This window comes from Anoplophora glabripennis, unplaced genomic scaffold (genome assembly GCF_000390285.2).
Source record: "Anoplophora glabripennis isolate ALB-LARVAE unplaced genomic scaffold, Agla_2.0 scaffold139, whole genome shotgun sequence".
Taxonomy (NCBI): domain Eukaryota; kingdom Metazoa; phylum Arthropoda; class Insecta; order Coleoptera; family Cerambycidae; genus Anoplophora; species Anoplophora glabripennis.
Genome location: NW_019417300.1, coordinates 176,632 through 248,720, shown reverse-complemented (window position 1 = coordinate 248,720; position 72,089 = coordinate 176,632). Strand labels below are relative to the sequence as shown.

The 72,089-nt window shown below is 32.1% G+C and overlaps 4 protein-coding genes across 5 annotated transcripts in view; 3 read left to right on the top strand and 1 right to left on the bottom strand.

Moving 5' to 3' along the window:
- LOC108906342 (diuretic hormone class 2) overlaps positions 1-14,964 on the top strand; it is a 109,635-nt gene extending 94,671 nt beyond the window's left edge. The window contains exons 3-4 of one of the 2 annotated variants that reach the window (XM_018709574.2): positions 65-175; positions 14,561-14,964. In XM_018709574.2, coding sequence (XP_018565090.1) covers positions 65-175; positions 14,561-14,699 — 250 coding nt within the window. In that variant the 3' untranslated portion in view covers positions 14,700-14,964. Of the gene's footprint in view, positions 1-64; positions 176-8,548; positions 9,403-14,560 lie in introns of those variants that run through there. The other variant, XM_023456148.1, reaches the window with a different exon arrangement.
- Positions 14,965-46,436: 31,472 nt separating this feature from the next.
- Positions 46,437-49,465, bottom strand: LOC108906362 (cAMP-dependent protein kinase catalytic subunit). Its single transcript, XM_018709595.1, has one exon. The coding sequence runs from the start codon at positions 49,129-49,131 to the stop codon at positions 48,070-48,072; it is 1,062 nt and encodes a 353-aa protein (XP_018565111.1). The 5' UTR covers positions 49,132-49,465; the 3' UTR covers positions 46,437-48,069.
- Positions 49,466-50,168: 703 nt separating this feature from the next.
- Positions 50,169-59,684, top strand: LOC108906340 (parathymosin-like). The gene is made up of 3 exons (XM_018709572.1): positions 50,169-50,306; positions 51,321-51,520; positions 58,883-59,684. Exons 1-3 carry the CDS (start codon positions 50,281-50,283, stop codon positions 58,987-58,989), a joined length of 333 nt encoding a protein of 110 aa, XP_018565088.1. The 5' UTR covers positions 50,169-50,280; the 3' UTR covers positions 58,990-59,684.
- A 4,261-nt stretch (positions 59,685-63,945) lies between these two features.
- On the top strand, positions 63,946-70,742 carry LOC108906372 (lysosomal aspartic protease). Its single transcript, XM_018709607.1, has 8 exons — positions 63,946-64,189; positions 64,245-64,371; positions 65,601-65,724; positions 67,922-68,040; positions 68,107-68,306; positions 68,365-68,596; positions 70,206-70,337; positions 70,429-70,742. The coding sequence occupies exons 1-8, from the start codon at positions 64,125-64,127 to the stop codon at positions 70,588-70,590; spliced, it is 1,161 nt and encodes a 386-aa protein (XP_018565123.1). The 5' UTR covers positions 63,946-64,124; the 3' UTR covers positions 70,591-70,742.
- The last annotated feature ends 1,347 nt before the right edge of the window (positions 70,743-72,089 follow it).

The window sequence follows — 72,089 nt, the reverse complement described above, 5'->3', positions numbered from 1 at the left end:
ATTTAAAATCTTTTTAATATTTGTTATTATATTCCAATTGATTCTAACTTGCGATCTTTTTCAGTTACCCTGCATACTATTCTCCACTTTCATTCGATGGACAAAACCCAGAGTATCTTTTACAAGCTATCGCCAGACTAAGAGAAGCACTCATCAACGATAACGACTTAGAAAAGTAAGTAATCCGAACTTTATAACCAGGATGTTCTTTTGTAAACTGCAAAATTCCTCAAGTTCTGTATTGTCTAACAGCTTTTGTTATACACCATTTTGTTTGTACGTTAAACTACCAATTGTTCCAGCACCTTCTGAGCCAATCTGTTGTGAAACTTTTTGTAAAAATAAGTTATTGCACTACAAGTCCATGCGGAAAAAGGGCTTTTGTATTTTTTGAAGTCAAAATTTCATTGCCAGTTTAAATGTTTGTATATTTATTATTTATTTGAGCAACTATGGCGCTTGCAATATATCACAGTCATCCCTTATCGACAGCTGAATAAGAGCTCGAGCCGCGCTGCACCTGCTCGCCTTATTTGAGGTAGGTCTGGACAGTGCGATACGTGATTTTAAATCGTGAATGCTTTTTATATACCCTTTTTTGATAAATTTGAATAAAAACATGAAATCCCCAATAAATCGAAAAAAAATTGCATTTGGTATGTCGATTTGCAGCGTTCTTTTTTTGAGATACAGGCATACAGGGTGTTAAAATTATCTGAAAAAATGGCATTGTAATGAAATGTCCTGTGCAGGAAACATGAATAAAAAAATTTCAATTTGAAAAAATTAAATCTCAGCCTAAACTGGTGGAGGTTACCTTTTCCTCAAAACTTGTCAATGGATTTTTTTTTGCCATTTTTAAATGCAAATTTTATTTGGAATGAAAATGTCTTGACTTTTTGGTACAAATTAGCAATTTATAAATATGATACTTTAAAATGAATGTAAAAATTCTTCAAATGATTACACAAAAAGTGTTCAAAATGCCATCTCTGTGCCGCAATAGTCCATGAAACATTTGAAAAAAACTGAAAACTTCGGAAAATATTTTATCAACAGTAAAATCAGTAAGGCTTTTCCTTTTATCGGATAAATTTCTCTTTGTAACAAAATAATTTTGCCAATCAGTAATTTCGGTCGAAATTTTTTAGGAGTTACGGTTATCATGCAATTCTAATAGCTCGGCAAAAAAATTTTACAAATTTGTTTTTTCTGAGTTCACGGACTTGAAAAATTTTTTTCAGCTAAGCCATTGCATGGGCCAGATAGCTTGTTTATTCAGCTTCAATTTCCTTTTATTTAAATTTCGATTCGACCATTTTTCATCGAAATATCGGACTTTTAATGGAAAAGCATCCTTTTTTTTTTGTCTTCAGTCATCGATATCTCGGCGACAAATGATCGTACAGAGAATTGAAAGACAGTTCGAAAAATGGAATAAATTTCCTACAATATGCTGCCACAATATTTCGAAAAAAAATGTTTTTGTATCTTTTACACCAATTTTAAAAAACAGGAGAAAACGGTAATTTATGATTTTTTAGAAAATTGACGGCTAAATTAGAAATATTCACGGAATGACTAATGTTAAGCATGACTTTTACAGTTTGATATACCCTGAAGAACCCTGCGAAGTTTCATTTCGATCTAGCGAACCGTTTCACAGTCAAAATTTTGAAAAAAATTGAAGGGTCATATTTTTTGAGCTTAAACACTTCATAACCATGATTAAAAAAATGTTTTTGAGGTTTTCTCACATTTTTACCGCAAATAACGTTTAAATTGATGAAAAAAATAAAAAATATTTAATTTTTTTTTTCAGAGAAATTTTGAAAAAAAAACAGTTTTTTAAGTGATTACAGACTGCATGCATAAAAATTAATTAGAAATTTGTATCAAAAAACGGTATGAATGGGGTCGAAATCTGGTTTGGTTCAACTTTTATTTTAATTTAATTAAAAGTTGATGAACAGAAGCATAGGACGAAAATGCCAAACCGTACTGGAAACAACTGGATTTTGTTTTCTTCAATGTCCGGAAGGTTTTCCAAAAGAACAAAAAAAAACTTTTTTCGGAAATTTTTCGTAACCTAATAAAAAATTTCTACCGAAAGATTTAAAAACTAGAATTTTAGAGCTTTATAATGTTTTTTTTTTTAATTCCCGATACGACCATTTTTCACCTAGATACAGTCTGTCAAAAATCACTCTTTAATTTTTTGCATTAGTGTATATTCAGAAAATAATCTTTAGAATATCCCAGACAATGTTGCTATGGATTCAAAAATGTAAGCCATGCAATCTGAAGATTTTGAAAGCATTTGCAAAATAATGTTTTTTCTGAGCTGATTTTTAGTTTGCATTTACATTGAAATTTATTTTTTGTAGTTATAGAGAATTACATAATATTTTGTTTCTTTCGTCGTTAACATGAATTTTTATTTATTTTTTTTCTTTTTGTCGTTTTAAATAAAAAAAATTACATATACAAAAAATAGCGTATATTTAAGTTTTATCAGAAAAAAAATAATAAAATAAAATAATTGGTAATAAATTTAATATTAGAACTCTATTCCAAAGCAATAATACATTAAGGACATTTTTATCAAAAACTCGACCGCAAAATGAGATACAATTTAAGAGTACATTTATGTTGGCGAAACTTCAAAACTTATTCAATCATTTATTTATTTATTTATTGTTTTCCGTTCGCAGATAAGCAATCAGAATTGAAAATCAGATTATTTAAATTGAATAAACATTATTCAGAATTAGTGTCGCATTTTTTTTGTAGAAATTCCGTTTTTTGACAAAGTCGTCCGTAAAAGTTATTAAGAATAGTTGGCACCTACTAATATCCTATGAAAAAAAAAACAAACATTAAAATTCAAAGTTTCTAACATATTCAAAATAAATTCGATAGTGGAGAAAAATTGAGAACATAAAGACAATTCCTGATAAACCCTTTCGTAAAAATTTAAGCTGAAGGTGTAGCAAATTTCTAGCAAAATCCCACCCTTACGTGACTCTTTCGTGGCTCCTCTCGCCTGCAGAATTATTAACACTGAATTTTAAACGAGCACGCCGTATTGAATCCCGAATCGAATCCTCCCAATAAGCGTAAATTCAATTACGGACCGCCACCAACTCGGTCTCACCTAAATAGGAGTGCATCGAGCTATGTAACCTCCTTAGCAGGCAATAAAATTGCATCTGGTCTGGAAAATTGACTTCACATTAATACAAACATTGACAAAGGGGACCGGCTTCGACCTGTCGGTTCGATTCGTGAGGTTCTCGCTAGGATGGCTTATGAAATGGTCCATATCTAAAGGGAGAACTCGTATTACGGTTTTTATATGGATATTTCTATTAGTTCGGGATATATTTTGAAATAGAATTGGAATCGATTAAATGGAGGTGATAGAAACTGGAGGAAGACAGTCACTGACAGATTTCTAAAATTTCCGGAAAAATTGGGTGAGAAAAAAATTGAAAACATTGAGAAATCGAGAAAAGTTTAATTAAAATGACCCAAGGAGGTATATCGGGTTTACTCAAATGCACAGATGTACTTGAAATTTATACAGCGTATTACCCAGTGCTCCCTCTGTGTCGTATTTTTTTGAAATTTTTTTTGAATCTAGATTTTGAGATCTTGTTCTTGAAAGTTGTTCATTTTAACATAGGTTTATATGGCGAAGATGGTCTGTGCGGCTCTTTTTTTGCCCATAACTGAGAAAAAAATGTAGAAATTGTGACACAAAACTTTTCCATAGATAGTACACAGTATTATCTTATTTTTGATGTAAAACTAATGTAAGTTTTGAACATAGTACAGCTGTATTAATTAGAAACAGAAACCAATAATTGCAATTTCTGTCTGACTTGAGGATTAATGTGGCAACGTTGCAATCGGCTCTGACAGCAAGGAGGGAATACATTTGACTTGATAAAAACGAAATTGATTTCAAACATATACATTTTTCCTAAATCCCATGTACATTGTTATCAACAATAAATTATCCACAACAGATGATTTTTTGTAATGTTTTTAAAAAACTAGATTAATTAAAAAATACTAGGGAGCTGTGATATATTTATTGGAATAAAAAATACAGTTGATAAATCCTTTTAATATTTTTAATGGTTTATAAAAACATCGTAATCATTACCCAGCAATAATTAGGGTTACATACAAGTTTTCTTTACTTGATTAATATAATTAGTAATACTTGAGATAAAGGCATTTGTACGGAATAACAAAAGAACATAAATATTTCTCAGCAAACTTTATATCTAAAAAATTAGTTATAGTTGCAAAAGTTTTGTAACATTACTAAAATAGAGCTGGAAAACACGAACAGTGAGTAATAATGTAATTTCTATCACAGAACCTTCAAAATTGCATCCAACATTTTCTTTGACTTGGACGAGAGATGGGCGCGAGTGTCATTTCATTTCTTTAGAACTAAATTAACATAATTCTCGTTGTTTTACCAATTCACATAATTTACGGATTTTAAATAAAGGATACAAATCTTCGCGAGGATAATACGATATATTTGCTATATATAATAATTGTATTGTACATAGTTTACACATAATACATTTTTGAACGCGTACGCATCTTTACCCGAATTTGAGGCGCAATATCTCCGATGTCCGAGGTCTGTAGGTTCGCAGTGTGTACAACTGCTAGTCAATTATTAGCGCTGTTGCCACATCTACATAGTCTTTATACGTTAATTAAATATAATTTAAAACTACTTAAATATGATATTTTTATGTTGTTAATTAGTCAATATGTATGCTATGTGCATATGAGTAGATTTCTTTGCTATATAGATAATGTTTATCACAAATAATTTCAATAGAATTCAATTTTTTCAAATTGGCAGCGGGCTTTAGTCCCATAAGAAAAGCATAGGACCCCCCTGCGCTCCTCACTTGCCTCGGACCCCGATATATCTCCTTAATTTATGATATAAACTTAAGATACACCCTGAATATTAAAAAATTATAATTTTTAGAAACCTCCAGTCATTCCTCAGCAATTTAGCTTTTTAGTTCGGCTGCGCACCTTTAGAAAATCGAAGCTATGTAAAAAAAGAAGTGTAGCTTCCATTTTCCGGTTTCTTCTTCCGTAGATATCTTGAACCTGTCCACTGCCATGTCCATTTAGTAGACTGGTTGATCCGAGACATTGGTTCCATAAGTTCGCCATCAATTATTTCAATTTCCCTTTTAAGAACTGTCCAAGGGTTTCTTAGTACCATTTTTGGCCCTCATCTTCCACATAAATCTGCACAAATGTCTCCATAAATCAAATCCACATCCGGACAACCCCTTAACATCCTAGATTTGATCCTATCGGAATTAATAAACCTTTTTAGTAGTGACGTCACATACGCCAAATAATAGGCAACCCCATAGTGCACATTTTCATGAAGAATTTCTCAATATTTTTACTTATCGATTTTCGACCTTATGTGCTTTGGACATAAGTGCCAAAAGAATGTCTTCTTTATCATGACCTTAAATATCGCGATATTCCGGCAATATTAGAAATATTTAAGAAGTTTCAATGTTACTGAGCATGCGCATTAAAAGCGAAATAGCCTCGCAACAGGATATCATTTAAGAAAGATTTGGTTGTGGTTAAGAGTACGTCTATAATAAACCACTTGAAGAAAAAAACACTCGATAAACACACTCACAACACCAAGAAAAACAATAAAAATACTTAGGAGAACTAGAAAATGTCAAGATTAAACAAAAGAAGAGAAAATACGCTAATGATGACAGCGATAACATATCAACAAGATCTCACCTGCGTATGAGGCTATTCTTTCCAAGCATGAGCATTAGGAACACGGCTAATATTAAATTTTTACTTTATTTAAATTTAGGAATATTCTTTTATATCGTTTTTTATAAGTTTTAAGCACATTAGTGCATCTATTTTACGAAACACGCGTTGGTTGTTCTTAAATACTTCCAAATCTTTGTAAAAAAAAGGAAGTTCATTTTTATAACCTCTATGTAAATAGTACACAAGGGTCAGATTCGATCTGTCCAATTTCAACTATGACAAATTGTTGTGGGTTGCCTAAATATGTGACGTCACACTAAATGATTCTACTGCTTTTAGCAGTGCATGTTACAGTAATTAACAATTCGTTAGTTTTTAACATTCCGTCTTAGTAAATACATTTCAAAGCATTCAACGACCAACACTTCTGCATGGAAAACTACAAAGTTCCAAATACATGCTCAAGGAATTTTATTTAAGTACGTGTCACATTTTTCTTTTGTGGAATCAACATATAAAAAAAACATCGCGAATAAATCTTTGTTCAAGAAATATTAAAAGAGAGTGTTTGCAGTAATTTTGACCACCTTTTTTTGTTTAATATCCACTAAAGCATGTAATAAATATTCAAACATACTGACGACAACCCAGTAGAGACATATCGTGCTTCAACCAAACTACAGTAACGATTTTCGTACTTTCGTAAAGCGTAAACAATAATTGGACTATTTCCCACTAGATGGCAACGCTTGTCTTGTCCGTATAAAACAAATCTGATCATATTTGTTCATTACTATTCTATTTCTATTGGCCTTAGTCGAGTGTGCAGGCACACTTCAACTTACAGTTAATAATAATAAAATTGATAATATTGAGGATATTACTAATAATGCTTATTTTCCAATAAGTCGATACAAACAAAACTTCGATAACGCGTTCAGATATGACTGCTGAAGCTGTGGATTTTTTGTATCAAATTTATTTCTAAAAATGTATCGAAGTAAATCGACATGTTGTAACACCCTATATATAAAAAGACAATATATTAACCCTATTTCTCGGTTATTCTAGAACTTTAATTGATGCGTTGAAACGATGGCAGCACCCTATGCCTCTTAAATTTGCGGTTCATGAATATTTCGGTACCTATAGGGGTGCTTGTAGACGACCCAAGCGTGGCATTAAATTTTGAAGTCGACCCTAAGCGTTCTAGTTCAACTTTTTACTTACCTTACCCTCGTAACTATCGCTAACTGTGCCGCACGCAGTGATAATAAATTTGCTAATTGATAATATTACATATACAAAGTGGTTACTATAATACGAACCGTTATCGAGTGTTTGTATGCAAAAAGATTATGTTCCAAATGGATAAGCATAAGAATAGACTGCATTTTTGCAGTTATTTTAATTTATTTGTTTGTGAAGCGGGCTAGCCTTTTATATAATTGGACAAGGTTAGTTGATAGCTAGGTTGGCCCATTCCTGTTTTACAAACCAGAGCAAATCAACGAAAGAAATATCCGAGGTTGATATCGCAGTTGACTATTTTACAACCCCGAGATCGGAATGAACTCAATGATGTAATATATAATTAAAAAAGCTGTGAATGTGAAAAATAGGGCAGTTTTCTAAAATTCGTCGGTTACACTTAAATATTTTGAAGAGATAAAAATACTTCTCTTGTTTATTTTCTATTATAACCAGCTTGTCATTGTTTAATCTTTGGACTAATCTGAACAACATTAAACACTGACATACCGTACTCAACTTGAATATTTAACAAAAGGAAAGTCCCGAGAAATAAGAGAGTTATTTTAAAAATGTAACGCTTTGCAAATGTCGTTAAACTCGAGGTGCCAAGTGTTTTGTCCAGTATTTTTAGCCAACTATATATAAAATTGAAAAAAATATTTTTATTCAGTTACAGCTGTCTGGAATGTAGTACGAATTATTTTATATGCCTAGGTCCTAGGTATTAGTTCAGGTCATACCGGATGATTCAAATTGCTCGGTTTTCAAGGGCTACTGCGAATTTGTAGACGAGTCTGGAGCTCCTTTTTCGAGAAAATAACAATTTGAACCACCATGTACTTATACGCTACTAATTTAAAATGTCACTGCTAAGAATGACACTAGTGTGCCATAAGAAAAAATTTAGATCATTACTAAAAATTCTAATTTTATTTCGAACTAAACTAAGATTACTTCCACGTCCCATTTGAATAATCCACAAATTTATTCGACATTAAAAATCTATCTATTCAAGTACCACTTAAGGCATAGGCTCCATAGGAATGATAATCAAAACTGTACACACGTTTCGTAGTTAATATGTTTCCTTTAAGAACAAACAAATACAATCTGAGATTAATATTCGAAATGTTCCAATTTTTCTCTTCAAATTGATGATTCAGAATCTAGAGCAGATTGTATCTACTCTTCACGATAATATTTACACCATTTCATGCAATGTTTATGTTGCTGGATATGGATACTTCCAAGGAAAACAATTATTTAATTATTATAGCAAGCAAGGACTTTTTAATATTAATGCACTATTTGTATCTGTGTCGTGTCTGTCCTACGCCTATCGTCATTGTTGCCACTGTCGTTAATGTCATTGTTATATAGTTTTATCTCGTTTAAAATATAAACATATTTAATTACAGGTAAGTATACCCAATTTACTCCGAAAAAACGACATATGACACATATTTTGTTCATTTTTCAGCGTGTGGAAAAGGAGTCCCAGTCTAAACCCAGGAGATGACTTTCCCATGTGGGGGAAGTACTACGAGAATCAGCATGAGAAGCAGAAGAAGAGAAAAACCGACTTTGGCACCGACAGGGGATATTCTGGACAACAAGAACACAACATGCGTATGAACAAGTATCTGCTGGAATATGTTGGATAATTGAGAATATTTAGGCTTCAGGGGAAAAATGAAATATACATATTTGCCTCCTTTGACAATATTATGATGTACAAAGTGTTTTGTATTTGACAACTCATACTAATACCATTTTGTTTCAACCAAAATATAAAATCTTCTAGGTGTATATAAAATTTGATTATATTTTTGAAATTTGAGAAATTAGTTCGTGTTTCTCCCTCTTACATGGGTAAATTCGGTGTGTCAATTTCATTTTTCTCGATATTGTAACTGATGACAATGTACAGTATTATTCCTAGCACAAATTGTTTGTACATAGACAGAGCGATGCAAAATGTAAATCCTTAAAGATATTATTGGAACAGTGTAAGTTTTTTACAAAACACAAGACGCTAACATTTTTTCGGAACATTCTTTTATCTGAAACCATTGTTTCTTACTTTTTTCTTCGCTGACTTTGATAAGGCGCCTCTTATACACTATCTGTCGATCTACATGATATTTATAAAGATACATATTTTTTTTATCGATAAAATATTTTGAACAATAGCTCTACTTTATATGAAAACTGTTTAGGCAGTTTCCTACTAAAATATTTCCAAGGAAACAACATTATTTTGCATGGTCCTGTCGTTCGATAACGTAATTTATTTATTGTATTCAAATGAAAAGTAAACAATTGATAACAATAGATATTGTTATTTTATTACGGTAAGCGTATTTTTTTATTTGAAACGTGTATACATACATACTATTGTAATTTTATGATGGTAATTCACGATAACAATGAAGAAAATAGCCGTGTGATTATGTAACTGAAGAGATAAACGGAAAAATAGGTTTTTTAAAACCAGTTATGATACAGAAAATGTATTCAAAAGCATTTACACTACGTCGGATGTCAAATAAAAACATTATTATCTTTCGCTCTTTTAGATATGTTCTAAGGAAAGTGAAAACATCGCGTAGGGCAAAAGCAGGCATTAATCAAGTTGGAGGGAGCACAGAACGTATGACAGGCACTGAATATAAAAAATAGGACATATTCGTCATTCGTAATCGGGTTAATTTATTCGAAAATTCAATTCCGGGTAAAACATTTCACGTCAAGTGTCTTCACACGAACATATGGTGTGTAAGCAGCTTAAGCCATGTTTATTTTCGTTTATCGTCAATTTGACGCGCTACCTTGAACAAACCGCATACGGGATGTAACTAGGATGCTTGGTCAAACTTTAATGACGTTTCCTACCAATTATCGAAAAGGTTTCTATAAACGGGTGTTTGCTTGGTTTTCGAGGCACAGGATGTTAGAGTTAAAAAATATCGTGTTTTTTTAATTCTAAGAGAACGGTTGAAGCAATTTAATTCGAATATACTGTGCAGTTATAGTTTTTAATAAGACTCTTTCAGTATGACGTCGCATATTTGGGCAACCCGCAACATATTGTCACAGTTGAAATTGTAGGTACAGGGTTAGTCACTATAATCTGACAACTTATTGCGAGTTTATTATTGAAATTACAAAAAAGTTTGTTATACAAAAATTTTAGCTTTTTTATAAATTTTTATAATACTATAGCCAAATTAAAGATTTTTTTTTTAATGGAACACCCTATATATTAGTGCATACTTAGCTTCGTTAAATTTTTCTCTTTTCAAAAATATATAATATGTTACTTTTTGATTCAGGACATTTCGACATATTTACACTTTTTTCACATAACCTCAAAATTTATTAATTTATTATTATTTTTCCTTTCATTTCTGTTATATTCTCTTTCTTTGCAAATGAGTTTCATCCTACTATAATTTTTTTTGGTTTCAAAAATTATCGACCCTGGTCTAAAATTGCATTTTTTCAATTACAAAAGTGCGGCTGTTAGCGTTATAATATAATAAGGGGCCTTATGAGGGCTTATTTGTTTCGTCTTGATTTATATTTTCAAGATATGCAATTGGAAATTGTAATTTCATAGGCTAAGCTTCTCAAAACGGCGTAAAAACGCAAATAGTGTAATTTGTTTATAAGGTTTTTCGTTAATAACTGCGAAGAATTAATATTTTTAAAAGCCGCTTTAATATTCGTAATCCTGGTAATTTTTCACGGATTTAAAAAAAAATGTTCTAGAACCATATTTAGCAGAGATAGCGTTTTTTTTAACTTGTTTATTTACAAATATTAAGACTTGAAATTTCGGGAATAAATCAATCAACCCTTAAACTTCATAACAACGATTAAAGATACCGAAAAAATGCATTTTATAGTAATTTTTAACCCTTTGAAAACGTCCTCGAATCCATTTTTACACCTGAAATGTGGTTGGGGAAATAAGCCAGAAACGTTCCGAGACTTCAAATCTTAACTGCTCGAAACTTTTGCGATATTTCCGGTAATTGTGGACCGTTTAACTTTTTTTTTTTAATCTGGGGTAGCGCATGAAAATAATAACAACTGCAGAGTCCATTTTGTTATAATTAATTATTAATTTGTTATAAACTATTAATTTTGTAAAAATAAAATTTTTTCGCATTTTTTCGAGAAATAATTATTGACAATGGTACCAATAATCAACTTTCTTAAAAAACAATATTTTTATATAAAAAAAATTCAGGAAATGGCATATTTTTTATGTATAAAGTTTATTTTAATGAGAATGTCAGTCATTTGTTTGTTCCGGGTGCCTCGTCCATAGCCACTGCGATCCGTCAGACATAAAAATCGATTTAGTAAAAATATCGAGAAATTCTTCATGACAACGTATACCATGGGGTTGCCTATTATTTGGCGTATGTGACGTCACTACTAAAAAGGTCAATTGTCATATCATAATCACAGAGTCACAGACACATATTTATAGAATATTTAAATTAATTTGCGACCATTAAGTTTAAGCATTTTATTTACACTCTGTATAAGTCAAAGAGGAGAACATAGATCAATACATCTTTGAGTAACAGCATTGAACGTATCTGACGCAATATTTAAATGAGTTGCAGGCACAATAGTTTCTGCCGGCTGCGGTTATTTTTAGAGATCCAGCGCTGATAAAACCTTACGCTTTATTTATTTCAGGCGATTGTTTTACTTTTATCTAGATACTAAGAAACAAACGACGGCCTCTAAGAGTTCGTTTGTTTCATACCCACTGTTTACAAAATATACTTGACACTATCTCGAAGGCCGCACAATTTAAAAACAAATTTTACGCGATTACAGAAACGTGTTAGTTATTGTGACAAAACAATTCGTCACTTTTTCAAGCAAAACATTGTTTACAAGACGAAATAAGATAAAAACACTAAATAGTAAACTTGAAAACAGATATTTGAGCGCAATAATCGCCTGGCGAGCGGCGGCCGGTGTGCGCGCACCCTTAGGACCCTGAGGCGATTGCACAGCCCGAAACGTCACAGCACAGACATTCTACCATTCTAGGAATGGACCGGCAACGTAACGCGCGAGTAAACAAACGGCCTGTATTAATTTAACTCATTAGAACATATTTTGAAAGCGTGTAAAGAGATGGGGCAAACGAGAAACGGAGAAGACCGCAGTCAACATATCGTGTCTAGGCACGAGTGAAGGAGAGTAAATGGCGTACTTTGTATGCAGCCTGCCCGCGGCAAAGGAAGCGAAATATCGAATTTGGGAGTGATATGGAGATGACGTCAATGGGGTTCGAGTACTATGCAGTTTTAAGCTATTGCGGTAGTTGATGAATGAGATATCAATAATGAGGCAATCTACAGATAAAATAGAACTCGAAAGGTCCATGCAGATGTACATTATGTGTATTTTCACATGAGCATTTTTGTGTCAGGAATTTAATTTTGATGTAAGATTTGCAATAAAGTCAATTCTTATCCCAAAAGTAGAATAAAATCCTTATTTTGGAGTTACCAAATACTGGGAACTCTTTTTAATTAAAAATGTATCTAATTTTTCATTAATAGCTCGCGAAAAGAATATTGTTATTTATCAATTTATTCTGATTGGAACCGGAGTCACGACAGCATTGTCTTCATTCATTAAAGAAATATTTATAACAAAGTTTAATACCATTCCTGTTACCCCGTTTGTTCTTAGGATTTAATATATTTTATATTTGACGTCCTACACACAAGAACTTTGTCTTTGATCGACAAACGGGAAAGCTGTTTCTGTGCTAAATGCTGTAGCGATTGATGTGACATTTGAACTTTTGAGGAACGTGATCGAATATTGAATGGAAATAAAGGTAATGCAGAGCTAACAGGTTATTTCTGATTAACGTGCGTTTAAAAATTAATCTGATGATAATATTATTTAGCTTAATATAGGGCACTTCATAGAGTAATCAAAGTTCTGAGAAGGCTCTGTATTTTTTAAGCAAAATGAAAAGTAATAGTTAACTTGAAATTAATTAGGTAATATCAACAATAATATGCCAGTTAATAATGATTTTATCGATGACTAAAATAATTTCTGAAAAATCTATTTCACAATGGAGTTGTTTTCTATATTAAGTCGATTAATTGATTGTCTGTAATTATTTATTTATGACACATGTCTACTGCCTTTTTACTTAATTGTATATTAGTGCCATACGGCAAAAAAATATATAAATAACCTTTTACGCCAATCAGTTAAGGGACTGATTTCTTAAATTTATATTTGCCTAACCACAAATATCTTACATTGGAAAAGTAGGACACTCCCTATTGCACTATAACACATGACAAATTCAAGGTTTCGAAATTCTCTCTGTTTTGATTCTCAAGATGTCAGCTTGGACCCTTTAAGATTAAATAAATATCGCTTTCTTCTTGAGAAGAGTCTACAACTTAAGATTAAGTCCTCTAGCCGGTATTTATATTTGCTGTGCGTGCTAGTCAGAATTTCTCCTGAAGAAGAGAGCGATGTTTCTCCCGAAACGTCAAGCAGTTTAATTCGACGAAGCGGCAACCAACTCAAAGGTTGTTTGTCAGGAAATTTCGGTAGCAATTCACAAAATCACTTTTTCATTGTATATTTCTGTACAAAGAGTCGACTAATTTCTGGTCTTATCAAATTTAGTCAATGAAGGTCACCCTTTTCAAACCAATAGACACTACGTTGTAAAAGCATTATGTAATTATCGAAACCAAAACACCAGGAATATAATTATGTGATTTTTATTTTATTTCCATATTTTGCTATTTCAAGATGAAAAAAACCAGCACACATTCAGATTAAAGTATAAGAGTATGAAGTAATAGTACAGGAATTAGGTGCCTAATTTTAGGTGGTAAGTTCTATGAGACTTGAATTTTGGCATCTTCATAGTTTTCTTAGTGCTCCTATCTCAATTTTTTGCCTCATCAGTCTCGTCACAAACATGAGGATCAATCTCTCAACAGGAAAAAAAAATATATTGAAAGTAAATAAAAATTTACTAAAGTGGAGTTGACTATATTAACAATAAGAAAAGATGCAAATTTTGAGTTGTTAGAGTTTTTAACGGTTTTCAACTTACTGATAGCTGTTTCCCCCAATATCATTAGTTAAAAAGTTAATGTCGCTATGTGGCAATACTAGTCTTGCTTTCATGGCACTTACAGATTAACGGGTCACTCTCTGCCAGTAGGCATAGAACAGCATTGACAATTAAGATATGACATACTTTGTAGTTTATATTTCATCTGCACCTAAGACAATCTTAGAAAAAGAAATGTTAAAGTGACAAAAATTTTTATTTGTAACCAACCAACCAGCCAACCCGCCCTATATTCTAGGATGTAGTTCGCAAGAACTTAACTCTAAACGCCATAACCATTAATATTAATCGCCCACCAGCCCCCACACTGATAAATCATTAACTTTTCAGCACCAAGCGAGGCCTGGACCTAGGATTGGGTCGCGGATTCTCCGGATCACAGGCAGCGAAGCACCTGATGGGCCTGGCGGCCGCCAACTTCGCCGGAGGTCCCGGAAGGAGGCGCCGCAGCGACGACGAAGACGCCTAAGCTCACTCAATCCTTATTTAACTACCCCTTCGAGAGCCCCGTCCCCGAGAGCACGCACCACCCCCACTCCCTCCACCCCTTAAGATACTCTCACCTCATGTCTGGAATAGTTAAGCCTTGGTTTTAATAAATTATTTGAACTGGAGTGTTTTTCTGGAGTTCCTGAGTTCTCTGACCTTGAAATTGATGATGCTTGTACTACATTCGAGATTGTAAAAACGTCGTCAAAAATTTTATGGAAATATTAAAAAATAACAACCTGAAATCATCCCCGAAAAAACTGCTATCTCGGAATCAAAAATGTATTTATATTATTTAAGATATCGTAGATATTATATCGTAATCTTAAATTAAGTAAATTGACTTCTGTAAGGATTTATCTAATTGTAAGTGAAGAAATTTTACTTATGTCAAGATTATAACATGATTGTACATGTACACGCAAGTAAATGATTTTGTTGATAAATAAAATGTCTTCAATAAATGTCTTTAATACATAAAACTTGATGGAATAACATTTACTTAGTTCAAGGTTATGGTATGATTGACATACAGATTCAGATAAAATAAACAAACGTATCCGGGAATCAGAATAGTGATTTTTTTGCTGTGCACCAACTAAATATTTAAAAAAACTTAATATAAATTGCCTAATAAGATCCTGATGTAGATAATCCAATCCAAGAATTAAAAAATTTTACGATATTAAAAAAAACATAATTTGCCAAACATTTTTGAAAAAAAGGAAGTTATTTTGGTTCAAATTCCAAAAATTATCTGTTGGTTGATTTCGAAATCAATGTTCAGCAATTTTTTCAAAATCGAAACAAAAAATGATTTATGGTCTAATGTATTCACAGTAAAGAAATGTATGTTGCATATTATACAATCTCGAATGGATAGTATATTCACAATCAAAATTGTAAACGTTTATAACAAATAAATTTATTGATATTGTTACCAAATGAAAACTTACCAATAACACAATAATGTACATCTAATGCAAATTGTACGAAATTAAAATCTAGTTAAGTACTTCAACTAAATTCAGAAGGATCATTTTAAGAAAAAAAAATCATGGGAACCTATATTTTACAATGATCGGCTTAATTTTCGAGATATAGGAGTTTTGACAAATATTACGTTTACACAACTATTTCTGAAAATGACTGACGTAAACTGCTGAATATCCTGAAAAATCCAATAAAATCATTGGAATTATTGAATTTAATATTGCAAAAAATAAATAAAATTTCTACGCCTATGAGGTTATTTTATACATCAAATGTTTAGTTAATTTGACGTATAAAATAACACCTGACATACCAGGGGTGAAAAACGATAAAATAAATGAATTTTTTAAGATGACTCAAAAGGGATAAGAGCTATAAAAAATTTCTTATAAAAGTTGTAAAACATAAAATTCTACAAAAAAAATGGTATATTGACTTTTTCTTGTACCATTAAAGTGTTAGGGAAACTAGAATTTAAGGGATGATTTCAGAAATTTAAAAAATCGTAACAAGCAGAAAAATGAATGAATTTTATATATATTTTCTCAATCTACTCTAAAAAATGTAAACTACCTATCTTTTCAGATAAATGGATATATTTTTAAATTTTTAATAAAAAAGTTATTATAATTTCCCAAAGCGAACATGATTTTTTATCTTTGTCATAAAACAAAATTTCAAAAGCAACTTCATTATTTTAAATAATCAATCGAATGGTATAGAAAAAAATTGTTTAAGTGTTAAATCATAAAAATTAACGATTGAAAAATTAAAATTGTTATAACTTTTTTATTAAACATTAAAAAATATATCTATTTCTCTGAAAAGGTAGTTTACACTCTTTAGAGCAGATTGAAACAAAAAAAAATTATAAAATTCATTCATTTTTCTGCTTACGATTTTTTAAATTTCTGATATCATTCCTTAACTTCTACTCTCCCTAACTCTTAATTTTAATAGTACAAGAAAAAGTTAATATACCATTTTTATGTAGAATTTTAAGCTCTACAACTTTTATAAGAAACCTTTTTTATAGCTCTTGCCCCTTTTGCGTTATCTAGAAAAATTTCTTTATTTTATCGTTTTTCACCCCTGGCCGGGGGTTGAAAATAAAATTACTGTCACTTATTGTTATTATACACCTCAAACTAACTTATATCAAACATTCAAGCAAGTTGACCAAAATTGCGATTTAGGCCCATTTAATTGGACTATTTAGAATTATTATCAATTTATTTAAGTTCGTATTAGCATAAAAGGTTATTTTAAATTAAAAAAAGTGCTCGTTTCTAAAATAAAACGGAATATATCATTTTTCTTTGAAATACAATACATCTACCCAATTTTCAAAATACTTAGCAGCTTTGACATTTTGTGATCTTAATGGCAATATCTTCCAGTATCTCCGCTACTGGTTATCATCAGTGCTAAATCGCTAGTCAAAATTCTATAATTTTCAAAAATTTATACGTCCTATATCTCGACAGCTAAGCAATTTACAATAAACGTCATACGAACTTTTCCTCTTAAAAAGATTCAATGAATTACCGATAAATTAATTCCAATGTAAAAATCTCAATGGTCTACAATGGTTGATGAAACTTTACAAAAAACAGTATGTTCTCAACTCAACATTGAGATTTACAATTGCATAACCTTGAAAAATATGTGAGTGTCCCATAAATAAGCGCCAAAATTTTAACCACGTGAGCAACTTCAAGCAACAGCTTCTATGTAATAAACTTTTTGAAAACTCACTTTTTGACCCGTGTTTTGTACCAATTGAAGTATCACTAACGCCTAAGAATTAAAGAAATACTTAAGTGTTAAGTACCAGATAGTGACGCTCCAGTGACGGGTAACAAAGATTTTAAATTAAAAACAATATTACATCCTCTTAAAAGCTAATATGTTTTTGAAAAAGTTGTTGGTTTTGATTAGCTAAACGCGTAGTTAAAATTTTTGCACGTATTTCCTAGACACCCTGTATAATAATGTTTTAAACTCGTCAAATTAAATCATCTTTTAGTTACAATCGTATTAGCCATTGTGTATTTTGTAATACTGTGTAACTATATCAACAAAAAGAAAAATATCCAGCTATTTCTTTTGTAAATTCTATTCTTAGCTCTCACATGTTTTTACTCTTTATTACTCTTGATTAATCAACCAATTTAGAAGGCTTTGATCTAGTGTTAAAGAAGTAATAATCGACTAATTTTACGGCACTCGTCCTTTATTCAATATTATACTGAAAAGTTTCCCGTTACGATTCTCTCCTATAAAAATGTCGAAATCCTCGCTCCCCGTATTTTCTGCGCCCACTCTGTACGGTGTTGTTCCTACACCTTTAAAAAATAGCATCATCAACGTGCCAACTTTCAGTTTGTATTGTATTTTTCTGTACCTCCGAGATATTTTTATGCCACCCACTGTCGCCGAAAACGCTCTGTCGACTAGGTTTCAAAGTTCCCACCATCAGAACTCATCCCGCACCCAACCCCGATATCTCAAGATAGATAGATCCCAAGTAGAAACTTAAAAGTAATAAAAAAAAAATTATGTAAAGTTATCTCAATGGACTCTGCGAAGCGCAGCTTAGGAAGAAATATCATTATTTGTGGCTGTTAATAATACTAAGTTAGTGAATGTACAGTATGATTATATTTAAGTTCAATAAAGTTTCAAAAAAAAAACAAATAAATTGTCAGCAATGTGTCTTACGCTGTATTTCGTTATCCATCACTAAAGGGTCCTATTTATGTGGAAAAAGGGCAGTATATTATTACTCGGTAGATTTTTATTGGGAAATTAATCAGTCTTTCAAAAATACGTTGAAAGAAACTTAGTAAAAATGGACACAAAAAAATAGATAGAAAAACAATTATACTCCATATAGTCATGCACGTCAGCTTTCGACAATGTCGTTATTTGAAAATGTCATCCTTTTCCTTAATTTTCATTTATATACAGGATGTTTCGCATAAGAGCCAACACAGAGAAAGGACATAGAGGGAAAAATCAATCTCAGTTATACTTGAACTTAGAAAAACCAAGTGTACCAAGAGCATTAATCAACAGTAAGTAGAGTTCAATTGAAGCATTTTAAAGGGATAAGGGATGATGCACCATTAAAATGTAATGGAATATTTTTACCCGTTGACGGATTTAAAAAAATATATTACTTTATTTTATGGGGAATTTAATTCTAAAAATTTAATAATCGTTTGCTGCCTATATCTAATATTAGATCGATGGTTTGCTGAGTGTTTTGAAAATGGCCGGGAAGTTTTCATTTAGCGAACAAACTGACATGCTGTTAGTGTTAGGTTTCTACGAAGGAAACTGCAGAAGAAGTGTTGAAGAATATCGCAGAAGATTTCCAAAACGTGTAATCCCCCATAGAAAAACATTTTCTAAAGGCGGTTTTCCACTAAACAGACAAAACAAAAACAAAACACAAACTTGTGTCGAATAAAACAAAACTATAACTTTTCGCAAACTTTTTGAAGACTGGCGTGTTTTGCGACAGTTGGAGTTTTGTTTTTCGGGTCCCTCTCGAAAGCGGTCACATCATAAGGTTTCAACGTGTTTTGAAACTCAAGTCTGTTTAGTGGAAACGGTCGTGTTCTGTTTTCTATTTAAGTGATCCAACCCAATATCTATGTTGGCGTTTTCGTCTTCCCAAAAACAATATTTTAATCATTAATGAATTATAGCTATTAAAAAATATATATGTGTACGGTTAAAGTGTTTACTTGGCTAGGATGCAAACTAAACAAGTAAACACTTTAACCGTACATATACCACGAACTCCATCGATGGATATCTGGGAAACCTCTCGAAGGAAATTGTGATGGTGTGATACGGACTGTGGAGCCTGCCAAGCTAAAATATTTTCAAGGTCATCGTATTTCCGGTTATACCGGAAGTTGATAATAACTGCCATATTTTAAATGGAACCCCCTGTATATTATTGCAAAAAAAATAGGGGTTTCCATTTAAAAATTTCGAATTTTCCACATATTCTGAACTTCATATTCGATAAAAAATTTTGACCACCCTGTATAAAAACTGGAAAATTTTTATGTCAAATTCGATAAAGTAGGTCTTCCTCTACAAAATGTCCAATTTGCACAAAAAAATTAACCGGGAAAACTAAATTTTGCTGAGAGTCTGCATCTGTCAATTTTTGTTTAAAAATCGAAATATCTCGGAAACGGTCAATCCTAAATATGGAGTGTTTGTGATGATATGTTTTCAACTTAAAAATGGATGATGTTTCCAAAAATGCAATAATATACAGGGGGTTCCATTTAAAATAAGAAAGTTAGTATCGACTTCCGGTACAACCGAAAGGACGATGACCTTGAAAATATTATAACTTAATGGGCCCCACGGTTTGTACCACACCATCACAATTTCAAAAAAATCCTTAAAGCGGTTTCCCAGATATTCATCAATGGAATTCGAGGACACTCTGTAGACACTTACTTTTTTTCCAAGGACTTCAGTATAAACCAGCCATAACTAAGAATAAAAAAATCTTCTCTAAACATGTTGGTTGGTTATTGGAAAAATGTGTTCTGACTTCTTCGCGACAACCAGTGGAAAAGGACCGAAAACTAAAACAAAACTCGAACAAAATGTAGCCCGCTTGATGGAAACGAGTTTTGGGTTTGTTTCAGTTTTGTTTATGTTTTTCAGGTTCTAGAAAACACAAACAGGACATAATCTAAACTGTCTGTTTAGTGGAAAACCGCTATAATGTTGAAAAACGAGCTCGAGAAGCAGGCAAGTTCTTCAGTAACATTCGAGAACGTGCTATTGCAATCAGGGCACAAGACGAATACAATCGAAGATTACCCACATATTAGGTAGTACTTGAATTCTATCTCGACAATCTGGTATTATCGCAAACTTCTGTGCAACGAGTGCTCAAACATAATCTACTACATCCATATCATATCCAAAAGCTGCAAGAATTGTTACTGAATGATTTGGTTAAACGAGTGAATTTCTGTCAGTATATTTTACATCAAGGCATTAATTTTCAAAAGAAAATTATCTTTACTGATGAAGCTTGTTTCACCCGCAGAGGTATTACAAATTTACATAACTAACATGAGTATTCCGATGTAAACCCTCATTCAGTACCTAACTCTTCGACATTTCCAACGAGAGTTTAAAATAAATGTTTGGATTAGTGTTACTGATCGGTATTTAATTGGTCCAGATATTTTAAAACTTAAAATATCTCCAAAACACTTCCGGATCTACTTGACGAGATGCCACTACAACTCAGATTGGAACATTTTAGTAATATTGTTAGAGACTTTTTAAACCACCAGTATTTAAATAAATGGATTGGAAGAGAATAATTGCCTACAAGTTTGACCACCACCATCACCAGGCTTCAACAAATGTGACTTCTTTTGGGGAACGTTACAATTCGTGTATTCCTCGCCAGGTGTGTCTCGAGCAGGATTGTGGAATCGCATTACGGATAAATGCAGATTCATTAGAAACAATCAGCAATTATTGGATAGAATAGACTTCAATTTTCGACAAAGAATAAATTTATGCCTGACAGAAAACGCTGATTATTTTGAACAATTTCTAAACTTATCAGTGCAAATTGTATGTTATTTCTGTTGTTTTTCTATTAAATTATTCTTATTCTACCTAACCTAACTTTTGAATTTAATTAAAATGTATTTTCCACTATCAAAAATATTTTGGCATAGTCTTTCCGAATTCGACTATGTATATTTTTATTCTTAATAAAACAATTCTGGCTTATCGATTTGGTCTAAATATAAGCATTGCAAATAAATAGGTAATCCTCTGGGATGAAATGAATACATATTCGGGGATTTGTAAAGAATTTGCATTACTATTTATAGAATGTTGATTAAATCAAATCAGTATTTTGTACCACATGAAGTTATCTTTGCAGATGGCTGATCCTATATTAAAAGAATCGTATAGATATAGTTGATATAGCAGTATTAGATTTGTACAAATTCCAACTAAAGAATTACGAGTATATTTGACAACAAATTTGTGACAGAGGTATCATAATTTACCGTTTCTAACACTCAAACATACAATATATAAAAAAATGGGATGACATAGAACTTTCCAGATTGAACTTTTTCATAGAGAATAGACCAAGGACATTTAAATAAAGGGGACTTATTTATTTACATTTCTAGATGAAGCCTGGTCTATTCACAGTCTAAGTGTATCATTGTTGTCAGCTGTATAATTATACTGGAAATGTACTTAATATTTTTATCGCAATTTTCATCACAATTGTGAAAATTATTATTATAGGATAGTATTATTAAGTTATGCATACAATATTGTTAAATTCTGTACATATTAAACTATTTTTCATTTTTCATATTTGCCATGTTTGAAGACTTGGCAACTACGCAATAATTTGTAGCGTGTTCCTCGTTCGTTCTGCCGTGGTTGGCAGAATATGGCGTCTCTTGTTAGAAAATAGTTGTGATTTTAGTAAGTGAAACGTGATTAGTGTTTATACATGTATTTTGGATAAACTTTTAAGGTGTGAATATGGTTAGACAGTCCAGAATTTGTAAGAAATTGGATTATAAACATCCACATCAGCTATCCTTCCACAGGTAAGCGTGCTTGAAGGTGACTTTGGAATGTATATGCAACTGTGGCCATTATCGTGCGTGTGGGTAACTTTTATTTGAATAACGGTAAAATTTTATAAAACTGACTTGGTATATTTTTTAAATTTTTGCTGAGGTAGTAAGAAAACAATAATATGAACCACGTTTGGCCATTAAAATCAAAGGAAAATGCTGCACCACAAATAAGTTACAGACATTATTTATATTTAATATAATTATAGGTATTTCAATGTTATCCCTTATACCCAACATTACAAATTTTAATCATTCACCATTTTCATTTTCCTCTACGACAAAAACCTTTTCAAAAATATATTTACAATTTTACTAAATGCACGAGCATAAAAACTGAATAAATAAAACAGCAAAAATATGGTGGTGGTTCACTTACACATAAAAATACCGAAGATGCAATCAACTGAAAGTTGCATGCATTCAACCATTTGATGTTCTCCTTTGGGAATATATTTTTATGTCTCACTGAAAATTTGCCTCAGTATTCTAAAAGTGAAATGTGAACGTTTTTAGGATGCTTGGGGATGGTGCAACAAGAAAGAAATGGTTACAGTTATTGGGATTCCAAGAAGTTATAAAAATGTTATATATATTTATTATAAAAATACTGAGTAGCTGTTGAAATATATTGACTTAGGACTATAAAATATTTTATTTTGACCCTTCCAAAACGTACGACATTGGAGATGTAATCGCGCGCATCAGTTGGATGAAAATAAAGCCCTCTGCTTTCCCCTTGTCTAGCTTCACCCAACATATGAGATAGACTGTGACATGCATAGTCCCCTTTATTTAAATGTCCTTGGAATAGACTATTTTCCTTCTATACAAGATGTTTTCTCAATCCTTGTCTTGTCATACATCTAGGTCCTCGAAATAAATTCGTATCTACGTATATGTAGGTACAATTTATTAAAGTTCAATGTACAATGACTGAAAATCATTTTTGGAGAACTTGCGGATGCGTGGGTACGACGTTTCCGGTCATAAATTTAATGTTATTTAACTGAGCTGGTTCTGTTACGCTTGGAGGTATCAATTCAATATCAATACTATCACTTTCGATATTAATTTATCAGATTTATTGGGAATAACTGTAAAAATTATCCATACCGTACAAAACTGTATTCTGTGCAAAATTTTGGTATTTATGATTGAATTTATGTTCGTTCAGTGAACATTTTTCGAGATTGTCGTAAAAAAATAAATCGTTATCGTGTATTTGTTTTATTATCTCTGAGGAAAATTGGAGAAGCACGACTACTAAAAACATTACGCAGGCATTTTTTTTGGAATTTAGTCGATTATGATCAACAAGATTACATTTTATTTAAAACTCTCGAACAAAAAAATTCCACAAATTTTTTTGTGAAACGATTGGTTTTCTCTAAAATATCTCTATATTGCCATAAATTTGTTTTAAATTAAAGAAAAATAGTAATTCGGAAATAATCCGTTTTCCGAATAATGTCGAAGAAACCTTTTTTCTGAGAAATATCCATGGCGTCTAAATTCTAGAGATCGTAGTGGGCAGTGGATCCTAGTATTTCCGCCACTGACTGCCACTAATAGACCTTTTTAATAGTGACGTCACATACGCCGAATAACAGGCAACCCCATGGTGCAAATGCACATTGTCATGAAAAATGTCTCAATATATTTACTAGATCGATTTTCGACATTATGTACTTTGGACATAAGTGCCAAAAAAATGGCTTCTTTGTCATGACCTTAAATATCGCGATATTCTGGCAATATTAGAAATATTTAAGAAGTTTCAAACCACAAGTAACAAACTAATAGAATTATAGAATTTATATATTTAAATTTATAGAACAATATTGACTTTTATAGTAATTAATAAATTAAAATTATATCAATGGTACTGAGCATGCGCATTAAAGATAATTTCATGTAAGAGAAGTAGCCTCGCAATAGGATATCATTGAAGGAAAGTTTGGTTATGGTGAAGAGTACGTCTATAATAAACTACTTGAAAAAAAACACTCGAAAACACACTGTCACAGTACAACACCAAGAAAAACAATAGTAGTACTTAGTAGAACTAGAAAATGCCAAGATTAAACAGAACAAGAGAAATAACGCTAATGATGACAGCGATAGCATGTCAACAAGAGCTCACCTGCGTATGAGGCTATTCTTTCCGAGTATGAGCATTAGGAATAACACGGCTAATGTTAAATTTTTACTTTATTTACATTTAGGAATACTCTTTTATATATTTTTTTGTAAATTTTAAGCACATTACTGTATCTATTTTATGAAACACGGGTTGGTTGTTCTTAAATACTCCCCAATCCTTATAAAAATAAATAAAATTGAAGTTGTTTTTTCGGTGTGTACAATTCCAACTATGACAATTTGTTGCGGGTTGCCTAGATATGTGACGTCACGCTAAAAGAGTTTATTGACAGCTCCAGACATAGGCATAGGTATACTTCAAGGACATTTAAATAAAGGGGACTATGCATGTCACAGTCTATCTCATATGTTGGGTGAAGCTAGACAAGGGGAAAGCAGAGGGCTTTATTTTCATCCAACTGATGCGCGCGATTACATCTCCAATGTCGTACGTTTTGGAAGGGTCAAAATAAAATATTTTATAGTCCTAAGTCAATATATTTCAACAGCTACTCAGTATTTTTATAATAAATATATATAACATTTTTATAACTTCTTGGAATCCCAATAACTGTAACCATTTCTTTCTTGTTGCACCATCCCCAAGCATCCTAAAAACGTTCACATTTCACTTTTAGAATACTGAGGCAAATTTTCAGTGAGACATAAAAATATATTCCCAAAGGAGAACATCAAATGGTTGAATGCATGCAACTTTCAGTTGATTGCATCTTCGGTATTTTTATGTGTAAGTGAACCACCACCATATTTTTGCTGTTTTATTTATTCAGTTTTTATGCTCGTGCATTTAGTAAAATTGTAAATATATTTTTGAAAAGGTTTTTGTCGTAGAGGAAAATGAAAATGGTGAATGATTAAAATTTGTAATGTTGGGTATAAGGGATAACATTGAAATACCTATAATTATATTAAATATAAATAATGTCTGTAACTTATTTGTGGTGCAGCATTTTCCTTTGATTTTAATGGCCAAACGTGGTTCATATTATTGTTTTCTTACTACCTCAGCAAAAATTTAAAAAATATACCAAGTCAGTTTTATAAAATTTTACCGTTATTCAAATAAAAGTTACCCACACGCACGATAATGGCCACAGTTGCATATACATTCCAAAGTCACCTTCAAGCACGCTTACCTGTGGAAGGATAGCTGATGTGGATGTTTATAATCCAATTTCTTACAAATTCTGGACTGTCTAACCATATTCACACCTTAAAAGTTTATCCAAAATACATGTATAAACACTAATCACGTTTCACTTACTAAAATCACAACTATTTTCTAACAAGAGACGCCATATTCTGCCAACCACGGCAGAACGAACGAGGAACACGCTACAAATTATTGCGTAGTTGCCAAGTCTTCAAACATGGCAAATATGAAAAATGAAAAATAGTTTAATATGTACAGAATTTAACAATATTGTATGCATAACTTAATAATACTATCCTATAATAATAATTTTCAAAATTGTGATGAAAATTGCGATAAAAATATTAAGTACATTTCCAGTATAATTATACAGCTGACAACAATGATACAATTAGACTGTGAATAGACCAGGCTTCATATAGAAATGTAAATAAATAAGTCCCCTTTATTTAAATGTCCTTGGTATACTTTAATATTTATTCTGAAGACCACAAAACATAAAAAATTTTATTAAAAACAAAGTAGCTTAATACTTTATTTAAATTCTACTCATTTCATTACATGGTGAATTATTTTAATTGTATGACAGTGGTTTTATTAATTATCTCACTAGTTCTATTATTTATTCTTGTTTTTTATTGTGTATGCTTGACCCACAATTTAATTAATAATTTTAATACGTGTTTTTATTATTATTTATCGTATAGGCTTGAAGATTTTAAATAAAATCGAAATGTTAGCTTAGTCAGGAAATTAAGACCCTTATTTCTTATTTATCCCATCAGAAAAATCAGTAGCATTATACAAAGGTACAATAACCATTCATTACGGCTTTTTGAAATGTTATGAACCAGACTTAGAAAACACCATATAGAAGGCGTTGGACCACCATTTTCCGAAACTAGAATTGAAACGCTGCTCACTAAGATGACTGACTGCACATTTTCAAGTTCACTAGCCAACAGACTTACTTCCCCTCGGCTGGGATAAAAAAACAGCTTTATTACACAACAAACCGTTCTTTGGTATTTGTAACGCAAACACAACCTTTCATAAAAACTGCTGAGGGACTCCAATTACACACGTACATGTAAACCTATCCTAAGACAACATGCGTGTGTACCTGTTTACTGAGCGGTACAACAAAGCCAGAGGCGGTCGGCGGTAATCATGAATTTCAGGAATGTGCGCGGTTTTACGGCTTTGGCTGTTTTCCTGCTCTCAAACGCGAAATCATCAAGTCTCGGCTGTAAAATTTACAGGTTTATTCAACGGGTGAAAATAAAAAAATACTCGGATTGCACTTCCGACAGTTCATTGACGGTATTCGGTGTTCTCCACTGATTCATTCCGTAACCCGCCGTACCATGTACACTATGCAGGCGTCAGCATTCTAGGTCATCTCCAGTTTCACGTGTAGTTTAGTAATTGGAACCTGCGGCGCGCAGATTGTTAGCCTTGCGGAATTCCTCTGCAAATTTCCAATGCAAGTGCACCTCTACTGCAGAAACTGTAGCAGAGATTTAAAAGAACATGCATACGTTATCAACAAGGTTACTACTCATCACAAGCCGCTGCTGCCTTACCACACAAAAAAGCAACAATGAAAAAAAATTTTTTTGTTTCTGTTTTCTTTTGGGACATTTATTCCGAATTAAATGAAACTCCATCTAGTTGAAACCAGTTAAAATGGTTTGGTCTTCATGATGACTGCCTACCAACTTTTTTGTCCCATAGTTAACTCAAATCAACAATTTACTTTTTTGAAACACTAGACTTATACAGGGTGTCCGGTAAGTACCTCCTAATATCTCGGAGTTATGGGGGGTCAAAGGGGTACCTAGAAATTAACGTTTAGGGTTATAACTTTGAAACCACCCTGTATATTTTAATAAAATTTTCGTACNTGCCAAAATTTTGAGAAAAATTGTGATAGGGCCAGTCCGTTTCTGGACACCTGATAATAGCAAAAAGTTGATTTTAGCATCAAATCGTAGAGCTCCATGTGTAATACAACGTACGAAAATTTTATTAAAATATACAGGGTGGTTTCAAAGTTATAAAACTAAACGTTAATTTCTAGGTACCCTTTTGACCCCCCATAACTCCGTTAGGGGGCACATTAGGAAACAAAATTATAGGAAGGGCTAGTTTTATTTTGACCTCCCCTATACACTCCCGAGAGATTAGGTACTTACCGGACACCCTGTATACAGGGTGAGTCAGTTTTTTGTAGACAAACTTTAACAGGAGATAGAACAAATGTTTTTAAAAAGAAAAGTTCCTATAAACATATGTCGTAGAAGGTTTCGTTTCCGAGATACAGGGTGTTGAATATAATTTTCTGTTCTCGAATTTTCATTATAACTTATAAACGGATGCTTAGATTTTTTTCATGTTTGGGGGATAATGCCTATTAATTAAGGGGCATAAAACGAGCGGTAAGAATGTTCGAAATTTTGCACAGTGTCGGAGTGGACGGGGTGCTCAACCCCTTTCTTAAACAGAACTTCTACGTGAATGACTATTTAAAAAAAAACTGTTATTTTCAATATCTACATACAGTTTAACAAAAATAATGTCCCTTCTTCAGTTTCGAAATTCCTGTGCGTTTCCGAGATGTACTAAATTAATTTATTTATTATCAATTATCGGCTAAATATTTAATTCTTTCAACGAAACCTACCTAAATATGGTTTGTTAAGGATTCTAAAAAGCCGAAATATCTTATTCTTTATCTCTTTCCAATGTAGTCAAAATAAATATTTGTTATGTCAAGCCATACTCAAATACAAGACTTTTATAAGTTGAAATCTGTTTAGTACACTAATTTTAACAATCCTTATTTATTATGTGCTGCGTAAATACTAATGTACTACAACTAAATTACAAAAAAAACATTGTTGTTAATGTTTATGGAGAAATTTTTTGAATTTATAACAACTTCTTAAATCTTTTTGGCAACTGCACAATAATGTATTGTATGTATGAAATGTAACAGATTTCAACTTAAAAAAGTCTTGTATTTGAATATAGCTTGATATAACAAATATTTATTTTGACTACATTGGAAACAGATAAAGAATAAGATATTTCGGCTTTTTAGAATCCTTAACAAACTATATTTAGGTAGGTTTCGTTGATAGAATTAAATATTTAGCCGATAATTGATAATAAATATATTACTAAATTTAGGATTACAAAAATCAATATAACTCGGAAACGCACAAGAATTTCGAAACAGAAGAAGGGACATTATTTTTGTTAAACTGTATGTAGATAACGAAAATAATATACATTTTTTTAAATAGTCATTGGCGTAGAAGTTCTGTTTAANAACAATCCTTATTTATTATGTGCTGCGTAAATACTAATGTACTACAACTAAATTACAAAAAAAACATTGTTGTTAATGTTTATGGAGAAATTTTTTGAATTTATAACAACTTCTTAAATCTTTTTGGCAACTGCACAATAATGTATTGTATGTATGAAATGTAACAGATTTCAACTTAAAAAAGTCTTGTATTTGAATATAGCTTGATATAACAAATATTTATTTTGACTACATTGGAAACAGATAAAGAATAAGATATTTCGGCTTTTTAGAATCCTTAACAAACTATATTTAGGTAGGTTTCGTTGATAGAATTAAATATTTAGCCGATAATTGATAATAAATATATTACTAAATTTAGGATTACAAAAATCAATATAACTCGGAAACGCACAAGAATTTCGAAACAGAAGAAGGGACATTATTTTTGTTAAACTGTATGTAGATAACGAAAATAATATACATTTTTTTAAATAGTCATTGGCGTAGAAGTTCTGTTTAAGAAAGTGGTTGAGCACCCCCTCCACGCCGCCACTGTGTAAGTTTTTGAACAATCTTCTCGCTTGTTTTATGCCCCTTAATTAATAGGCATTATCCCCTAAACATGAAAAAAATCTAAGCATTCGTTTATAAGTTACAATGAAAATTCGAGAAAAAAAAATTATATTCAACACCCTGTATCTCGGAAACGAAGCCTTCTACGACATATGTTTATAGGGACTTTTCTTTTTAAAAACATGTGTTCTATCTCCCTTTAAAGTTTGACTACAAAATACTGACTCACCCTGTATAAGACCATTATAAAATGCAGACATTATAAAAGATAAAAAGCATCTGTTAATATCTTAACAATTCAAAACCGAAAAGCACAGTTTCTCGTATCCTTATAAAGTATTTCTGAACTCAGAATGATTAAATCTGTGGAAAAAATTGAACAAAAATGATAAGTTTATTATGTTGGCAACAACTTTTAATGATTACATTTTATGAAATGTCTGAAGTATTTAGACCTCATGCACACAACAACATAGTTAATTATTCATGTCCTCAAACAATTTTAATATATTGGTGGCAAATTTCGTTTTGTTTCGTTTCAAAAGGTCTCCAAAATGCCATATTGTGATAATATTAGTAAACAAAATATCCCTCTTATTTCTCCCTTTCGCAATTGTAATACGAATGATTGATAGAAGGTGCCTATAATAAATTAAAATTGCCTGAATCACACCAAATTCCGCATTGCTGCACTGCACTGCTGGGAAATATATCAACCACTTGCCATCTGCTGTGATTTATTGCCCAATAGACCAATGCAACTGTGATCGTTTTCCTTTGCCCGCGCTCGCATTCTTCAACTGAGCGTATACATTTCTATTGCCTCCACGTTCAGTTCGGCCAGACCTGTATATGGGTATGGCTAAATAAATATGGGAACAAGTTTTTCAAATATTTCAATGCCGAGTTGCTGCGTCAGCGACCGAACCTGGTAGATACTATCAATCTGTTGGTTCTTCAATTGATATCGGAAAAACTATACCAAAAGTTTGTCGCAACGTTGCTCTTGTACCCCGTTCTTTTTATAAACTCAGGAAGGGCGTTTTTTTCAGGATTACATAGAGATAAACCAGACATTTTGTACGTGCGTCATAATAATAATTTACAACCACTTCCCCATATAGGCTCAGTTACCCCCTCATTGTTAAAACCCGTAGTAACTCGACGCCGTGTACAGCTAGTGGCTTCTAAGCCTTTGTCGACGGCGATTATTCTATCGGAGAAAAATACTCAAATAACCCTGCATTATAAAGCAACAACAGGTGCTTCGACCCACAGGCCAACGATGAGAAAATTCTATTTATAGGGAGGCCGTGCGCTATATGGCTGGTCGGTTCTAATTTTGCCGATATGTTGGCCGCAGAGCCGTTCGCGTTTCAATCTCGTCGGCGCGTTGCGAAAACTACACTGAGAGAAGGTGATAAATGTATCGAGTTTCGAGTTCAAGTACCGCCATTCGCAACGGAAATCTCATTGGAAAGTGATTAGAATGTTTTTTATTTATTTTTTATTTGTTTCAAATACATGACTATCTAGTTACAACCAATTACAGGGTAGGAAGTTAATTAATTACATAACAAAAAGCAAAAAACCTACATAATAAAAAAACACCCGATCTCCCCCTCCGAAACCCAACAACTTATTTATTGTTGGACTATTTTCTCGCATTGGTAGCTTCTCTGGCGCGATATTCAGGCGCGTAATGTAACATGGGACACCCTGTAGATATCGATACAGTAAAACTCCCCAAAAATATCAATACATATTTACGTTCACAACACATACTCAGAAAACGCGTAGATGTAGAAAAAAATTAAATGGGAATGTGACGAAAACAATAATTAATAAAAAACAGAAAACATATACATGAGAAAAGTAAAAAACCGAAGAATGACATTTTTATACAATTGAACAAGTTTCTCGGTGCAGGAAAAGTTATTACTTATTTTGTTTTCCCACCTATTTGCTCGTGATCTGTAAACACACCAGCACAACGTGTGACATGCCATCGCTTTATCTCCCATGATTACGCACAGCCTTTAATTCCGACCACCTATGATAAGAGAAGTCAATAAAATTAATCACTTGCGACCGAACCAATTAAAATATCCACCTCTTGCGCGAGTCGCAAAAAATTATTCCGCCAGAACATCGGGCAATGCGTAACGGAGATTTTGACGCACAACAAAAGTTTAAAAGGGATTTATTTAGCAAAGCCGGGTTATTTACGTAACATTCTACCCCCTCACCTTTTGCTCCTTTCGTATTAAAAATTTTTTTTGTGATTTCAAAATCGTACTTAGAAAAACAACGATTTGCAGGTACAAGACAAAATTATATATTCGTTTGACAGAATTCCCTGGACATTTTTACATACTTTCTTTAACATTATCGTGATGTCAGGTTTAAATGGTTATATCTCTAATAATAAGGAAGATATAGGAAAAAGAATATTCTAATAATTAACTCTTTAGGCTATTTTGGTCATATCTATATATCTATTAAACCATATTAATCAATAAAGAAATAAATTTTATATTCAACCCAATCTGCATATAATAAATCATCAATGAAGCATATAAATAACATTGCACTAAATACAGTACCTTGTGGTACACTTGTAGTAACTATTATTTTCTTAGATACCTATTTTATTATTTATTTTACTTTTTTTACCTCTATTGCTTAAATACAAGTCAAATTACCGATATGTATTTTCGCTTACCTACTCTAAAATATAACTTATGTTTTTATTAAAATGTCTATTTCATAGGCTTCATGTTATTTAAGAAAACTGTTATATAAATTAGACAGTATCTATTTTGGTTTGGGTGAATTGTATATCCACGGAGATTTTTGGCTTTTTGGCTTTCAAATATCTCTAAAATTTTTCTATGCGCTTAAAAAAAACGTGGGCTTAACTTTTGGCGGCACAATATATTTAAAAAATTCGAAAAATGTCATATTTTTCTTCCTATTTAATTACGTATCTTTTCAAGAGTTGATTTTAGGCCAAAATGGAAGAGGAAAAAATGTTTGCAATTAAATTTTTTACAAAACATGACTAGTTACAAATCGAATGAATCATGAGTATTATGGTAAAAATTGAAAAAATCGCAAATATGGGGTTAAAAAACAATACTTTGTAGGGAATTTTTTTGGAGTATTTAGATTGGGTATAGGACCTTTATACTTGGCTCAAGAAAACTTCATGTTATGTAGAATCATCACATCAAATTTCATCAAAATCGGTTTGATAGATTTTGCATAATTTTGCAATCCAAATTTTGAAAAAAAAATTGCAAATTTTCAAAATTTTGCTCAGCAAAAACCAAGGCCCTTAGACACTTGAAAATTTAATCACATATAGAAGGGCTCTCAAGCTTTCAAACGCTTATTGAAAAATTCGAATCCGTCAATTAAGAGAGCTCTGTCGCTTGTTTAAACATTGGTCGAATTTTTGCACTTGTAAACAATTAGAATAACTTTGTGAATATTCAACCAAATTAAATTTTTTAAACAATTTCATATTCCAGAACCAGAATTATTAATAATTATGCTTTGCAGTGCAATTTTGCGCCAAATCATATTGGGAAAGACTGACTGGTTTTGATAAATCAATTTATATGTGGCAATATAATCTGCAAATTATTTGTAAACAGCAACGAGTTCAAGCACTTTTTCTAAACAAGGCATTGTGTTTGTAGGCTTAAATTCTTCTACATTTGTAGTATTAGATACTTTTTGTATGGCAATTTAAATTTAAAAATAATAGGTATACAGGGATATTCAGGTTTTTACTTTAACAGCGGGTTCTAATATAAAAAAAGAAAAGAACCTGCATCGAAAAATGTTTGGTTTTCGACAAACAGGGTGATAAATGTAACGCTTCAAAATCACGTTTTATTACATATCTTCAAAAATAAACAAGATACAAGTTTGAAATTTGGATGATATCATCCTTATGAAAAGGTCAGCTACCACAACTTTGAAGTTTCTACGTCAATCCAGAGGCGTAGAATAGGGGTGGCCTATGCAATGTTCTTGGTTATATTTATTAAATACCGTCTATAATTTGTATATATGACTGTTATTTTTAGTGCAGTATTCACACATAATAATCTAATAATAAAAAATATAATCAATTCACTTACCTGGGAACTTTGTTTTGCTAGTATTTTATCAGGAGATCGACTGAAATAGAGGGGGGGTGGCAATGGCATTTTTCTGCATGAATCAAGTCAGCCTTTAGATAATGTAGGCGGACCTGTTATTTTTCCTCTTCCCTCCAATGAAAAATTATATTTGGCAAAGGTCTGCTCTAAAATTATATAAACGACAGTCATTTGACGATTATAGACTGTGTTTAAAATGTACCTGTGTTGCATATTTTGTATAAGCCACAAAAATTAACAGTTTATTCAATTTTATACACTTTCATTTCTGGCGTTGGAAATACTATCTGCATGAGGATTTTTTAAAAGTTGCTCCGCTAGCTTTGGTCAAGTGTATTTTTATTTACTTTCCTATTTCGCCCATTTCCCGTCGCGAATTAGAAAACGCTATGTTCGGGAAATGGGAATGAAAATTTAATTTTTTGACGGGCGTAGTTAGCGTAGTTAGCTATTTTTATATCGCGTCCTATACAAATACAGTATCTATGATAGCAAACATTTGATATATTTTTCTAAATATACAGAACAGAATAGGTTTGTAGAAATCCTAAAACGATAGTTTGTTATAAATATAATACACTAGACACAAAAATTAAAGGATAAAAAAAATCTTAAATTTTTGGTGTGCTGTAACTTGGAAAAATGGTCGTAGAGCAATCAAGTCAATTGAAGTTTGAAATTTCTAGTTTCAGGACCTGAAAATCAAACATTTTTATCTTCGACCTTTAGAAATATGTAATAAGAAATTTAGCGGAAAAAATTTCAAAATGTTTGCCTTACTTTTAAAAGATCCACGAGCTTCAATACATTTTTTTTTGGCAATCCCACCTGTCACCTTTTTCAGTTTGGTTCATCCTATTTAACCGTTCATTTCGTTTTTCCGTTCATTTCCACGAGAAAACAGTAAAGTACTTTTTTTTCGTTTTCAAAAGACCTACAAAACTAGCCCTCGAGTGTAAAAAAATATTGATTATACTCGTCTTTTACATCTAACACCAATTAACCAACCTGTAACCAATCTTCCCCCCATTTTTATGACTATGGAAACTAATATGTTATTGTACATAATATTTAGCATCTATAGTGATAAATTCAGCTTACCGAAACAAAAAGTCGCGAAATGGTCATTTCCCAGCTCTTTTTCCTGGCCTGTATGGTCGTTCAAGGTAAAGAATTGCGTATATAAGGATACAAACTTTTTTTTCTAATTAAAGCTCGTGGAAGCCATTTGTGCGTCAGAAAACTCAGAGAACCTTTTTCAATTAATTTTTACATTAACATTTGAAAATAAGGTGGAAACCGCTGTCAAAAAAAGCATTGCGAATATTGTCAAAAAAATTTAATTTTTGCAACTACTTTAAAAATAGTTACGTAACTGCAACAAGAAAAATATAATCACCATAAGAAAACGTTTTATTTATGGGAAATATCATATCTGACTCGTCTTTTACATCCAACACAATGAGCAGATCTAGTAACATGTTTCTAACAAATACCAATGCACTCTTTCTGATTGAGAACAACATAAATTTGGCAAAACTTTGGAATATTGCTTTATTTGCTCTTACACTTAGCATTAAACATGTCATTTAGGCTGTTAGCTAACAGAATCCAATATTCCAATTAATGATCAACAATCCTTATTTTTATTTTGAACCTAACACGTTTACGTAAGTTTGCGCCAAAATCCTGGTAGACCTTGAATATTGGAAAACCAATTATGGCATGAATGGATGACAAAGCAAACGATATCAATTCGATTCGATATCGATAAGCCCTTTTGATCTAGTTGCGACCTTCGCATCCACAAGGCATTAAAGTAATTAAAAGAATATTATTTATGATTGTTGTACAATGCTTCAGTTAAATTTTTTATCTTGATGAGATTAATCTTAATCCCTTGTTTAGATATACAGCAATAAATTTATTTGTACAGGCTTCAGAGAATAGGAAAAGTAAGATTTGTTAGGTATTTAAATACGTTAACTTTAATCCAGACAATGTTTAAAATATATATATTGTTTCATAGAACCCACAAAAAAATTATATAAAACTTATACTGCAACAGTTGTTACTTTATGGTACCCCAAAGATCAATGTGGAGCCCCTGATCATGAAAATATTACTATAAATGAATGAATTGAAGTTATCAGTATATCTTCGACTATCGCGTCGTATTCCAAGATATAAGTTGAATAATTAAATTGATTTAGGTATGATTGGATTCAGGTGTAGGGTGAAAAAATGAAACGAAGCCGTAAGGTATTTTGCTTTGTTTTCAAAATGTCAAAACAACATTTTGAAAACAGGTTTTATAGTCCAGACGGTATCTGTTTCAAAAAGTCCATATTTGGGTGAATCGTATATCCACGGAGATTTTTGACTTTTTGGCTTTCACTAGAAATGAACATTTTTCTATGTGCATAAAAAAACGTGGGCTTAACATTTGGCGGCACAATATGTTAAAAAAAATCGAAAAATGTCATATTTTTCTTCTTATTTAATTATGTATCTTTTCAAGAGTTAATTTCAAGCGAAAATGGTAGAGGAAAAAAATGTTTGTAATTAATTTTTTATAAAATATTACTACATAGTTACAAATCGAATGAATCATGATTATTATTGTAAAAATCGAAAAAATCGCCAAAATTGGGGTTAAAAAACAATACTTTTTAGGGAATTTATTTGGGGTCTTTAAATTGGGTTTAGGACCTTCATACTTGGCTCAAGAAACTTCATGTTATATAGAATCATCACACCAAATTTCATCAAAATCGGTTTGATAGATTTTAGATAATAATTTTGCACAAATGACTGACACAATGACAATATTTCATAGGTAGCCTACGGTACGTACCTCAAGGATCAACGTTGAGACCCTGATCATGAAAATATTACTATAAATGTATACATTGAAGTTATCAGTACATCATCGACTATCGCGTCATATTCCTAGATATAAGTTGAATAATTAAATTGCTTTAGGTATGATTGGATTCAGGTGTACGGGTAAAAAAATGAAACAAAGCAGTAAGGTATTTTGTTTTATTTGATAAATGTCATAACAACATTTTGAAAACAGGTTGTAGCTCTAAATGACAATATTTCATAGGTAGCATTAGTAGAGGAGAGAATTTGTTTACGTAAACTTAACATGAGAAAACATATCCATTGAAAATAATCAAGAGGATTGTTACATTATTTAAAGGATAGTAGTTATTGATCGACTATGTTACGTATTCTTGTGGTTCGTGCTACGTCTTCAACCAGAAAACATAATAAACAAAATACGAAAGGATTAGCTTTTCTTACTATATGTATATTCTTGCACGTAGTATAGTATTGCGGATTTTGACCTGGTAAAATCACACACGGAAACAGCAGCCACGCGCCAAAGCATTGTCGAAAAAGATTAACTCATTATAAACAAGTTTTATTTTTTTTGCAGATTATTAAAAATCATAGTAAAAGGTCCGAATTGTGCTTCGAAAATCTCAGATTTCTTCCAGTGTTTACATGAATCTGTGCTAAGTTAAAGGAAATTTTAAAAAATTCAGATATTAATCGCGAAAATAAATCAAACCTTTGTCAGTGCCGAGCTGTTACATGAGGACGCCGTAAGTGCTAAAATAAAAGAAATTTTAAAATTTCTTCAACAAGAAAAACCCACAAAAGTTGAAGTATATTATTAGTCATACATACGTATGTTCTGTTTTACGCACTTTTACATTTAATTCCTTGCGTTCACCTTTTACACACCTTGAAATATGTCTGTAACCAATTTTCCAATTAGACCAGGACCAACTAAAATTCGCAATACTGTAAGTCGCGCTGTTAAAGCTGGATTAACGATACACGAACCTCACATTGATAAGGCCTATATCTAACCACAGCCGCCGACGTGTTCCAGGTGAGGGTTTCCTTTAACCCCTTCCACCCTCCCAACCCCACAGAGGATCTCGTCGGGCGGCCGCGCACCTAATTTAAAATATACACAGTGTTCCATTTTCCTAAAAATGCTATTAATCTACAATGACCGATCAGCGCGTTTGGACAAAACGGGTTTCTTAAAGCACAATTATTATTACTTAAATATGACCATAAACAGCATAGTGGTTGGTGTCGATGGGGTGAGGGTGGTGATGAAGATACACTTATTTATTTCTAGAAGCACTTGTACCGGTTTCTAACGATTGTTTTATGGAATAGAAAATATATATATAGTTACAGCCTGCGAAAAAGTACGTGCAACAGATGGAACGAATTCTGTTATAAGCTTAGGAAAGTTATTGCCGGAATAAGTAGATTTTTCTTAGTAACGGTAATTTAGGAAAATAGGGGCAAGTGGGTTGATTTTGTCATAATATTATACAAATTATTCTTAATTGTATCTACATGAGAAGTAATAGGAGCATTTCCAAAGGTTAATAAGATGATAACAAAATATTCGGTTGCAACAAGCTGTTAATCATCCTCAGGATTAATGAATAACGATAACTTAATGTTATGACAGCTATTTTCAAGAGTCACGGAGAACCAGAAACAAAATTATTTCAGTTTCCTTCTAAAAAAAGAAATGAACGACTTTTCTCAGCAGCACCTTCCCTTCACTCAACTCATAAAGAAAATCTTCGTCGTATGCACACTTTTTGGCAGGCAGTGTATGCAGCGGGACAGCCGGAGAGGACGGCAATTATTTCATAAATTAACCTCATATTCTCAAGATATGCGTGAGTCACCGGGTTAATTCAAATTTATGAGGAAAGGTTTGTCGGAAGAGAAAATTGTGTCGTAAAGTTCGACGTTTTAGTGGGTTCGATCGGCAAAGGGATGCTAATTACAACCCATAGCGGTGGCTAGGTGGTGCAAGAGAAACGTGTGACATAATTCTAGTTTTTTTAACAACCGTGTATTAAAGAAAAATCTATTATTTATGAAACAATTGAAAAACGAAGTGGCTTTATTTTTACTTATTTTTTTTGCAAAAAAAATGTATTATAATGTCGTATGCAACTAAAAAATAACACATTCAAGTTTAACCATCATGTTAATAATTTTATATTTATTATCAAATATTGGAAACAAAATTAATTATTTAAACTGTCCCATCAACACTTGCACACAGTTCCAACTTTTTTTTAATTTTTTGTAATAATTTAGTGAAATATTAACAACATTTTCTATGTCTAATTTTCTTCTTCAGTAATCCCACATTATTTCGAACCTTCATACTTTTATCGGTTCAAATATCCCCATAATAAAAATCCATAACATAGCCACACAAAAAAAAGTGTGTACTCTTCATGCGACATATGTTATCCGTAGTATTTTTGCCTCCTACAATACATAAAAATGTTTCCCCTCCCCCTCCGAACATGAATCTGCGATCAGAATTAATGGTTCTTCTTCTAACCTCAAAAAGAACAGGTCAATTTAGGTCAGATATCATGAATTTACAAAAACAGGTTGGTATGCGGGGGTTTTCGAGATCGCTGATCATGTATCCGAGGTCAATTTTGCAAAATTCAAAATGGCGGATTCAAGATGGCCGACCAAATTTTCAAAAAATAACAGATTCGTGCCAAATTTGGTATAAGGGGGTTTTCGGAATCGCTGATCACGAATTCGAGGTCAATTTTGTAAATTTCAAGATGGCGGCCGACTAAACTTTCAAAAAATAACACATTCGCGCCAAATTTGGTATACGGAGGTTTTCGAGGTCACTGATCACGACCCAAGAACTGATTTACAAAATTCGTTTTTAAAAATTTAGGTAATCAATTACCTATGTGTATTACCTGATATTAGGCAGAAAACCCGTAAATAGACCTTTTACAGAAAAAATAACATGATATAGCCGAAAAAAATAAGTTGGGTAAACAAAAATATTACAAAATGAATTTCGCAATTCTGACCACGAAAGAGCGACCCCGAAAACCCCCGTATACCAAATTTGGCGCGAATGTGTTATTTTTTGAAAATGTGGTCGGCCATCTTGAATCCGCCATCTTGAATTTTTAAAAATTGCCCTCGGATCTGTGATCAGCGACCCCGAAAACTCCCGTATACCAAATTTGGCGCGAATCTGTTATTTTTTTAAAATTCGTGATTAAGCGACCCATTTTTTGAGGTTAGAAAAAGAACCGTCAATTCTGATCGCGGATTCACGTTCAGAGGGGTCTTAACCATATAAATGAACATTTGAATATAGAAAAAAAAATTATAATTTTGCTAGCACTTTTTCGTGAATATTTGCTATTTTTGACCTGTTTTTTGAGGTTAGGAAAATCCTGTGATGTGATAGCTCAATTCTGACACCAGATTCGTGGTCAGGAGGCAAAAATACTACGGATAACAGATGTCGCATGAAAAGTACAGATAACTTTTTTTTGTGTAATCAAATCGGGCCACCGAGGTGGCAACATTGAATAGGAAAAGGAATTAATTCTTGAAAGAAGCGCCACTAGGCGAAGCGACAAATTTATTTTAACATTAAACCCCTCGTATTTCGTTACATCATATTTTGGACAATAACGTAGTCACAACCCTTGTCCACCTCGGCATCCTGATTTGACTATATTTTAATCACAAGGATGTTTGAAATATTGAAATTACAAGTATATGAAAGTGCTAAATCAGGAGAGAACTGGTCTTACTAAAGAATAAAATTGGAGACCGTGTGGATATCGCATTTATTTCACTAGGAATGGTATACAAAATTGTTACAGAAAATTCGAAAAAAGTCTCAACTGTGCGTAAGAATTTTTTAAATTTTGTGTCCAATGTCTATGATTAAAAATAAAATTATTAATATGAAGCTTCAAATTCAAATTTGTTCCAATTTTTTAATTGATTACGACTTTTTAATGCATGTTTTATAAAATTAAATTAATTTTTTGGACACCCGATATTTTTCACAATCAAAATTCTTACTTAGAGCGACTTCTCAAAAAAACTAAACTAGCATTTCGTTTTTCTCGGCTTTGTCTTGCCTGTGCCGACCCTTTCGCAAAAAATATTCTTCCCCCCGCAAACCCATCTCATAAAACGGAATATATCCCTTTCCGGGGGACAATGGACCAAAACACTCGAACTAACACACACGCCAAGACCATCCGATCGGCAGTCCCGCCATGAAAAGGAACTAATCGAAATTGCTTCCTTTCATTTCATTTGTACGCTTCCTCGTTTCGCACATATCACGACAAGCCGCTGATTATTTGTTTGTATTATATGGTAATATTTACATTTTATCGGTTTCAATCGCCCAGCGTCCAACCGAGTCTAACGGATGAGTAGGGTTATCGATCGTGGCCTTTTCCGTCCACTGCACATTCCGCTCTAGATGGGAAAGTGCAGTAAATTGAAAAAAAATATATAAGTCAGTTTTTGGCCTTGCGGTGGCAGAATTTCCAGTTGCAGGTTAGGGTGATCTTAATGGGGATATGATAAATATTAAATCATCTTTCGAATTTTTGTATCCACTTGTCAAAAAAATAGAAGCAAAGTTTGAATCTTTAGGAGATGAGTGGAATTATAAATTTCCTACCTACGTTGCGCTGAAAACTACGGACCACGCCTCGAATTGGACACATTCTTTTCTCTGTAAAAGTCACTGCACTCGATACATTTCGAAGCAAACCATTTTTTTTATTATTTTTTGTTAACTTACTAAATTTTAGGTACTAGAGGAAGTACTGGACATGGTGTATGGTTTCCAAACAGCACTGATGGACAGATCAGGTTGATATGTATAGCATGAATATTTATTACTGAAAAAATATGTTGGATGGTCCAATAAAAAGTTTTATGCAGGAGGTCCTAGGTACTTTCCGGGGTGCTTTTTAATTCATTCCATGAAAAAAGTTCTTAGCTCATCAGCTCAAGTTATATTAATGTCACTAAGTCAAGCATCTTTTAAAATATTTGCAGAGTAGGTCTAAAATTGGGGCATATAAGAACTATTTCCTTAAAATGATAGAGTATCACCTCTACTATTATCGGAATATACTTAGGGACCACCCTGTACTATATAGATATATTTTTATCACTTTATCATAAGACTGATATTTTTTTTGAAAATCTAAGTGCAATTATAGCATTTAAGGTATCTATGGGGTTATGTGGATGATAATGCACCGAAATCGACAGTGGTATAGACATTATTATCCTATAACACTCTTGGTGCTTCCAACATTTAATATTCTACTAGCCTGTTATTTAATTCGAATTTTTTACATTTAATTTGTATTAATATTAATAATATTCTTGCGATTTTGAAAATGTTCCGGCCCTCGCCCAGATCTAGGGATCTACACTTTTATTATGTGAGTTGTACTCAGTTATATTCCAGCAAAAATTAGCTTGCTCCCTCTTCAAGTCAAGACAACGGTACGAAAAGTATTATGAATTGTTTAATAACTGGAAAAGGAATAAAAAGCCAAAAACTTAACAGAAAATGTACTACTGGCTTATCTATCAGAAAGATCAAAGATTGTAAATGCAGGTCTGAATTTTCAATGTTGAAAAGCACTTTTAAAGTCAAGGAAAATATTAATTTTGATCATTTTTATAAAGTTCGAGCCTTTTTGAAACAAAATTATGTAATTTTCCTGCACAAAAATGCACTAAATTTTTTAAGAAAGCAAATGATTCGGAATAATTTATTAGCATTGCATTATCGGTTTCTCTTATTATACGGAGCTTGTCGGTCGTTGAAATGAGTTGTTGAATATGAAACTTGAGCACATAGATAATGGAAACATATTGATTGTTACAGTTCCACAAACAAAAAAATAATATTACTAGAACTTTTATAGTCACAAACAAAACAATTGATGAATTGAAGCTACTTACAAATACGACAAATATTTTTCCCTTAGACCTTAGACCTACCCACGCTCCTCTTAACCCCCTGTTCATTTATTACAAGAATAATAAATGTACAAGGCAACCGATCGGAAAAAAAGGCAATTAACAAAATTTCTCTCCTGATCTGTTTTCCAATTAGTGAATACCACGGATATGATCATGAAACCCTTGTGCTAGATGGAAACCATTCTTCACAGCCCTGTCCTAGGATACGACAAGACAAACTCAACGAAAACATTTTGACGGTACATATCTTCTAAATTATAACGTAGGCGTAGCGTAGGTACACACGAGGGGTAGTTCCTACGAATCCGCATAGAAAATCACAACGGCGGCGACCTCAAACAAAAGCAGAGCGATAACAATTGCTTATTTTTATCGCAATCTAGATCTGATGTAACGCATCGCGTGCTTCTTGTTACGATTCGCGATGTTGCCAGTTCGTCACCGCCCAACTTATATAAATAAAGCTATTCTCGCAAAGCACCGAACATGGTATATAGTAAAATCTATAATAAGTACTAAAGTAACAACAAATACGAATTGGCGTGCCTATTGAAATACGTAAAATCTGAATATACTTAATAACAATAACATAGTACTTACAAATAAACAACAAAGACTATAAGGTACATTTATATATAAAACATATTTAAAGGTACGGAATATACCTTTATTTCTGGAAACATTTAAATAAATTCCAATAAAGCAGGTAGGTAACAGATATGCATTTAAAAAAGCAGATAAAATCTTCAAAAAATATTAAGAATTCGCTTAAAATAGGCATGTAAAGTACAGTTCAGCTCAAACAAATCTTAGTACATCTTCTAGATCCAAATCAATATACATACCATCCAAAAATTATATCATTAATTACCACATCTATTTTCTAATATCGATTAAGAATGAGATTTTCTTTTTTCTGACGCTGTACTCAATCTCCCTATACATTAAAATGTGTTCTGGTTAAAAGCCTTTCAACTATGCTGATTTAAAAACCACCAAGTCATCTCGGATACAATCTAGAGCCAATTTTTTATGCAACGAAAATATTCGTTGAAGATTCCCATTATGGAAAACATTCCGATGTTTGTCTATTTTCATCCGGAGCCTACGCGGCGAGTGACATGACAAAAACTTTTAAATTGTCCAACAATGGGAACGGCCGTCAGATTTCATAACAGTTGCGATCGCTGATGAGCACAACTAACCATAACTAAACAACCGAGGGTCACGGTCCTACTCGAAATATTATGAGATTAAAAGCGTTAAATCGAGTTTGTTTTCCAACAGTTCGCTCGGTACAATAAAAGGAGTCGGTAAATAAAAGTAAAGATTTCAGTTGTTTTGCGATTACATGGCACACCTACACAATGCAGCGGATTTGTGGACTAAAAAGGAACGATGAATAGAATCAAATATGACAAATAGATGACGAAGAGTTTTTATAAAGCTATTTTCTTTCATATTTATACAAGTTGTAATAATTGTTAACCCTTTTTTAATTAAATTTGGTGATAAAAAACTGTTTTTACTTTCAGGAATCGAAATGTATGATTAAAATTCAACTCAGCAATCAGAGGGGCATTACTTTGCCTAATGCCGGCTTAATTGAATATAACCGTTCGGTGTAACCCACAGACCACGGTGTAACCCGAGATCTAAAGGCCGGTATGCTTACATGTCAGATCCGTGAGACACATTTAAAAAATTCAGGAATAAAATACTAAAATGGAACTTAATGATTTTAAAATCAAGAAATGCTCTCTAAATATAAACTGTGTGTTGTTTATTTTTTGGGTATCCCATTGTTTAAAGATATTTTTTCTGACAAAAGCTGTAAGCAAATTGTTTCGGATTAAAATCTTAAAATTATACAACTCGGCAAAATGCAAGTATTTACACAACTCTCCTGTGTATGCATATTAATAAAATTTACTAAAGTGTTATGTTATGGATAACCGTGTGCTAAAAGGTGAACAGGTATTTCCAGTTGTAAATTACAATATGTTTTTTCTATGTAAAGTGTTATTTGCTTAATTCTGAAAACCTATAGCGCTATATCAACAAGTCTATCATTTATGATTGCTCCCAAATTTCAGCAAAAAAGTTCAACACAGTTTTAATAACATCTAAAACTAGTAATTGATAGAGATGTTTTCGGTTAATTGGTGTAGCGTGTATTAATAGGTTTTTAGTGAATTAGGACATTCGCTAAATTAATAAAACACAGTAAATAACATCAGAGAAATACAGAGTTACATCTATTTTTGATTAATCTTAATTGCCACTCACGCAAATATGTCCAGACGGCAATTGGTGCCAACTTAATATTAGTGCACAAAATACTTCATTTAATTATAAAACACACGTAAATAGACACGATTTCCGAAATAATTTAAAAATGGTATTTATAAATAAAATTTAAAATGAGAACAGTTAATTTTTGCCTCAATTTCTGTTTCTTTAAAAACCGATTCGTAACTTTATTACTTATTTGAAAATAATATGATTCTACAGACTATAAATTCGTGAAAAATTGTACCAATCACCTGCCGGTAAAACAGAACGTTATGTTTTAATATAACCTTAATCTTTAATCTTACTATTTTAATTTTACCAGAATTTAAGTACCAACGTGAAGGAAATAAAATTATTGTTCCAAACAAAATTACTAGTTGTTGACGTGCGAATTATGCCTCACCCTGTAGCACAAGGTTATTTGTTTACAACTTGATCACCTTCCACGTTTTTCATAAAATGCGGTCTGTCCATTTGAGGTCTTTGAGAATTTCATATCATTTTTGGTTGTTAGAAGATTTAATGGATATTACGTTACAAGTACGCGAGAAAAAAATTGAATTATTATTACGTAGGTACCTACTATGATGGAATTTTCAAATCATTGTACGTGAAATGGACAGAGCAGTAGGATTTAATAAAAAATGTAAATATGGCCAAACATAAACAATTTAGTTTAATCGAGGGCTATAAATATTTTTCGAAATCCGTTTAGTGCTTTATAATTTTATGGCGCTGAATAATATAATTATCCAACGGCATTACACGGTAATTGGAGGTAAATAAACTTGATTTTGACACGATTATCCATTTTTATTACATAAATACATCGGACGACTTGCTTATCTATCTTTTTAGTTATCTGTAGAATGGTGGAATTTTGAAATGTATCTAAAGTGTCGTACTTAGCATGCTACTAACTATATTATGTCTGCCAGTGTGAGAGCAATTTACTCCTACTTCAAAACGCATAATCATGTCTACGAAATTTTATATCCGAGACGGCAAGAGCCGTTAAAAATTAATTCAAAGCGGTCCCAACTAGTTTTAATAAAATAGCACCACGATGTTTAAGAAACTGCGGAACAGCAGATTTACAATTTAAAAATACAGCGAATTTGTTCGCGAACTAAAAATAATTCGGAAAACAAAAATAAAACAGGGTTTTTATTTCAAATGTAATCTTTGATCTTGAAAGGCTGAATGTTTTGATAATACGATCATCCTCGATATCTACTATTATTGTTTTCTTTACCAATATTATCCTATCAGTAGGACATTTAAAAAACTTTAACCAGCCTGGTCTTTAATATATAAGAAAAGTTATTTGGTGTAGAATAAATATTTTTGTCTTGGCAGACGACTTGAAGCAAAGTGATTAATTTGAATCTAGAAGAGTTACTAATAATCGGCCTGATTAATGTTCAAAAAATAAGTTGAACATAAACGAGTCGTGTGGTTTCAGAAATAAAAGATGACAGTGTGACATCAAATATTTTTATTGAAGTTCTAATCAATTAAAGTCTACATTTCACTATTAAAAAGAAGGACCATAATTTACAAATAATCAACAATGGCTAAAACTATCCAACTCAAATATGAGGGTCTATAAACTTTTAACAAATTCAAATGGTATTTTATTTAAATAATTATGCAGATTGTAACTGATACAACTTTCACTTTGATAACATATCGACTAACATAACAGGTTGGTACGACTTAATAATTAATATATTACAGAAATTTATTCTTTCATTATAGGTACACATTTTATTTGTATCACATGTAACTACCAATTTAAAGCTGATTTCTCTTTACATATTTATGTAAAAGGAGTTGCTAAATCAACTACCACATTTTAAACACTTTTTAAAGTTGTATTCTAACAACATTTGCACGACTCATTAACAACGAGTATATATGTGTATATCGAAACGAGTCTTTAGACAAGCGATAACGTAGGTAAAACAATTTTTGTTGTTAACGGTTATGCAAATATTACGTGGTTGTGTTAACTTACTTTTTGAACATTTTGTGCTTGTTTATAATCCATTTTGATAAACAGACATAAAACATTATCTTTAAAATAAATAAATTCAGATCATTAATTCAACCAAACATGGAGGCAACTTACTACTTGTCATATTTATAACATAACTACGGCTACAAATTACTTGAATTAAGTAAATTATTTATGGATATACCTTGATACACCCGTAATTATCATTCAACTGTAAAGTATTATCTCTTAAACATGATAAAAATTAAAAAACTTAAACAATTATCGTACAATCGATTTTTTTAAAATTTTTACGCTTAATAAAGATAGGTGTTCTTAATAAAATAAAAAAAAAAAGGTAAAACCTATGCTCTAATTATCCTAAATAATTCATTAAATATACGCACAAACAATGATAAGTAAAATAGCAAATGTATATGAATATACTTTACAAAGCGCTGTAGGTACTAATATAATTAAAAAATATATAGGTATTGTTAAAAAAAAATCAATTGCAGTATATCGTAAAATAAAGGTTAACTTAACACTTTAAATTGACTAGTACATTCCAAGTTTTGCACGATATACTTGTCAGCTCAATGATAATTCAAAGATTGTACTGTAAATATATTTTGCGGGGATAAAAATATTTTGGAAGTTGAAAGCTCATCGAGGCAGCCTAATGTCTTTATAATAATTATTATAATGGGTAAGATTGTATCATATTACTACTTTATGAACTTTGAAACTCTAAGATTGGTTACCTCTGCACTGATATGAAAATTAATGTTGTGTTGCACACTATTTAATGTAAATAGTGCAATGCTAACCCGGCTATGATACAATATATACAATAATGACTAATAAATAAAAATAATACAATAAAATATACATTAAAAATCTCCATCACAACTAATACTTGAACCGAACAGTACCCTACCTATTCGACGCACTTCCAGACATAATACTCCAGTATCCATGGTATCGAAGTGCAGTAAAAAGTGCAGAGACCCCAATCAAGCAAGCACAGAGCCAGACGATGGAAGAGCCGAGGCAAACGGCAGTCTATCATAGCCTGAGAGAATGGCAAGGCTACTTACACAAACACAAAAACCATTCAGAACTCTGCAAACTCCTTAGCACACTTCTCTGTGGATGATATGCGAAGCGCCTCTTCCTCGTAATCATCGAAATTGCTTGTGTCTCCGGGCCCCTTACATCTCGGTATAAAGGGGGCTTCGATTTTCCTCTGAAAAATCGCAATCCAGTCGGTCGAGGCGAACCACTTATGACCCTTAATGTCATTAACACCAGCCTTCAGGTTCCCATAGCGCTTTGTCAAATCCACTTGAAGCAGGTTACGGAGCAAGTCCTTCAAGTCCGATCCAAAATGTGAGGGAAACCTTACTTTTCCCGATACGATCTTCTCATAGATTTGGATGGGCTGATCTGCGAAAAACGGAGGATAACCCGCAGCCATTTCATAGACTAACACTCCCAATGCCCACCAATCGACTGCTTTATTGTAGCCCTTGCTGAGGATAATCTCTGGTGCGAGATACTCTGGTGTTCCGCAGAGGGTCCAGGTGCGACCCTTGACTCGTTTGGCAAACCCAAAATCAGTCACTTTTAGATATCCCTGGGAATCTATTAACAAGTTCTCAGGCTTCAGATCCCGGTAAATCAGATCTAAATAATGGAGGTATTCAAAAGCCAGAACTATTTGAGCTGCATAAAATCGCGAGTGCGGTTCAGAGAACCTCCCAACCTTCCGGAGATGCGAAAACATTTCTCCTCCAGGCACATATTCAAGCACCATATACAGATTTGTATTGTCTTTAAAATGAAACCTCAGACTCACGAGAAAAGGAAAACTGATGGCTTGTAAAATTCGCTTTTCATTCAACGTGTGTTCCACTTGTTTCAGTTTCACAACTTTTTGTTTGTCGAGGATTTTCATGGCATAGTACTCCTTTGTGGGTTTGTGCTGCACTATCATGACCCGGCCAAACGAGCCAGTACCCAAGGTTTTGATCCTCTCGAAATCATCTAGACCCGCGGTATTCGTCGGGTTCTTCTTCCACTTTTCTTCAAAGTCTTCCTTGGCTTGATCAAGGAATTCTTTGACGCTCTCCGCTGAATCAACTTTTTTGTTCGCCGTAGCGGCATTGTTGCCCATGGTTTGGACTTTTAAACCTTCCAGGGCTCCGAATTTGCTATATACACTCCGCCTAAAGCACCAAGTGTATTCTCGGTTGCAAGAGCGGAGGACACGAATGTCACAAATTGTCCTATGTCAACACAATTCGTACACATACATTTCGACTCTGTCCCCTTGCCCTATCACTAGATTTAACACTAATGTCTCACAGCCAGCAATTGATTAAGTAACAGATTAACAACAACAGAACTAATCCCCGATTTCAGTTTAAAAACCACAGAAAATGGCTGCTGCCTTTTGCCTAGATTCTCACTTCATTTGGATATTATTGAAGGCTCTCGCTGCGAGCAGCGCAAGTCGTCAAATTTGCGCGTATAGATCATAGATGGCTCTGAGCAGGCCCGGCTGCTGGAGCCCTCTGCAATTTTATTCAACTGGAATCGCTAACTGTGTAGAAAATCTTTATAAAAAATTGTGAAAACCGCTAGAGAGAGAAAAGATCGGCGAACTGTCCGCGCTAAACAAAAATAGAGAATATCCTTCAATTTCAAATAATATAAAAATAGAACACGCTCTCAGCAAGATAAAACAAATGTTGAAGTGTTATGAAACGTTAAAGCTTGTCTAGCAGCAACATTGATTTTATACCTGCATATTTATGAAAAGGAAATGTAGTATTCCCCTCTAGTTTTATTTATACTTTGTACATATTGTATGTTACAGTATTAACAGATTTACGAAAAATAATATAAATTGTCTATATATTTCGTATTTTTTTATAAACAAGTGTTTGGTAAAAAATATTAATTAGGTATCCATGAATAACTACAAAATAAAATAATATTGCCTGCGTTTTGGATAAACTTTTATTAAAAGATGCGATTATTGCAAAATACAAACAAAATTTTTATTACAAAAATAAACTAAACTATTGACAAAAGTAAAAATTTCCACGCCGAAAGGCGCGAGAAGCAACGAAGATTCGATCGTAATTCACCTTGAAACGACCGACCAATAAGGTGGAAGCAGCGGCTGAGCTTCCTTGCTCGTATTCTGTTTCGCGCTGCCTCTTTCTCTCTGTCGTTTCGCTTGCTAACGTACGTCGGCGTGCGCGCTCCTGAGTTTTGCTGAATTTTTTAAATAATTTTAAAGGAAAACAACTAAAAAATGGCAGACAAAACCCAACAAGCCAAGTAAGTAAAAAGCTGTATTGATACTTTCATTTTTTTCGTTAGTTACTACGAAAAGTTAACTTCTTTGTTTTGGCGGTTTATCGGCAAAATGGCGGGTTAAACGGTGATAGAAAAAGCCGGTAAATTAGACGCCGTTCTCTTGCGCCGGTCATGTTTTTCATTTATTTTTATTTTCTTGAATCGTGACAGCTGGCCACTTGTTCGGCATTTTAATAGTTAGAAATTTCAAAACGTGTTCAAAATTTAAGCGGTAAAAATTGTTTTCCGCCTTATCAAAAATAAACGCTTTCTTATCTAACAAATATATATATTAACTAACCGCTTTCTGTTATCTAATGGATTGGAACTGAAATAAGGTATCTTGTGTAAACACATCTAACGGTGAAATATACACTGTTAATACAACAAAGTTGAATTTTATCGCACTATTTTGTAAAATGTAGATTATATAAGAATAATCACCAACCGACTTGTGTTATTTATTAATTAATACGTTACGAATAGGAAGCGGAAGTCATTAAGAATTTAAGCGGATTTCGCCGTGCATTAATTTTAACACTTTAACTGTAGTCTTTATTTCAACGTGACTGCGCTATTTTTGTTTCAAGTTTCGTGAAATGGGGAAATATTTTGGAATTGCCAAAAGTGTGACTCAGGTCTCCTGTATGAAAGAGATGGATTATAAACATGTTAAGGTTAAAATAACAAACATTGTGGTTTATAGTTTTAACACGTTTTTGTATAAATATTTCAAAATGAAATTATTTGATATACTTGGGCTTTTATAAATAAGCAAATATTTAATTTTCCACAATTTTTCCCATTAATATGTTTTCATTTTTCTTTAAAAACATTTTACCATTCATATATTTCCTTAGTATACTATGCATATTTAAATTTCTGATGTGAATTACTAAAAACCCATTGTAAAAATCCCGTAACGGTCTGTTAGCTTTTCGAGGTTGTTGCACCTCGAAATTCTACCACTTCCTCAGTATAATAATCCATTTACAGGGAAGTCGAATCCACCGTTGAAGAGGTAGAAAAGACCAAGGCTGAGGAGAAGACCAAGGTCGAGGAAAAATCAGTGGAGAAGGAAGAACCCGCCAAAGTAGAAAACGGCGAAGCGGAAAATGGAGACAGCAAAGAGGAAGAAACGGGAGAGGACGAAAAGAAGGAAAAAAATGGGGAACCCGAAAAGGATGCCTGTGCAGGTAATTCAAATTACTTTTTATTGAATTTAAGGTATATTTTTTATATATATTTTACATTTTCTTTAGACCGTTTTATTTATAGATATATATCGAACGAAAAATCAACTCGTACAAAATTTATTAAAAGTTGCCTTCTTGTGTTCAAAATAAGTTTTACTTTGAGCTTTTTCGAATAAAAAAATATGAAATTCTCTAAATTACAAATAATTCAATGTATTTAAAAAAGTATTACAAAAGCTTGGTCATTAACACAAAATTATGATGGACTAAAACTTCTGTCATATCTTAATATAAGCAGCAGGTGGCAAAACTTACCCGTTTGTTTGTGTTGAGGTCACTGATCAAACAGTACATTTTACACGTGTGCCAGTACACCTTGTTATAAATCAATAGTAACCTATTTCCTCGCAACGGAATAATTTATGCTGTAACACAAAAATAACCCCAACAAAAAAAATTATGAAAATTATCAAGATTTCCCAAAATATTTTGATGTATTAAATTATGAAAAATGTTAAGAGAATTTTTGTATTTTCGATCATAATTTATTTATTATTATTATTCTATTATTCCTTTCAGTTTTTCTCACTTTTCGGAATTAATTGGGAAATGAGAATTTTCCTTACCTTAAATTTTCATAAATATTTTCTCCGATGATGTGAAAAATATCGCTAGGAAAGGGCTTTGCAGGCATCGGTAGATACCGGATATAGTTTTTCTATATTTCATGTTTGTAAAGTTGTGGTCCTGTGTGCGCAAAGATTATGAGAGCTGAGGGGATTTTTTTTAATTCACATTCTAAGCTTATATTAAACTGGAAAATTGGCAGGGAATTTCATAGATCTGGTAATAATAGGAAAATACCAGGGAATTTCTTAAATTTCCTTGAAGTTTTTTCAAATTTCAATCGTAATTAGTCCTTATTTACCAGATAATATATTTATTCCCGTTGACCTGAATTGAGATTGGTTTAGAATATATTCAAGACATTTAAAAATTAGCAAATGAAACATTTATTTGAATATTTCACTTTTTCCCCTTATAAGACAAAATCGGAGAGCCTAATACAATTTTGCCCCATTTTTCTCATGTGACATTTTTTTCATTTATTTAAGAACAAACCATGGAGAATATTTAATTTTTTTACAAAAAAATCAGCCATTTTTTATTTAAATGGTACCTTTTCGAGTTCACCCAAATATTAAGTGGTGCTCTTAATTAAATAAAAATAAACCTAACATCAAGAAAGATTTGAACAAAATTTTATTCAAGCAATCCAGTTTTATCTGCCCCTTTATAAAGGATAAAAAGCGAAATATGTATGTTTGTCTTTGGACGTTTTGAATATGTTTGGTATTCATTTAATTGGAAAATGAAAATATAATTTTGAAATTACACTTACCAAATGTCGGTGTGCAAGTTAAGCAGATGCAAAAATGTTCGTGCCAATCATGTGCACTGAATGAAGCGGAAAATCTGCGTTTCATCAAAACAGAGAAATACATGCGGACACTACTTTTTCATTACAAATTGAATTCTGACGGTCTTCTTGATGTTTGGTGCAAATTCAACTTCTCCCTTAGTCCACTTACCATTTATCACACACATTTGTTGGTCCTTCGAGCCGGATCATTAATTTCAAAATAATATTTGAATTTTCCAATTAAATGAATAGTAAATGATTCCAGGGATTCCGAGTTAAACACCCTGTATCTCGAAAACTAAACACTTCTTAGCCCAGATACTGGAATTTAGCTAAAGACCACATATTTTTCTAAAAACATGTTTTCAATTTTGGCTGATTTTTTTTTATCAAATAGATACAAATATTTCTCATAAGAAGAGTTGCAAACTTTGTGATGTCCATTGTATAATTTTGAAATAATCAAAACCTAGAAATATCAGGGATTTTTTTTTGGTTGAAATTTTGTATAGTGGGTGTACATTGCAGACTTTGATTAAATTTGTTATTCGAGTTATATTCCTTTATCGCCAACTTGTTGAAAAGTTCACGTAACCAACATTCATATAGTTCAACATGCAGTTATCTAATAAATATTTTAATTAATGCTAAAGTCTCGTAGATAATGAGTGTACTGTTACACAATATGGACCTGATTTTCCTTTGAAGGTCATCCTAACGTCCTATTTAATATTGTACACATCTGGCTTACTTTTGCTATTGTAGTTTCTATTACAGCTTAAAGAAGTATTAGAGGTTTAAACAAACTGGATATGTAAATGATCGGTTTTGAGTGTCTGAGCTTTTAAATCAAGGTATTACACAATCGGAAGGAATAATTCTTAAGCAAATAATCTAAATGTTCTATTTTTTATTATCACTAAGCTTATCACTTCGTATTAGGTTGTTTGTCACGGTACTTAACTGTAGTAAACAACGTAATATTTGTAGGGAGGAATAATTGGGAATATTCCTTAATTTTCATACATTTTTGCAGATTTTGCAATGTTTGACTGAGAGCCAAGCTAAATACATGTGTTTGTTCAGGTGGAGGTATATCTGCCAAAATTTGAATGTGCAAGTACACGAAAATAATACACATTTTTTTAGAATAAATTGGATTTTGCCAATTTTGTTCCGAAATAGGAGGCATAGAAATATTTATATCCGAGTAAAAATAATATTAAATTGTCTGTAAACTTTTTACCACTTGATATTTTGAGCAAATAATTACATGTCTTGCAAAAATTTGCTGTTGTAACACATTTTTTCAATTTCATTTATAATACATCTACAAGAATTTGTTTTACTTGGCCCCATTACGTACATAATCTTTCTCGGACAATTCAGATTCATAGCTAAGTGCTTTCACTGTTAATTGTAGGTCTTTTGTATGATAATACCTTAACATTTATAAGTCAAGCTTGACTTAATTGATAATAAACCAGTTCCAGTAATTCCATTCTTCAACATAGACAAAAATTAAATATTTATAAAAATACATTACTTATACATTCTGAACACATTTACGGTACATATTTTTTATATTCTGTATTTATATACACACAGGATTCTTGAAAATGTTTCTGTAATAAAGAAACTGATTATCCCGGTTATTTTAAGAAAAAAAGTTTCTATAAGTGCTAAATGTCTTTTTTTTTATATACGGGGTGTTAAAAGTTTAAAAAAGTTCTGTCTATTATTTTAAGAAAAAAATTTCTATGAACGTATGTTTAAATGTATAATTTTTTATATCCAGGGTGGTAAAAGTTTTTGAAAAATATAATTTCCAATCTCGGAAAATATTTGACATAGATCAGTTGGCTTAACATAATTTGGGCTAGAAACAGAAACTTAAATAAGTAAATTTGTTTGTATACAATTACATAAATATCAATGTCGTGGCTAAGATACTACAAAAGACCATCACTAAAACACCAGAATTTCAAAACTATTGAGTATTTTGGAAATTCAATGAGTGATTTGATTAAAAAAACAAGTAATTTTCGAGTTATATTCTTTTTTAAGTTTAAAATCAGTCAGAACAAGTAAAATTATCCCAAAAAAAATGGTTTATAAGAATTTCTTTTTTAAATATAAGATAATTGTTGAAAATCCTAAATGTTTTTAAAATTGTATTTACAAAGAAAAATTCAAAAATTGCATTTGTTTTCAAATAAAACGAAGAGCATTTTGTTCGTTTAGTTTTTTCGTTCGTTTTCGTTTTTTCGTTCACTGATCTAATTTCCAAAATACTCATTGTCATCGAAATTCTGGGATTTTTACTGACATTATTTTCCAGTATTTTAAAATTTTTTCACAGGTGGCTAAATGTATGTTTGTCCAAAATTGTTAATTTGCTAGTTGCAGGGTATTTCAGTTTTTGAAAAATGTTACAAATTCGCAAATATCTCAAAAGATGTAGGTTAATAATAATATTTGGGCTTTTGGCATATCTAAATAATGGTAGAAATTCAGTGAATTTTTGTGCAATTATATCAACCGGTGGTGGTGATATTGAGAGGCGGTCTACTGTCGATAAATTCGTTTGATTCACAAATTGTATTTCAAAAAAAAAGTTGAGTTATTACTTGGCTAAGATAAGTTTACCATACAACTGAATAAACAGAAAATAACTTTAAAATTGATCTTTTCACAAAAAAATTAGAAATTTTTTGTTGAAAATACAAATTTAAATAATCGTCAGACGTAGAAATTTCACATTTTCTGAGAAAAAATAAGGGGCAAATTTTTAAACCACTGAATTTAATGGTTATATTTTATTTAAAAGTACAATTGCAATAAAAGCTCCTATAACTTTTTTTTGCGAAACAAGTAATTCTAGAATTATTTTCATTTATTCAATGTGACTAAAAGTAACTCAAAAATGATTCCTGTTTTGAATAAAACGGGATATTTTTTCTTTGACACCTGAAGAATAGTAAGGGGTAAATTTCTATGTCACTCAATTTTCCAAGTATTGAAACTTTTTATTTAAAATTGAATTGCAAAAAAAATTCCTACATATTACGAAATGAGGAATTTTAAAATTATTTTCGATTTATTCAAGTGTGTGATAATCTTATTTTAGGTTAAAAAACGTAACTCTAAAATGATTCATGTCTTGAATAAAATATAAGATATTTTTTCTTTGACACAATTGTGGATTAATTATCAAATTTCAAAAATAGTCGGTGACATCAAAATTCTAACATTCTTAATAATGGCATCTTCCAGTACCTACACCGCTAATTGTGGTAACTGTATACAAATTCCGGGAATGTTTACCTGCATTTAGTTTAGCCGGGCATCCTAGGTTTCATAAATCTACATCAAACATCTTTATATCCATACCTGTGCTACTTTTAAAAAACTTAAACACCCAGTAACTTGGAAGTGAAACAACTAAGGTATATTTGACCCAATTATCGTATTTAGCAGTGACAGCTCGGAAAAATTTTTCATATTTTTGTCATGAGGTGTTGGAGCTGCATTGTTTTATCGTAGATGATTCCTAACTTCCACTTAAAGAACTTTTATGATGAAAAAATTTCGAACGTTTACTAAATAAATTCAAATAGGGGTGACCAACTTTGAGTTCTCGAAAAGGGTTGAAGATATATTTGTAATATATTTTTTTGCATAATCAGCTAATAATTGTTATCTTATTTTTCGCAAAATTTTCATTCTTTATTTTTTTGGCATTATGAAGTTTGAAAAATCGAATGCCTACTAATATAAAATTTAAATTTAGATACAGGCTGTTACAAATTCTCTTCTCACTACAGGGGCCTCGGAAGCAATGGGGACAAAGTTGGTGTAGTCAGGGGACCAACGTTTTGCCTCTAAAAAAGCATGGCTAACATGATTGTTTAGTTTTCGTAATATTTGCCAAAAAAAACAAAATTTTGGAAACCCGTATTTTTGTTTCAATTCAGCCTTGTTTGAGGTGATATTGAAGAAAGAACACTCTCATGGTAACTTATTGCTCTCTATCGAATGGCATAATCAATTTTTGCAAATAACGTTCTGTCTTTCCAGGACCATCATCAACATTTTTTTAAATCCAGGTCTGGAAATTTTATTACATTTTTTGCAAGCCTTCATAACCTCCAATACTGTGTTGCCTCAGCCCGAACGAGATTCAGACGTTTTATCTTGAAAAATTCATGTTCAATGTATTAATTCCAAAATCTCTATTTTTTATTAATATATTATAAATTGCAAAAAATTTAATAAAATTTCCAGGGCCATATTTAAAAAAATGAAGTTGACGATGTCTTGGAAAGACGTAATGTTACATATAAAAATTGTTTATGCCATTCGATAGTGTTCTTTTTTCAATATCGCCTCAAACAAGGCTGAAATGAAACAAAAACAAAGAGTGACCGTAAAAATCGCCCGTTTTTTCACAATTCGCAGAGAACTAAAGAAAATAGATAAAAATATGTTTTTGCTCTCAAATTACTTGTCGTAAAAAATTAAGCTTTTAGTTTTTTGAAAATTTTCAAAAATCACCCCTATTTAGGGGTTGAAAAGACACCCAAAATGAAGAATTGAATATTACCAATAAATATAAAAAGTATTAGCATGTGAATTTTTCTATCGAATGATTCTTGATGCAAAGAAAGATTTATTCTCACGACTGAAATAAGCATGTTGAATTAGAAAATCCACCCTTAAGCGCGCTCAGGGGGTGGAATCACCCCCAAAAATAGAGAATATCAGAAATAATTATTGTAAAAAATATATATTAAGATAATTCACATGCTAATAGTTTTTATATCAATTGGTAATATTTAAATTTTTCATTTTCGGCATTTTTTCAACCCCTAAGTAGGGGTGATTTTTAAAATTTTCAAAATACTGAAAGCTATGCTCATTTCAGTTTTTTACGACAAGTAATTTGCGACCAAAAACATATTTCTATGTATTTTTTTTTAATGCTCTGAATTGTGGAAAAACGGGTGAAAATCACAAGTTTTTTGTGGTCACTCTTTCCAAAATTTTGGGGTTTTTTCAAATATTTCGAAAACTAATCATGTTAGCCTTGATTTTTTAGAGGCATATTGTTGGTTCCCTGATTATGTAACTTTGCCCCCATTTAAGCTACAGTAGAACCTCGATAATCCGAACTAATTGGGACCGGGGGTGGTTCGGACTATCGAATCGTTCGGATTACCAAACAAAGTGCTTTCCAGGCATAGTAGCATGCAAAAAATGAACACTGACATACTATTTCCCATAAAATAAGGAGCATGTTGTATTGTTAAAGGTACAAAATAGTTTGTTTTATGAAATACATACTACTGTGCTACAGTAAGGTAACTATATTTTATGTAATGTATTGCACATGAATTTCGTAATATTTTTAGTATACAATCTTATACACACACAGAAAGTACAGTACTGTACACACACAAAAATTATACTGTACAGAAAGATAAAAAAATTAAAGAAAACAAAAAACTCAACAAAGAACGGCATTCGGATTACAGGGGTTCGGATTATCGAGGTTCTACTATACTTTGTACCTCTTACCGTTTCCGAGATCTCTGAGAAGCGAATTTATTTTATAACAGCCTGTATATCACTGAGGAAAATTTTATTTTACAGAAAATAAAAAAAAAATGATAATTTTTTATAAATATTTAACAAAATTCAATCCAAATTTTTTTGTCACTAAAATTCTTTATGTGGGCATAAATCTCCTGAGAAACAATATGGGTCCCACGGTTCATTATAAAAATATAACCACTTTAATGATCCTTTTTTAAAACGCACTCTATAGAAGAACGATTTCTTGTACCATTTGTTTTTTTTATTATTATTAAAGGCTTTGTTGTGTGATTATGTTACACTTGCTTGTTCTGGTACTGATCTGGTACTTTTGCTTGCAGTGAAGAGGAAATCCACGGGAGGCGGCGATGCCACGGACAGCAAGCCGGAGGACGGCGCCACCCCCGAGAAAAAGGCCAAGCTGGACGAGGCCAAAGTCGTAGCCTAATTTCGAATAATCCTTAAGTTTCAATTGTTTTATAGATTATAAATATCCATATTGTATATGTATAATGGTAGGGTTAAGGAAAACGTGGTGGGTGCTGGCGAACCCTAGCATTGCACGTATTTCGATACATGACACCACTACTTTAGGGAATTGCATTTATTTTTAAGTTTTGGCATACCTGAGAGCGTTTCTGCGGAGATGTCGGTGTTTCTAGAATCTTACGGTGTATTGTTAGCGAGCGGGTGCCAAGATTTTAGAGGTGTGTTTGTGTACTTAATTTTTTTTTTACTGCATTTCTGACTAGATTAGTTTATTTCCAATAGTACGATGTCCCAGTGTTGTGAATTTAATGTAATATATTACGACGGCACGCGGCGTGTGTCTTAGGATGTTTAAGAGTTCCGTTATTGTAAAATGTGGTGAATCTCTAGGAGCCAGCTCTGCCATTACCTCACTAACAGTGGTTTCTCAATGTGTTCATATCAAAAGGGAAAAAAACCTACTACTAATTTTTGTACTGCTTCTCTTTTATACTAAATTCGTTTGAATGATAATGTTTGTTGTAATATCTGCCGACTAACAGTATTCTACGATAGTACGAGTAATAATCCTGATGGAGCATTCTATGCCATGTGGTACAAATATATTTGTATTTTATTAGTGGTATGGCAATAAAGAGTTAGTTTCCAGTATTACCCGCTTGTTTCTTTTCCGACAGACGACGACTAATTCGAATATTTTAGGCAAGAAACAAAAAAATGCAAAATTACAAGTATTCCTGTACAGGGTGTGCCCATTTATACATGGCGATTGGTATATCAAGGCAAATGTGTATTTGTTGGAAGACAAATTCTTAAAACGGTATATTTTCAGTATTCGTCACTCAAATGCAGAGTAAAAAAACTTCTGGTTATACAGAGTGTGTCCAAATAGGAGAAACGACCTAAAAAAAAAACAAAACAATGTTGGTGTTACAAAATAGCCTCCTGGGATTCAACTGTGATTATGAAACAAAATCTTCCGTGATTTTAAATCCGTAAAATCCAGTAAGCCGTGGAAATAAAAAAAAATAGTCTTACACTATTTCCCTGCGTTTCTGTGGATACTAGAAATTGCACACACAAATTTTAATCCTTTTTGTAAATAAAAAAAATTACAATTGCGATACTCCTTCTGAGTATCTTCAGTCACAGTCTTTCTCTCCACAACACCGTGCATCAACATTTCGAGCAGAGCAAGCATTTTACGGGGCCCAACGAAATTAAGTTTACTGTAAAAAAAGGAGATCAATCATTGCGGACTATTTTTTATATTGAAGTGAAAGTATTCAACTACAAGATGTGTAAATTCCAGACCTTAATATTAATAAATGAAGTAGCGATTTGTTGAAGAAAAAAAAAATTTTCTTGGCTCCTCTTCGTCGTAGGACATTTTTTTTAAATCCATGAAAGAATGTCAGCAAATTTTTAAAAAGATATATTTTCAGTAGTTGTCGCTCAAATGCAAAGTAAAAAAACTTCTGGTTATACAGAGTGTGTCCAAATAGGAGAAACGATGTAAAAAAAAACAAAACAATGTTGGTGTTACAAAATAGCCTCCTAAGATTCAACTGTGATTATGAAACAAAATCTGCCATGATTTCAAATTCATAAAAACCAGTAATCCTTGGAAATGAAAAAAAATAATCTTACACTATTTGCCTGCGTTTCAGTGGATACTCCCAATCAATTAGAAATATGCACACACAAGTTTTGTAAATAAAAAAATTACAATTGCGATAGTATTTCTGAGTATCTTTAGTCACACTCTTTCCTTCCTACCACCGTACATCAATGTGTCAAAGGGAGCGATCATTTTACGGGGCCCAACGAAATTAAGTTTACTGTAAAAAAGGGGGGTCAATCATTGCGGACTATTTTTTATATTGCAGTGAAAGTATTCAACTACAACATGTGAAAATTTTAGATCATAATATTAATAAATGAAGTCGTAGCAATTTGTCGAAGAAAAAAAAATTTTTCTTGGCTCCTGTTCGTCGTAGGACATTTTTTTTAAATTCATGAAAGAATGTCAGCAAATTTTTAAAAAGATATATTTTCAGTAGTTGTCACTCAAATGCAGAGAAAAAAAAATTCTGGTTATACAGTGTGTCCAAATAGGAGAAACGACTTAAAAAAAACAAAACAATGTTGGTGTTACAAAATAGCCTCCTAAGATTCAACTGTGATTATGAAACAAAATCTGCCATGATTTCAAATTCATAAAAACCAGTAATCCTTGGAAATGAAAAAAAATAATCTTACACTATTTGCCTGCGTTTCAGTGGATACTCCCAATCAATTAGAAATATGCACACACAAGTTTTGTAAATAAAAAAATTACAATTGCGATAGTATTTCTGAGTATCTTTAGTCACACTCTTTCCTTCCTACCACCGTACATCAATGTGTCAAAGGGAGCGATCATTTTACGGGGCCCAACGAAATTAAGTTTACTGTAAAAAAGGGGGGTCAATCATTGCGGACTATTTTTTATATTGCAGTGAAAGTATTCAACTACAACATGTGAAAATTTTAGATCATAATATTAATAAATGAAGTCGTAGCAATTTGTCGAAGAAAAAAAAATTTTTCTTGGCTCCTGTTCGTCGTAGGACATTTTTTTTAAATTCATGAAAGAATGTCAGCAAATTTTTAAAAAGATATATTTTCAGTAGTTGTCGCTCAAATGCAAAGTAAAAAAACTTCTGGTTATACAGAGTGTGTCCAAATAGGAGAAACGACTTAAAAAAAACAAACAATGTTGGTGTTACGAAATAGCCTCCTAGGATTCAACAATTATGAAACAAAATCTGCCATGATTTCAAATTCATAAAAACCAGTAATCCTTGGAAATGAAAAAAAATAATCTTACACTATTTGCCTGCGTTTCAGTGGATACTCCCAATCAATTAGAAATATGCACACAAGTTTTGTAAATAAAAAAATTACAATTGCGATAGTCCTTCTGAGTATCTTCAGTCACAGTCTTTCCACAACACCGTGCATCAACATTTCGAGCAGAGCAAGCATTTTACGGGGCCCAACGAAATTAAGTTTACTGTAAAAAAAGATCAATCATTGCGGACTATTTTTTATATTGAAGTGAAAGTATTCAACTACGACATGTGAAAATTTTAGATCATAATATTAATAAATGAAGTCGTAGCAATTTGTCGAAGAAAAAAAAATTTTTCTTGGCTCCTGTTCGTCGTAGGACATTTTTTTTAAATTCATGAAAGAATGTCAGCAAATTTTTAAAAAGATATATTTTCAGTAGTTGTCGCTCAAATGCAAAGAAAAAAAACTTCTGGTTATACAGAGTGTGTCCAAATAGGAGAAACGACGTAAAAAAAAACAAACAATGTTGGTGTTACGAAATAGCCTCCTAGGATTCAACAATTATGAAACAAAATCTGCCATGATTTCAAATTCATAAAAACCAGTAGCCTTGGAAATTAAAAAAATAATATTACACTATTTGACTGCATTTCAGTATCCTAATCAATTGCAAATATGTACATACAAGTTTTAAACCTTTTTGTAAATAAAAAAAATTACAATTGCGATATTATTTCTGAGTATCTTTAGTCTAATCTTTCTCTCCACACCACCGTGCATCAACGTGTCGAGCAGAGCCAGCATTTTACGGGGCCCAACAAAATTAAATTTACTATAAAAAAAAAGGTCAATCATTGGGGACTATTGAAGTGAAAGTATTCAGCTACATGTGTAAATTTCAGAACTTACTATTAATAAATGAGGTCGTAGATTTTCTGAAAAAAAACTTTTTCTTGGATGTTTGTCGTAAGACATTTTTTTTTAAATTCGTGAAAAATGTCGGCTTTCAAATGGCAACAATGCCATTCCGATTAAATTTCAAAGATAAGAAAAAGATTATATTTTTCGATCCAAAAAAAAAAGTCAAAGTTTCGGTAGATTTTTCGCATATTTTTAATTATTTTGCAATATTTTTGTTATAAAAAGTTCTACAACTTGTCTAAATCATTTTTTTCTGAAATGTTTAGTTTTTCTTTAAAATAAAAACTTGCAAACTCTGGACGCCATTTTGGCAATGAAGCCCCAACATTCAGCTGGAGTAAAGTAGTTCATTCAATTCTACAGATTTTTTCGTAATTTTTACGTATCTTTGTTTACTGAACTAAATTTTGGCAAAAAAACGATGTACCTAATTTCAACAATTTGACTGACCTATAGATTTCAATTTTGCACTCGCATTCAATTTTTCATTCCCTCAAAATTTCCAAGGCTTACTGGACAAACGGAAACAGAACTGAATGTGAGGAGGCCATTTTCCAATGCCAATATTATTTGTCTTTTACGAAAGCTGTTTCATCTATCGGAAGACATGCTGTATATTTATATAACTTAGTGTTGCTCCGGTTTTTCTTTCTCGGTACGACTTTTCCATTTTAAATTTGAATTTATAAATTTAAAAAGAAAATATAAAAAAAGAGTAGCAACCAAATTCAAATATGGAAACAAATCACATTGAAAAAAAAAATAAAACCCTTTGATTTTTAAGCATTTTCTTAAAAAAGTGAATTTATACATGTAAATTTTTACAATAATTTGTTTAGCGCGTGCTTAATCTAACAAAACCAATTTCTAAAAATATTGTTCTATTTTGTTTCTAATAAATCAAAGCCAACCTTGACATTTTCAATATACCTAAACCCAAAAATTAATCATGGTCATAAATGAAATACCTACTACTTTATAGGTAACATACACGATAGATCTCAATAAAATCTATTATAATCAATTTGAATTTTGAAGTTGAATTTGATATTTGATCAGAACCAGTGCGGCAAACTTATTCCACTAAATTAATTTTTTTCACGTTGGCAACACGAGAATGATATTCATATTTTTCATTGATCAGTTGGTGGTGGAAGAGGAGGCGGTCACATCACGTGTTCTGTGTTCTGTTTCTGTTTGTTTTGTATTTCATTCTATGTTTATTGTGATTTGTGAAATGGTAATTGTGGCGGCGACTGATAAGTACTAAATAACCGGCATAACCATTAATCACACCATAGTACTTTTTTTAGCTGATTTATTTATAAATACAGAATGCTACGGTTACTTTTGCTGTCAATTTTATGCGTATTTGGTGCAGTAAATTGCGATGTAATTAGGTAAGTACGAATAATCCAATAAAAGGGACGAATTTTGTTAAGGATTTTTCCTCAGAATTCCACTAGAACGTGGTAAATCCGCTAGAAGAACTCTACAAGAAGTCGGTACGCATGTACAACAGGTTAAATTCAGATATGGGGTTGGGGGTCCAGCACCAGAGCCCTTGTCAAATTATTTAGATGTAAGTATTTTCCTGGAAAATATATTTTTTTGGGTAGATATTACACCAAATTTCGTATGTGAATCCCACAATTATAGATGAACAAAGGAATGTGTCCACACTTCATAATTTTGTTATCATAAAACCAATTAAGAAAGTGTTTTATCATATCAAATTAAAAGTTAAAATAGAACAAAGAAAACTGATAATTTTCTTCTTGATGAGATCATAAGAAAAAATAATTATGATTTTTCTTAGCAATTAATGTGTAATTACAGTGAACAAACCTACACTTTGAGGTGGTAACAAACAACCTGCTACTTATTTTCTGAATAAAAACAAACATCCAGTCCAAATATTTGATATATTTAATTTTACCAGTCTTAAAAATATGTTGAACCGAGATAATGCTTTGCTCAATTTCTTTGTTGACAATTTTTTTAGTGTATTGTATTTGTAAATAAAAAGATAAAATTGAATGGGACAGAAGATTTTTATGAACTGTAAGTTCAATTTAATAATCAATATTATTTTTGAACTAAAAATTTTTCACGTTTCGATAAATATTTTTGTTATAGTATAAATACATTTCATACTCGAGTGGTGTTCGGGTATTCCCCTCTTTAATCGGTAATATTGCTATCTATTGAATACATTCGTTCATGTAACAAAACAGTGCCGCAAAATAGGTAATTCAAACATAATGTCATCGAACTTTTAGCAAATATTGATTTAATATAAAATATAAATGTATATGTTTGTGTTAAAGGCTTTTATCTTTCTTTATTAGAAAAAGCTATGATTGAAACATCTTTCTTGGAATTACGTACTATCACACCCGATTATTTTAGACCTGTGCCTATCGTATAATCATTTTTTATTTTATTTTAAGAAAGTTTGTTAGTCATTCGATGAAAAAATCATTAAAATATATTTTGAGCTGCATTGTGGTTAGAAGAATCATTTCTAACTATACTGTGGTTTTAATCTCGTATGAATAAGTAATTTTGATAAAAAAATCAACTTAAGAGACATTGGGTTTTCATGGTTTACAATTTTTCATAAAATAATATACAAAATGATGGTACAAAAAACTGTATTTTCCAAACACTCAGTGTTACAACACAATAAATTAAATTATTAACATCTTTTTTTTTGTAAGTAAAATATTCTAATCTCCTAGAAACATTATTTTATTTTTTTTACTATAATCGATTAGTCTTAAAGCTACCATGAAATCTTGATTTTAGGCCCAATATTTCGGACCTATTTCTATCGGAAATCCCCCACAGAAATTTAAGGTGGTGTTTGACACTGGCTCCTCGAATTTATGGGTCCCCTCTAAAAAATGTCATTACACAAACATCGCTTGTCGTAAGTATACTGTTAGCATTTCTTTCGACTGATAATACAGGTCAGGGTTCAAATAGTATTGGTATCTTAAGATAAACCGACGTTATTTTCCATCAATATTTTTTTATCCATTGTTGGGTAGTTACTAAAGTTTTTGAGTGAGAAATGCCTTAATAAATACATGTTAGAACTTCATTTCAAATTCTAGTTTCATGATTATTGATTATACAACAGTGGTAGCTCGTGAAAATTAAACTGGTCATGTTAATGTGGGGCCCATACCGTTTTTCAAGGAATGGTTTATATGCTCACAAAAAATTTTCGTCATGAAAAAATTTCGAATGAGGTTTGTGAAATAAAAAGTATACAGACTGAATCAAAATCCATTACAAAGAATTTAGCGGCATATTTATAAGGTCAAAATAAGTCTTTTTTTTTCCCTGTAAACGTGAATTCACAAAGTTAAAGTTGATAAGGAATAAACGCACTAGTATGAAACGTCAATGTACAGGGTAGTAAAAAAGTTAGGGCCTATTTAACTCAAGCGTACGCTTATAGGTGGCGACCTCTACACGTAGCGTCAAAAACAATGACATATTTAAATTTAGCATCCTAAATCATGTCAATACTCCAAATTTTGTGCCAACATTCAAATCTCTTTGGAAATTGGAAATTATTCCTTAAAAAAAAAAAACAGCGTATATGTAATATAAGCATTTGCGGACCCATGTTTATAGGAAAAAAAGGCTTATTTTGACGTCAAAAATACGCCTAATTTTTTTGTATTGTATTTTGAATTGTGTATGTTCAGAATACTTTTTTCATAATACATACAATCAGGTTTTTTTTCACAAAATTAAATTGCCTTCGTAGTTATACTTATCTATTTAAATGTTCATTTAATTTTAAATTCCATTCATTTAGATTCCATAAATTTGAGAAATACAACTAATTTTGTGAAAAAACACTGCACATACAACCCATTTTCTGACTGATTTCTTTAAGGATTTATTCATTTGTAAAATATTAAATATAAATTAAAAAAAAAACAGTTCCTGGATTATTTCCATTTAATAATTTTTATTGTGTCACTAAATACGTTTGTAATCCAACTTGTCTACCGCAAGGACAAAAAATACTGAACTGTCCAGTTTTTTTATTTTTCGATGTAATGGATATTGCTTATAGAGAACTAGCTTAACTAGTAATTCTTCTGTTTAATAACTACTACTTTTCATTTTATATTTGAATGTATAAATTTAGAAACAAAACATTCTAAAAACGAAGAAAAACAGGATGGACAAAATTCAAATGTGTAGTATAAGTTAAAGCCAACCTTGAAATTTTCAATATACAATACAATCTTTCAATAAGATATGCATTTTTGCGCAAAATATTTTTTTTTCGTAACCGACCGATAGATACAATCACGTATTCGTAGCTGTGCCTATTTAATTTTGAAGCTGATATTAACATTAAATTTTTTAGATTTTCTAACTTTTGTGAAAAATAAGAAAACTGATCATGAAAAAAAATAGTTTCCATTGCATGTATGTGCAACCCTTTTTGAGTTCTGAATGAAGTCTACCATTATTTTAATTTAAATTTCGCAAATTTCCTTCGAAATGGAAGTTGTCTATTTTGATCATGATATCATCTCGTAAGAAACGGTGTGGGTCTCACGCTTTATTATCAAAATGTTACTTTAATAAGTTGACAATTTTTTTTTTTCCTTAAATTTTCACAGTACCGATAAAAATACTCCAGATTTAGATATAAACAGCAATGAAAGATAGTAAAAACAAAATAAATAATATTTGCTGGCAAACATTGTTTGCCACCTAATATCAGGAGTGCAGATAAAAATAAACTGTTGTGCTGTATCCAAAAAGTTTAACATTTGAACTTTTTAAGTGATTATCCGTTTTCTTCAAAACAACATTCGTAGTAATGAAGAAATAAATTTTTTCATTCAAAATTATACAGATTTTTTTTAACGTTAAAAAATGTGTGATTAAAACTTTACTATCCCAGTTTGAAACAAATCGTAGCTATAAAATGCTGCATATTGTAAATATTTTAAAAATGAATCAGTCATACTTTAAATGTTATCTTTAATACTCTGAAGTCTTGAGATCAAGCTGATAAGACCAAAAATTTGAATTAATTTTATTACAATTGTGAGAATTTTAAAGAACGTAAATTCTATTTTTCATAGTTTTGCACAACAAATATGACTCTACAAAATCTTCCACTTATAAGAAGAACGGGACTGATTTCGCCATCAAATATGGGTCTGGAAGCCTTAGTGGATTCTTATCTACCGATATCGTCACGGTAAAAGATAATTTATTTAAAAAAACATATAGCAACGTAGCAATTTCCCAATTGTTATTTTTTTAGGTGGGCTCACTTGCGGTGAAGAGCCAAACTTTCGCAGAAGCGCTAAGCGAACCGGGTCTAGCTTTTGTAGCCGCCAAGTTTGACGGTATACTCGGCATGGCCTACAGTAGGATCTCCGTGGACGGTGTCACTCCTGTCTTTTACAATATGATCGGTCAAGGACTGGTAGCCCAGCCGATTTTCTCGTTCTACTTGAATAGGTGCTGAATTCATTTCACGACACTTTAGACAGATTTTTTTATATTTATTTAATTCTAGAGACCCAGATGCGACGGATGGCGGCGAGTTGATCCTCGGCGGTTCGGATCCTAAGTATTACAAAGGCAATTTCACTTACCTATCGGTGGACCGGCAGGCGTACTGGCAGTTTAAAATGGACAAGGTTCAGGTCGGGTCCAACGCTTTCTGCAAAAGCGGATGCGAGGCTATCGCCGATACCGGTACTAGTTTGATCGCTGGACCTGTGGACGAAGTCACATCTATTAACAAGGTAAGTTTGGTCGTATTAGTTTTGAAAATTCTTTGAGTCGTTGACAAACCGAGCGTCCAAGTAAGAAAGGTTATCGGCCATATTTCAGTAACGGTTTACTTTTGTACTTTTGAGTTTCACGATTGCTCACAAGATGGCGTTGTACCAAATTCAGCACATTCGAGGGGCTTCCTTGAATTCTCCGAAAAGATAGGAAAAAAATTGTTTTCGAAGAAATTAAATATGGCGATATCTTGATTCCTTTAAGAGGTGCATGGTGTTTCTCAGTTTTGGTCATTTCCCCTGATGCTTTATAATTTTTTTTCTATTTTGTGAAGCGGTTTTTGTATATAGTTTTTTTCATAAAAGTGGCACACACATTCTATAACTTCCAATTTTCCAGTTATTGCAAAAACATATATATATTTTTTTTAATGAAACCATATTTTTTAATATTTCATTTCAAATATTTTTTTTTTTCTAAATCAATTATTTTTTTATGTAAAGGGCCCCACAGATTCCGTTCCCTGATTCACGCGATTTGGTCCGTACAGTCCTGGTCGCACGATTGGAACGAAATCTGTGTGGTCTTTAAAGGAGAGAACGTACTTGGCGGTTGCGGTCCTGTCGCATCGCGGTTCGTTCTGGGCTGAGCTGATCGCGGTCTTTTACAAAATCAGTCGCATTTGGCAATTGCACACAATCCTGCTCGCGCTCTCCTTTAAATAGTTGCGGTATTGTTTTAGTAGTTAAGAAAATGAATGGAAGAGGAAGCTCATCTTGCATCGCGGTCTCTTGAGATTCTTTGGAAGAGATTGGAGAACGTGATAGCAAATAGGCAGCCAGCAATACATTTTTATAGATTTTATTGCACAGTTTGTCTAAATATGAACTAATGCACAAATAACAGACTTTCCTCCATTCTAACGTAGAAGCAAAATTCTCCGCACTTTCTATTTTGGTCTGAAAGATATCAGTTGCTATTTGAAAAATTAATTTGACCTTGAAATGACCGTGAAGGTCAAGGTCAATGACATAGATGGACGTGAATTGGCTTGCTCTTCTCATTTCTGTTCTCAAAAGTAGAATTTTGCAACAAAAACTAAAATGACCTTCAAATGACCTTGAAGGTCATGGTCAAGGTCATAGTCGGATGTAAAATTGTCTGCTCTTTTCATTTCTGGTGTCAAAAATATGTTTCCATTAGATGTCCCCCTCAAAACGTATATTTGAAAAATGTTCTCATTAAGCCCTTAACTTAAGAGATATTCACGTGTATTTTTTAAAATGGGACACCCGTTATAACAGTCTGGATTTATGAATAATACCGTTTTTGATAAGGACAAGTTTGTATTAATTTTGACTGACATTAAAGGCATTCTTTCAAACATATTTTCCCGTCTTTCCTGCGCTTATTCGATGAGTTATATCAAAAAGTGTATAACCACAATCAATGATTAAAAAAGTCAGAAACACTCAACTCTGGATTACAATAAACGTTTTTCAAGTTGGCCATGTCTATTGCGCCATATTTCGACAAATCGTGGAACTCAAAAACTGAGATATGCCGACATTATTTTTTATTTGAACGTTACAAAACTTAAAAACCATCGTTGTCTTTAATTTATAGTTAATTGGTGGTACTCCGATCATTGGAGGAGAATACATCGTGGACTGCAGTTTAATTCCAACGCTACCTAAAATAGATTTCATTTTGGGCGGAAACACCTATACATTAGAAGGAAAAGACTACATTTTGAGAGTGAGTACCTTTAATTTGTATCGAAAACACAGTCAAGTGTAATCAAAGCTATTAGTTGATTACCGCATGGCATAAAATTATGATTTTTTAGGTGGTTCAAGCCGGAAAAACGATCTGTCTTTCTGGCTTCATGGGCATCGACATTCCCCCTCCAAACGGCCCTCTGTGGATCTTGGGGGATGTCTTTATCGGGAAGTTCTACAGCGAGTTCGATCTCGGTAACAACCGCGTCGGTTTCGCCGAGGCTGTTTAAAAGCCAGCAAAATATTAGCTTGTATTTGTTATAGTTTGCTCTCTTTTCATATTTTGGAGAACAAACGACTATTCTTTGTGATTTAGTAGGTTACGATTTATATGACATGTAGCGTTTGTGATTTTAAATAGAGTAAATATTACTGTTATTTATTTTGTTTCTTTTTTTACGTTACAGTGGTGACTTCGGCGGGTTGTGAAAACGGTAATATTCAGTGATGGGGAATTTTTATACTTTGGTTGTTTTTTATTTAAAAAACAAACTATTTCTATTACCTTCGAGGGGAAAATTATGCAATTCAACTTCTGACATTGATGACTGTATGATAGCTCACATCTCACTAACAGTACTTGGAGAATAACAGGGTGTTAGAAGCTTGACTGCCTTAGTTTCAACAGACGATAGAATACATAAAAATAAACAAAAAAAAACTTATGACATGGGTCCCAAACACAACCATTTCCGAGAAAGAAATTGATCACTTTTTGAACTTCTAATAAATTTAAAATTCGAAAAAATTCATATTGAGCAATGTGACAAAGGCGCGGCGGATAACACTAGGTACTAAGCCCGTCCACCAATACGCAATTGAATTGGTATCTGGATTCAATCCTGTTGGAGTGTTCTTTGTGTTTCAATCATGTTGGAGTGTTCTTTGTGTACCACTATTTCCTTTTCTTGAGGTGTTTTCCAGGGAGTGCAAGAATATTGGATTCGAAGGTGTCGTGCGTGCATCGAAAATGGTGGCGCATTTTGAGCACATGTTGTAGTTTGTTTTGTACTTGTACATTTAAAAATTACTGCATTTTGCTTTTTGGTAAGTACCTAAATTATTTTTAATACGCATGATTATTTGGACGTGAATATTTGGGTACTTTAATTACATATTTTTCAAATACTTAATTTGCTTAAAAATTAAGTTTCTGTTTTAAGAGATTCATAATTCCTAAAATTCGAGCTACAATTTAAGCACAACACTATCTTCGTACTACAAAATCGATATACATATTTTATTTTATTTATTTAAAAACTGGAAAACAATTGTCTTGAAATTTACTAAATGTTTCACGATAATAGCTGTTTACATTTTTTCCGTAGGACAAGTCTGCCCTGTGTTCATAACCCTTCGCGTTAAAATCTGGCACATTATTTAAACCATTATGGCATATTATTTCTTAAAGCTTTAGTTAAGTCAATATACTGGGTGGTAGTTTTCTGCAGTTACCTCCCCCTTTTAGTGGTCAAAACTTTTATAGTGTTCGTGTATTTTTTAAATGGACAGCAACTTGAAGGGATCATTTTATTTAAAAACAAAATTTCTCTTAAGAAAATCGCCTACAGAAAACTATTCTTGAGAAAAATGGCATTATTTGCAGGCCTGTATGTTTAAAACTTTCAGTTCAGTAGGCGATGAAAACAAAATGTTGTTTGCTGTGGTGTCCCTGACGCGGTGAATTGTTACAGTAGTTCCGATAACAGAACTTTGTTGGCTAATTCTT

What these genes read in the sequence shown, in the direction of transcription:
- LOC108906340 (XM_018709572.1), top strand. Translation starts at nt 50,281, where the DNA reads ATGGCAGACAAAACCCAACAAGCCAA. An exon ending in GACAAAACCCAACAAGCCAA is followed by an intron (nt 50,307 to 51,320) that starts GTAAGTAAAAAG and finishes ATCCATTTACAG; the next exon opens with GGAAGTCGAATCCACCGTTG. An exon ending in CGAAAAGGATGCCTGTGCAG is followed by an intron (nt 51,521 to 58,882) that starts GTAATTCAAATT and finishes TTTTGCTTGCAG; the next exon opens with TGAAGAGGAAATCCACGGGA.
- LOC108906362 (XM_018709595.1), bottom strand. Translation starts at nt 49,131, where the DNA reads ATGGGCAACAATGCCGCTACGGCGAACAAAAAAGTTGATTCAGCGGAG.
- LOC108906372 (XM_018709607.1), top strand. Translation starts at nt 64,125, where the DNA reads ATGCTACGGTTACTTTTGCTGTCAATTTTATGCGTATTTGGTGCAGTA. An exon ending in TATCTACCGATATCGTCACG is followed by an intron (nt 68,041 to 68,106) that starts GTAAAAGATAAT and finishes TTATTTTTTTAG; the next exon opens with GTGGGCTCACTTGCGGTGAA. An exon ending in AAGTCACATCTATTAACAAG is followed by an intron (nt 68,597 to 70,205) that starts GTAAGTTTGGTC and finishes TTTAATTTATAG; the next exon opens with TTAATTGGTGGTACTCCGAT.